Genomic DNA, 70,733 nt, shown 5'->3' with positions numbered 1-70,733 from the left:
CTGGTATGAAAATGTTCTGAAATGTCTTCTGTGTTTAAATCTAAATCAGCGGCTAATACAGCGCAGAGGACCGTGTGTTTTGATTAACCTACATTTAAAAACACAGGACTTCTGAAGGATAATCCAAATACAGATTCTCAATTAAATTTGGTTTAAGCTTCATTTAAACACAATCGGCGGTGTTTGTTGGCACACTGTAGGATTGGGAGTTGATTCCTTTTGAACCTGAGGTAGGTGCTCTAAAACACAAGGTCCTGCATTTCTGCATTCCACACATATTTTCTTACACAACCACTGGAGACAATGACGTTTTTAATTGGAACACCGACATCGGAAGGACGACCCCAATGGAACACTGACATCATCTGGAGGACAGCTGGATGACCCCACAGGAATACAGACATTATCAGGGGGATGACCGGATGGCCCCACTGGAACACTGTCGTTGGGAGGATAGCCAGTTTCCCCACAGGAACACATCATCAGACGGATGGTGGGACGGCCCCACAGGAAAGGAACACAGATGTCGGACCGACAGCCGTACGGTCTCACTGAAACACAGACATCTTCAGTACAACGGCTGGGTGACCCTACAGGAACACCGACGTCGTCGGGAAGACAGTCGCACGGCGCCACGGGTACACCGACGTCGTCGGGAGGACGGCCCCACGGGTACACCGACGGGAGCAGAGGCAGACGGCCCCTCTGCAACAGCAACATCATCGGGAAGGGAGTCGGCCGGTGCCTCTAGAGCACAGATATCATCAGGAATGGAGACGGACTGCCAGTGCAGAGCAGCGAGGACCCATCGTTCCTTGACCACCTTGGAACCAGGAGAAGAAGGTGATGACGCGCGTAGTTTGGAGCCAAGAAAAAGATGTGATGAGGCACTTTGTTCCTCAGCTGCCTCATCACCACCGTTGTGTGACCCAGCTGTTTCCTCTAGAGCTGGCGCTGATAGAGGCACTTTCAGAAGGGCTGCAGCCTCCTCAGAAGCTGGCATGTGACCCCTCCTGCCAGGCTTAGACTGTTGTGTGTCCCTCATCATCTTAGCACCACCTGTGCCAGTGGTGGTGCTTGGTGAGAATGGTGGATGAAGAGGATTGGAGGGCGTTGGCAGCTGGTGTGGCACATAGGACACTGGCGGCTGCCGAGGCACATGGAACGCCGCTGGCTGCCGAGGCATGTGGAATGCTGGTCCAAAACGGAGGTCGGGGAATGGTGGTGTTGCCAGACAGCAGAGGGAGAGTCGACTGAATACCTGTGAGTGTGAAGTGAATGGTTATGATTGGTTCAGAGCATGAAGGTAGGTAGTGTGCATAGGAATGGTCAAGTTTGTGAGCAGAGCGGAAGGCTGAACGGAGCGGATACCAGGAGTCCCAGGAAACGTAATAAAGTCCTTTGGGTCCGGGTAATAAAGGAAGTCCATGGGATCCTCTATGTACGGAGGAAGCCGTTTCTGAAAAGTGATGTGATTCGGCTAAGATCAGGGTAGGCAATAACAAGGTCAGGTTCAGGTTGAATGATCTAGTCTACAGTGCCCAATATCTTGTCCCTTTCCATACAGTCTGAACTGACAGTGAACTCTAGGGACAGCTCTCTGATCAAAAAAGAAATGTCAGCGCTGTTGCAAAGGTCAAATGCGCCTGCATCATCTACAGAGACTAAATCACAATCAGTGTTTGACTTGAAGTTGTCCTCAGAATCCAAACAGTAATAATCAATCTCCGGAAGAGGAGGTGCCTCCGGGCGCCAAATCAAGTCCAGGAGCCAAGCCTTGTTAAACAGGGTGATTCAGTCATACTGGTCAGGGAACCAGGCGAAAACCAGTTTTTGTAATGTCTTTGGACACCACCGCTGTAACATAAGAAAAAAGTGAGGCACTGTGAATACTTCCTGGATGCACTATATATATATATATATATATATATATATATATATATATATATATATATATATATATATATATATATACACACACACACACACACACACACATATATACTTACTCACATACACTCTTATATACAATTTTTGCAGCATAACACTCCGGTGTCACAACATATGCTCCCACTACAAACAAACAGGCTTAATCAACTCTATCCAGAGATAAACTCTTGTAGCATTCTGGTATAGCGGTTTTTACTGTGCAAAATTTTCTGTGGAACATCATGAAGTACAACACAAGTGTGTGAAAATAAAAGAAATAAAACCCACTTACTTCAGAATGACATTAACAAGGCAAGCAGCCTGCTGATTTCTTTTACACCTCCAGCATACAAAGTAAGCTTGCATTCTGAGGAGGCACATCATCATCAAGCATTCTGTCTCCAAACTTTTTCAAGTCCCAGCAGCATCATTTCAGCTGCTAGTTTTGTCCTGCGGTTGCTTGTGGGGCACAGTGAGGTTATCAGTAACAAAGGCAACATGACACTATCCACACCATCTATCAGTAATGCTCACTCGTGCTCCCGAATCCTCTGAAGAAGGTGAGAGCTCCGATATCCTCTCTGAGAAACCAGAGTAAGAGAAGGAAGGCAGAAAAAGTAAACCCGAGGGGGTGGACATAGCTCAAGAACGTTGGTGAAGCTGCAGGGGAGAGAACAAGGAGAAAGTACAGCCAAAAAAAAAAAAAACTCAGTTGTAGATATTAGGTCTTCAAATCAAAGACGGAGCAAAAAGAAGAGAAGATGGTGCAACAGCAGGAATGGGGGAGTTAACAGACAGGAAAAATACAGTGCAGCGTAGCTTCCAGCAGAGAATCTGCTATGTGCCGACATGCACACAAGACAAGAACAATCAAGAACCACAAGAGAATACGAGAGACACAGCAAAGGATATCATTTCTATTTATAAATCTTGAATGGGGCTATGGAAAATATGCAGGGTGAGGAAGAATACAAACAAGAGGGGTGTAAAAGAAAGCAGGTGAAATAAATGGACAAAGCAAATACAAGCTGGGCAAGAGGAGGAAGAATATATTTACTTTGACTGACACTGACAGGAAGGAAAAGCAGAAACAGCACTCCAAGGATTTATAGCTTTAAAATATCATGCGACAATCTACACTGAAGGGCTATGCACAGATCCACATGCACGCACACACATTCACATATAAAATCAGTGTGATGATGTGTGCAGGTTAGATGAGAGATAGGACCGTTTTAAAAATCTGCAGAATTAAACAACACTGCAGTGAATTTTCAAACACATGGTGATTCATAACAGAACAAATTGAAGAAAAAAAAATCAAAACCAGAATCAGATGGGTCAATAAATTACATGTGCTAAAACGTACAATGTCAGAATTGCCTCAGATTCTTGAATAACTTGTCATTTTAACAGCATTTGTTATTTAATTAACCAAAGAGCTGAATGCAGTCATAACATATTGCTGTGTGCAATACTGCCAAACATCTTGTGCAAGTGTCTTTCAGTCATTTTGCATAAACATGTACTCATTTTTGCCATTGTTTTGTTTTTTGTTTTTGTTTTTTCAAAATAATTTCCTTCGGGATTAATAAAATTCTTTCTTATTCTTTTAACTGGACACAACACCAGCTGTGACCTGCTGTCACGCTCCCTGACTGTAAAGTGCATTTGTTCTGCTGCAGCAAGGACTATTTTTGCTTTCTTTGTGCTTAAATAATACATCAGTGTTACCAGTTCTGTTGTTACGCTCCTGTATTCTTGAGCACAAGAGCATCTGCGACTGGAAAGAGTAAAAACACAACATGAATGTAAAGTGTTAGCAGGTACAAGTTTTCAGGTGAAGCCTTCCCCCTAGTGTTGAAGATAAAGATATGCAGCTTCTACAACCACACTGCACCCTGACATCAGAGCTGAAAAATCTAAAAAAAAAAAAAACTTTACAGATGAACATAAATACTGGAGTATCCCGCAGCATGCTGATAGAACATCAGGTACAACATCTGTCTGTGTGTGTGTGATCCAGCACACAGGTGTCTCAGTGGACCCCAGTGGCTGTTGAAGGACAAGAACACGCCCATGCTTCACCTGGCTGCAGTAGACGGTTACTTTAGCGAGGCAGAGATGGATTAATTATCTGCCTGGGTGGTTGCCATCCAGCACTTAGGGGTGGTTCTGTGGTGTGGTGGATGTAACAAAGCACAGCACCAGCATATGCTCCCAGACCTAACCTGAATTTTAAGCCATCCACTTAATGTAACATTAAAAATATATGCAGAACCACTAAAGAATTCATTTTCTGAGAACACATCTTGTGTAAAATGCAAACTTTAATTTCACCGTGTAACATAAAAGAAAATGCACGTCAGAATTGTCCACGTTTATGTATCTGACATTTCTTTCTTGCTGTTGTCATTGGGGGGGTTCTCATTAAAATAATAAAAAATAAACTGATGTTTTCATTCTGTTATCATCTCAGATGAGCACCTTTGTACATCCTTGTACTGCCGTGGTGGCTGACATTGGTATTACAACTTGTTGCTGTGGCATGTTTACCTTTCCTGAAGCTTGCAATGAAAGCTTCAAACACATGCAGGACACATGAAGGTGACGGGACATAAAGTTATTAACTATATCTGAACATTTGTTATTTTGGGAAAACTTGTAGGAATGCATTTTGAGAACCACAGGTTTGACAGCATAATGTGCATGTTATTGCCATTAAAAAAAAAAAAAAAAAAAAAAAAAAAAACTGGTAGAAAATGTTATTAAGTACCAGATTGAACTCATTCTCAGCTCTAGGTGTTTTTCTGTCTACACCGTGGGAGTGAGAGGTTAGAGCGTCCTAATACAGGGCAGATGTGTGTAGATTTTGGGTGTGTCCTGCTCCGAGTGGGAGGGACACTGAAAGCTCCAGGAAAACTGTAGCACCTGTTGGACTGTGATTCAAAGTACACAAAGGTAAGAGACTGCACGACTCCACGTCAGAGAAAAACACACAGAGTAAGTTCTACTTCCTTTGATGTTTTTAGTGGTTTTTATTGCTCATAATAACATTAGAAAGATGGTGGTTTACTGAGAAAACATGGAGTCTGTCCAAAAGCATTTCTATAATGTAACATTTGGGAGAGCTGCTCATTCAATTATTAGACTTTAGTTTTTTAAACAAAATCAATATTTGATGGGGGTTTTTTTCAATTTGCTGGTATGAAAATGTTCTGAAATGTCTTCTGTGTTTAAATCTAAATCAGCGGCTAATACAGCGCAGAGGACCGTGTGTTTTGATTAACCTACATTTAAAAACACAGGACTTCTGAAGGATAATCCAAATACAGATTCTCAATTAAATTTGGTTTAAGCTTCATTTAAACACAATCGGCGGTGTTTGTTGGCACACTGTAGGATTGGGAGTTGATTCCTTTTGAACCTGAGGTAGGTGCTCTAAAACACAAGGTCCTGCATTTCTGCATTCCACACATATTTTCTTACACAACCACTGGAGACAATGACGTTTTTAATTTCCCCTTCTACAGAAAAGAAATGCAACATCAAAAAAGGGAGTCCATTTGACGTGCTGTAATTAAGGTTTGCATAGATCATCAAAAAAATCTGTTTATGAAATGGTCACACCATATAAGACAGACAATGTGACAACATTAGATACCTCTAAACAGGTTCAGCCTGATCAAAATGGAATTGCAGAGAAGTTGTCATTTTTATTATTCAAAAGATGCAGAACAGCATCAACATAATAGCATAATAGAATAGCATCAGCAACAACGTTCTAGTCCCTGAAATTTCAATGTGCAGAGCACCTTATTCACATACTGAAATAACTAAAGAAACATTGCTGAAAAAATACAAGGGATCAAGTATTCTTGATCCCTACAAAGAGCTAATTCAATGGGCAGCACTGAAGCGACTCAATCTGCACCATTCACATGCTCAGGGAATGTCAGCTACAATATTTTGACCATGTGGTGAAATTCTCTAGACACAACTGAGCATGTTGGTGCCTTAGTGTTCTAGGACCCCAGCAACATGGAAAGATCAATAGGACAACCACGTCCTATTGTGTTCCATTGGACCACAACGGCAATAAGTGTATCTGTCACTTTCTTGTGTTGTCCTTGTGAATTTTAATTTACATACAATGTGTCAATGAATTTTACTAAATAAAATCAATCATGTTTCACTTGGCTGGCTACTTTTGGGAGGTGGGGATATACTAGTATTCTGCCTAGGTGGAGACCAACAGGGTCCGTTCCATTGTGTGGTGGATACAGCTATGTGCAGCACCAGTGCATGCTTCTGTACCTAACCTGGACCTGTTCTTGATCCCCACTAAGCTCTAATTTGCTCACCAAACAATATTATCTTTCTTCCAGGAATGACCTCACCAGTGCCCCAGGTCCTCTCTGAGGATCAGTTCCAGTGCTCCATCTGCTTGGAGATTTTCGTGGAACCAGTCTCCACTCCCTGCGGCCACAGCTTCTGCAAGGCCTGCCTTCAGGGCTACTGGAACCACAGCAAGAAGTTCCTCTGCCCCATGTGCAAGAAGAGCTACTCCAAGAAACCAGAGATGAGCGTTAATCGCGTCCTAGCTGAAATCTCCTCGCAATTCCAGGGCATAATGCTCTCTGGGGGAGCTGAAGGAGCATCTCAAGGGTCCACCACAATGGTTCGAAGTAACAGCCTCACAAACTCCCCAGGGCCAGACACCGGGGAGTTTGCCCAGGCTGGGGATGTTCCTTGTGATGCCTGCATTGGGAGGAAATTAAAAGCAATGAAGTCTTGTGTGAACTGTCCTGGGTCTTTCTGCGAGACCCACCTCAGACATCATAAGAAGGTCAGTTTAGGGTTACAGAGATATAGAATTTGTCACTATTCACATGTTGAAGTTTATATTGAAATGTCACTAAAATGACGTAGTTTTCTACTGAATTCCTCATCTTTTGTGAATTTCTGGTAGATGGGTAAGAAATCCAGGTAAGGTATGAAGTCTTTAAGCAAAACTTTGCAGTAACTATTAGATTTTAACACAGAATCAGGCCTCAGAGTTTCTCAACTACAGCCTGCTGGGGAATATCATTTTTACTCAAAGGCAAATTGGGTAGTGAGTGAGTGTTTGAGCGATTTGTTTAATCTAAATTAAAAGCGTTGCACTCCTGGGCTTGCCCTGCCCACATTGTTTATTTCATCTGACAGGTTTGTCTCCCCTTATTCCTTAGGTAAAGTCCCTGACTTCTCATCAACTGATCGAACCCACATTCCACCTGCAGAATAAGATCTGTAAGAAACATGAGCGCCTCCTCGAAGTCTACTGCCGCACTGACCACACATGTGTCTGCAAAGCCTGTGCTGATGCCTCACACAAATCCCACGAAATAGTTTCCATCGATCATGAGTGGAAGAAGAAGGTGGTAAGCATTGTGACACTTTGTTCAGTTTTGAGGTATTGTTTCCTGAATAAATTGCTTAAATCATCAATTGCCTATCAAGTAGTACAGGTGTGTTTACATAGGTTTTTTTTGTCTTGCAGAATATTTTGGGAAAGAGACGGTCAGAGATGAAACACTTGATCAAGGAGAGAAACAAGAAACTGGATGAAATTAAACAATCCATCAAGGTCATTCAGGTATATTGTGCATAATATCCAGCAGAGTTTCAGCTGTTAAATGTTTAATGCTTAAATCACACCGGCATGATTTACGTTGTTTTCAGAACTGCAGCCTGTCAATCCTCCCAGATTCCCCAAAGGAGACTATTTATTTATTTATTGCTTGGAGCTCAGTTTTAAATGAGCTTTGATATGCAAATTAACATTGATGGCCAATCACAAGTTATATTCATGCTAGGGGATGGCACAATACCACTTTTTCATATCAAATACTAGAACCTTCAGTATCTGGTGTTACCAGTCAAATACCTTTTTATCTTAAAACAGCCAATATGTGAATTAATATGTTTGGGCATACTTTGCTAGCCTAATTGTCTTTTTTTTTTAAAGAAGAAGAAAGAAAAGTCACTGAGATTGCATTGTATATCGATATTGAGTGGCAGGACTCAAAACCTTTAGTTTTACTTTAAGTTGAACTCTAATGCAAGCAGTCAAATGGAGCCTGAGGAGCTGGAGCTTTAAAACATTGATCAAAGTACTAAGACAGCCATAACATATTTCTCTGCTTTGTTAGAAAATACTGAAATACATTTGGGCAGGTGTTGTCATTGTGTTCATGGCTGGTGAAGGAGGAGGGCTGAGTATTTTCCTCTTTGCATAAATTGACTCTGATCCAGCTTTGAGGTTGTCCAACCAGTTTGACCAATGTTGACATTTAGCATTTAAGTTTTCCACACCCAGTTTTTTGCACTCCTGCTAAACAGAGACTTGTAAATCAGAGACGATTGTTATCAGCTACTGGGTGAACAGAACTATACGGGAGTTAACAGAACTGTTCGTGTGTGTGTGTGTGTGTGTGTGTGTGTGTGTGTGTTTCCATGGCTCAATTTCAGAAACCACTCAGTGGATTTTCTTTATATTTAACATCATTCTGGTAGTAAACTCTCATCTGTATCTGTCATTTCAAAATTTGGATAGATCCAATTTTATGGATACAAAATTTCAATTTTTATTTTAAGCTCTTTATTTAGTATCTCAGGAACCACTTAATGGATCTCTTTTTTTTTTTTTTATACGTGTCCCAACCATGATGTGCACTATAATGTAATCATTGTAAAAGCTGACATGCTGCACCTTTATAACCACAAATCACTAAATATTTCTCACAGTACATTTTTCATATGGACATTTATTCTTCTCCACAACATTTAGCAGTCCTTACTGCATGTGGCAAATCATTCTAGGCTACAGGTGAAATTTTATTCACCTTACTTAGTTATGCGTTCCATTATGAACGCTACATTTTAATAGCAGTACATACAAAATATTGGAAAAAAAAAAACTTTGAAATGTAAGGGATGTAAAAGTTCATGAAATTAAAACAGTTTTTATGAAATGCTTTTGAAAGTTTGGATGACTGAGTGTGCCATTCTCTGGAGAAAACAATAGTAAGCTCAAGAAAATAAATCCACTTCAAAGAAATGTGTTAATGTACTGTATATTACTTTTTCAAATAATTTGCCAATGAAATAATTCATACAGCGGAATACTGATTTAGTCTCCAGTTATTTTCTTACATGTGGACATTTTAATCTACTTCTGAGTTCAAATTACCAGCCGGGGCATTGAATGCCAGCATGTGTTTCTTGTTTGTGTACTGTATATACATGTGCACACGACCACATACAACGACTGGAGCTGCAGACAGCGACACTGGAGAGTAACATGGAAACCCTTGCAAGTAAAAGTTTGAGCTGGTGGTTTTCTGCATCTTTCCTGGCAGATGACGTAACCAGTTTGTCCGGTTGAACAGGTGACACATACAAACACTTAGCAGGATGACTCAGGAGATGCTGAACAAAACAAAAGATGCAATTGTGATGCATCTCCACTTGAAGCCATCTTGACTGAATATGGTCTTGTGGTGTTTTTTCACAAAGCCCTTTTTCCCCGTGTCACCTCCTTTGTAGACGAGCTCTCAGAAGGAGTTGGAGGACAGCTGGCAGGTGTACGCAGAGCTGCAGCGTCTTTTGGAGCAGAGTCAGGTGGAGCTGGTGGAACTGATCACAACAAAGCAACGGGAGGCTGAACGTCACGCTCAGGAGCAGGCCCGAAGTTTGGAGAACGAGCTGAGCCACCTCAGGAGAAGGAGCAATGAGTTGGACGCCCTCGCAAAGACTAAAGACAAAGTGGTCTTCCTCCAGGTAGTTTAGATTTACAGCATACCTTTTAAAGCATTAAAAAGTGAATCAATTACAACTATGTGAAAAACATGAAACGTCTATTTATATATCACAAATACTGTGTGGAGAATCGAGAAAGTATTCACAGAGCTTCACTTTTTCCACATTTTGTTATGATATAGCCTTATTCCAAAATTGATGAAATTAATTTTTTCCTCGCAATTTCTGGACACAATACCTCATAATGACATTGCGAAAAAGGTTTTGCAGATTTTTGCAAATTTATTAAAAAAAAAAAAAAAAAAATCACATACACAAGTATTAGCAGCCTTTGCCATTAAGCTCAAAATTGATCTCAGGTGCATCCTGTTTCCACTGATCGTCCTTGAGATGTTTCTACAGCTTAAATGGAGTCCAACTGGGGTATATTCAGTTGATTGGACATGATTTGGAAAGAAACACACACCTCTCTACATAGAAGGTCCCACAGTTGACAGTCAGAGCACAAACCAAGCATGAAGTCAAAGGAATTGTCTGTAGACCTCCAAGACAGGACTGTCTCAGAGGCACAAATCTGGGGAAAAGTACAGAAACATTTCTGCTGCTTTGAAGGTCCCAGTGAGCACAGAGGCCTCCATCATCTGTAAACAGAAGAAGTTTGGATCCACCAGGACTCTTCATAGAGCTGGCCGCCCATCTAAATTGAGCAATCAGGAAAGAAGGGCCTTAATCAGGGAGGTGATCAAGACCCTGATGGTCACTCTGTCAGAGCTCCAGCATTCCTAGGTGGAGACAGGAAAACCTTCCAGAAGGACAACCATCTCTGCAGCAATCCATCAATCAGGCTTGTAAGGTAGAGTGGCCAGATGGAAGCCACTCCTTAGTAAAAGGAGTATGGCAGCTCAGCTGGAGTTTGCCAAAAGACACCTGAAGGACTCTCAGACCATGAGAAACAAAATTGTCTGGTCTGCTGAGACAAAGATTGAACTCTTTGGCGTGAACACCAGGCGTCAGGAAAGCAGACAGCATCCCTACAGTGAAGCATGGTGGTGGCAGCATCATGCTGTGAAGATGTTTTTCAGGAACTGGGATTGAGGGAAAGATGAATGCAGCAATGTGCAGAGGCATCCTGGATGAAAACCTGCTCCAGAGCGCTGTTGACCTCAGACTGGGGTGAGGGTTCATCTTTCAGGACACTGACCCTAAGCACACAGCCAAGATATCAAAGGAGGGGCTTCAGGACAACTCTGTGAATGTCCTTGAGTGGCCCAGCCAGAGCCCAGACCTGAATTCGATTGAACATCTCTGGAGAGATCTGAAAATGTCTGTGCACCGACGCTCCACATCCAACCTGATGGAGCTTGAGCAAAGAGGAATGAGGCCAAACTGCCAAAAGATAGGTGCACCAAGCTTGTGGCATCATATTCAAGAAGAATGGAGGCTGTAAATGCTGCCAAAGGTGCATCAACAAAGTACTGAGCAAAGGGTGTGAATCAATCAATCAATCAATTTTTTTATATAGCGCCAAATCACAACAAACAGTTGCCCCAAGGCGCTTTATATTGTAAGGCAAGGCCATACAATAATTATGTAAAACCCCAACGGTCAAAACGACCCCCTGTGAGCAAGCACTTGGCTACAGTGGGAAGGAAAAACTCCCTTTACTCCCTCCCTTTGAATACTTATGTACAAGTGCTTTCTTAGTTTTTCATTAACAGATTTGCCAAAATTAAAAAAAAAAAAAAAAAAAAAAAAAAAAAAAAAAAACTTTTGTCATGTTGTCATTATGGGGTGTTTGTTCTAAGTAGAATTCTGAGGGAAAAATTTCATTTACTCCATTTTAGAATAAGGCTGTAACATAAAATGTGGAAACAGAGAAATACTGTGAATACTTTCCAAATGTGCTGTACCCATTTTTTTCACAAACAACCTAGTGGGGTGTTTTTAAATTGTAAATTTTATGCCATGTGAACTCTCTTTTCCATTTAATAAAGAATTTAACAACTCTGACGCCTCCACCTGAGCCCACAGACTGGTCAGCGGTCAGCATCAACACCGACCTCTTCTTGGGAACCATTCGTTCATCTGTTAACAGTCTCATCGATAACTTCCAGGAGGAGCTCAAGAGACTGTACGGGAAAGGTGAGTGCACGTACGCAGAGTTTAAATCACAGATGAAAACACTATAGTTTTTGTTGAATTCTAGTTTTGTCTGTTTCAGAGTGTGAATAAGCAGATATCGTGACTCGTACTGTATAACCGCACAGTCCACAGTCTCACTTACAGGCAGAACAGAATAACAGAAACACCACACTTTGCTGCAGTCACAGGTTAACGTTGACGCGCATACATTAGGACATAAGTATGAATAAACGTTGGGATATTGTACTATAAAATGACTGTCCACGTCCTATGCTAACAGCAGAGTGTCCACCACAACCACAGTGACTATGTAGGTCCGTAGACTAAGGTCTTAAAATAGAAGAGCGACTCATCCATCCGCACACAGACCCTGACTCACACATATTGCACATACTGGACATGTGGAGGCTAGTGTTAAGATTCCACAGTTCCTCCACTTGAACATGACTGAAATGAGTGACAGAAACACTTCTTGAGAATTTACTCAGGTTTTCTACACAAACACTCCATTTGCTTTGATTTGAAAGACGAATCTCACACTGAGCTGTTTCTCTGCCTCCCCTTTCTCCCTCTCAGAGCTCCGAAAATTGCAGAACTACTCAAGTGAGTACGATGTCATTTTGTCATCTTGCTGATACTTGTTTGAGGTTATCCATTTTGAAGGGCAGTTATCAAACTCTAAAGACAGCCATTTCCAAACTTATGAACACTGGGGCCCACTTTGAAATCCTTTAATCAATTATGACTGACAACAATGTAAAATGAAGTATTTTCATATACGTAATACGTTAAAGTAGGTCAGAAAAATAAAGAACATAATTTCAATCCTAAGCTTTTATTACCTCTGAACCACCAGGGGGGCACAACCCACACTTTAGGAACCAGTGACTGAAGAGATGTTTCCAACCCATGTCTGCTGTTAATCAGTAAATCAAAACACAACATTTGCTAGTAACTGAGTAGGAAAAGTCTTTTTTGAAACAATCTCCATGCTAACAAGCAAAGCTAGCTGGAGTGGATTTGCCGGATGCTAGGCTAGCTTGCTAACTGAGTAAACTACTCACTCATCTTCAACTGCTTACTCCAATTAGGAGGCACGGGTGGTTAAAGCCTATCCCAGCAGTCATAGGGCATGAGAGGTGGGTTACATTCTGGACAGGACACCAGTCTGTCGCAGGGTCACATACAGACAAACAAACACATTCACACCCGCATGCACACCTACAGACAATTCACAGTTTACATTCCACCTAACCTGCATGTCTTTGGATGTGGGAGGAAGCCGGACCACCTGGTGAGAACCCATTCAAACAGGAGGAGAACATGCAAACTCCACATAGAAATAAGGCCACAGGTGGGAATCGAACCCATGACCTTCTTACTGTGAGGCAACAATCCGAATCACTAAGCCACTATGCTGTCCCCAAGTAAACTAAACCTTTTGAAAGAAATCATGTTTGCTACACAGTCAATTTTGCAGTGTTAATTTAACAGTGCAGCATGTGGTCCCATTCAAAACACAGTTAAATCAACTCTATTGTAGTGTTGAATCAAATGTATTAGAATGACAAATCAAGTTTTATCACTACTAATAGACACTATGAGAGAACTCATTTAACACACCTTTGGATGGCACATATGCACTCACTGCAGTGTTAATTTAACACAAAAAAAATACTGTTTACAACTGACAAAAGTATATCTTTCTGCATTTTATATTTCAGTTTGGAAGAACTTCATAATAACAAATTAAGGGACATAGCAAGCTAATATGATAGCCATGATAACTTTGGACACTGCTTACTTTTGTTAACTCCAAGATCAGTAACATCATGATGACAATGAAGTGATTGATGAAATTGATGCTGCCATTAATTCCATTCTGTATAACATGATAACTGTTGCAATATTAAAGTGAGTTGAAGTGATTAAAATGTTTAAAAGTAACAACTCATATCCAACTATGCTCTACCTAGGTGAGGTGTTTATGGACCCTTCCACAGCTCAGAGGCACCTAGTTGTGTCTGAAGATGGACGGCAAGTGAAGTATGAAGAGCGCAAGACCGCCCACTCAGAGGGCCCAAAGCGCTTCAGCCCCGCCCTGTTTGTCCTGGGCCGCGAAGGGATCAGCTCTGGACGGCACTACTGGGAAGTGGATGTAGGACGCAAGACAGCCTGGACACTGGGTGTGGCCCGCTCCTCAGCCCGCCGCAAGGGTGACATCAACCTGAGTCCAGAGGGAGGATACTGGTGCCTGTGGCTGAAGAACGGCGAGGTCAAGGCCCTCGCAGAATCCCGCCTGACTCTGATGTTAACATCACAGCCCACTAAAGTCGGAATCTTTCTAGATTACGAACGAGGTCAAGTTTCTTTCTATGATGTAAAGTCACACATGCATCTTTATACGTTTTCAGATACCTTCAGCGAAAGCCTACACCCGATCTTCAGCCCCTGTCTCACTCACGATGGGAAAAACACATCCCCACTCGTGATCACTCCAATTAAACACACTTGACACTGAAAATAGTCTTAACTGGCAAACTCAGGTTTTATAATGTGCAAATTAAAAATGCCTTCAGTCCCTTAAAATAAAATGGCTAACACAATGAGACATACTTGCATTTAGCCTGAAAAACCTTGGCTCAAATTGTATAAATTCCATTAATTTGCCACTGAACAAACTCATTAACTGGACATCATGTTTGCATCATTTTTGCAAACAGGCATCATATTTGCTCATGCAGAGTTCATGGTTCATGAACTATGATGTATGAAATTGTTTTTGATGCCCAGTCACCAACTGCCTTGATTCAGCTCTCAGGAGAAAAGTAAACTGTGCCCACACCCTAAATAGCTACCTGTCAGAGAAGGTTCTCGGGACTGTCAGGATCATTAAATATATGTCAGCAATGTCATAAAATCTCAGGTTATACAATGTGGCTCCAACAGAATGGAAATTTTTGGAAAGTCAGATTGCTACATTTTGCACACTGTTAATAAAATATGTCGTGTTTTCAGGAGATAATTAAGAGACCTTGTTTGAGTCATAGTGCAACTAAATCAGCCCTCTCAATCTGCCATTTTGAGCCACAATGACACACTTTGTGATTTAGTATTAAATGCAACCTGCATGATACATTTTCTTGAGGCACCTACATGAAATCCTCATAAAAATAAATAAATAATCAATCACCAGACATCACTACAAACCCAGATTTAGGTAAATGACATCGCAATCATCTGTGGCTTTTATGTCTTCTCTTGTTCAAATCTTGCAATCATTTCAATCTGAAAGATGTAATCTGTGTAGAATAATTGTGACCCCATTGTGACCCAACAGTGGGTCACAATGGGGGAGTAGTGACCAATGGTGTCAAGTCAATAATGGAGAAAATTATACTTTGTCTTATTCAAGTGGAAGAAGAAAATGCTGCTCTTTGTACAGCTTTACACTGTGAGATTCATCAGGAAATACTTGTTGCATCACTCATGATTAAATACATTAACTACAACAAACAGAAGGGCTTAAAGCAGGACCAGGTTTGTGAGGTAAATTTAAGCGTTATATGCCAATCTTCTAGATTGACAGGATAGTTTTCTTTGGTTGTACGTTTGTTCGACTTGACTTCCTGAGAAGACAGAATCTGGCCTTGGCTGTCTGATCATTTGACTTTGAGGCGGTTTTTCTTTCAGTGTTTAACATTTTTAGAGAGACTTTACACACTTAACCAATGAAGCGTTTTTAAAACTATACATTTATTTAACCAGGTTAGTCCCATTGAGATCAAGATCCCTTTTACAAGGAAGACCTGGACAATTATAAAGTTTCCAATTCAGCTAACCTGCATGTCCTTGGATGGTTGGAAGGGTTATTGTAATTCTTGTACTAAAAGCAGGACTATGGCATTGTTTCCTTTGGGTTACAACAGTGCACAATATATAAGTGTATTTAAAAACAACCTCTTTTTTATTTGTGTTTTGTTTTGTGTTTTTTACTGAACTTTGATTGGTATGAGGACTTTGTAATTATATTTCTATGAAACACGATTTTACATCACCTTTGTCAGCTTTTACAATAAAGATGGTATAAAAATAAATTGTGAGCATCTTCAATTTCTGGAAGTCAAATTTGTCTTTTTAGCTCAATGTGTTATGTCAATAGTATGAGAACTAGAACGGCAGCACACAGAAAACAATTTACAAGAAAGTGAACAACTTCATGAACTAAAGTGAAGACTGGAGCTAAGGAGAAGGTCTTGGGTAGAGAGATGGAGAAGACACACCTGGGCACAGATGAAATAGCACACGACCTTTAGACAATGAACAGTTCACCGACATGTAGACTTAATCATCTGGTATCCTCTTCATTACAAATAGACTTTAATTTCCAGGGTACATGAACCACTTCACCAGATGCAGATTAAAAGCAAATCCTTCACCATAATGAAGAACACAGTGACTGAAAATTCCTCTTCACTGCAAATGGACTTTAACTCCCAGGGTTAATAAATAAACTAACTTCACCAAATGCAGACTTAATTCTTGTAACACAACTGAAAGTACTTCTAATATCCTCTTCAATGCAGATTAACTTACAATTCAGCTGGAAGGAGACCAAGGTTCAGTTATGGGTAAGGGACATTACCAGATGGGTCAGAATCCAACCATATTTCAGGATATCGAATCAAACAGGCCAGGTGGGATATGTGGAAGCTCGCAGCGCAGGGTGGTTTTCAGGTTGTGACTGGCACAGTTAGTCTGCCCACTAGTCTGGGGATGAAAGACTGAGGGTAGCACCAAGAAATTGACAGAATGCTCCTCACACTTGGGATATAAACTGTGGTCAGTAATCAGACAATACCGGTGGTGACATCATGAAGACTGGATGGTGGCGCTGGGCCTCACCACTGACTCAGTTTCCTACATGAGCGCTGCCACCACACAGGAAGAAAGTAGAACCTTGTCAGCTTAACTGGGAATGTCCTCTGCTGTGTACTTGGAAAGAGAGGGTGTTCTTCGATCTGGGGTGGTACATGATGGTAAAACTGAAATGACCAAACAACAACGCTTCATGGTCCTGTCGAGAATTCAGACTTTTATCAAACTGGCTTAAAGACAGGTTCTTAAGGTCTGTCAACACAAAAAAAGAATAAGAAAAAGAAAGAGCTTTATTAATTCCAAAGGAAATTATTTAAAAAGTATTTGGCCCCCTGAAGCCACTCTGACAGCTAGGGTGAGGCAACAGGAGAAGAAGCGTCTGAGGTGGAATGCTAGGATAACACAGTCCCACTCTGGGATCAGAGGCATCCACCTCCAGCACAAAGTGCTTGGAATGGATCAGGATGAATGCGAAGGTAAATCAATACCAAACTTTGGAGAATGCCTTTTTGGCCTCAGAATCCAAATCCCACAGCTGGTGGTATGGCAATCATGAAGAGTGGCAAGCCCACAATCTCACCAGAACTCCAGTCCGGGTGGGGATAAAGCAGACAGAGATGACCAAGTAAGAGAGCATGGCTGGGAGGTGAGACAACCATCAACTGGATGTGTTCACTATGACTGCCTGACACTAATTACCAGATGTGAACTGCTTGATGGTTGATTTTAGCCATGTGCCTGCCATCCAATGTGGTAGCTTCCAGGGAAGATCTAATTCCAACTTGTGCAACGAGAGCTTCATCAATAAAATGGTTGTCATCCTCAGAATCCACAAATGCACAGAGAGCCAGGGACTGAGTTTGTCAGTCATTAATTTAGCAGAAGAAGTCTGGGTGGGAGGCTGAAGAGTTATAAGTACTGCTCATCAGTACACCCGCTTCTACTGACAAGCTCAGTCTTGCGGTCATGTAGGATGAGAATAAATGCAATGTCCCTCTGTCCAAAATTCAGGCACAGCTGCTTCAGCATGCACCACTCTCACTTGGTAGAGGAATGAAGAGTTTGATCAAACTGCACTGGCTCCTCTTCATGCACATTGAGAGGTGCAAAACTCCTTCAGATGTGACTTCAAAGGCAGGAAGGAAGGCTCACTGTGGGGCTGCTGCAGAAGATACAGGTGAAATATGTTCTGGAGATGGATGCCCAGCTTGTTCTTGTCTGCATTCCCTAAAACATTTATCAATCTGGGTTGCTGTGGTAATAAAATCGTGCCAAGACGAGGACTCGCGACTGTATGCAAATTCATGATTCATGGCCTCACTATGGCTGTAACAAAGTGCTTTGTAATGCATAATCATTCCAAAGTGAATCAGCCACTAGGGTTTGAAATATCTGGCATGCTGCAGGAGCCCTGATGGACAGAAAATTGCAGATTGCCAGCATCTTCCCCCTGGACCAGGTGACTGAACATGTTCATCATTTCTGTGATGAAGTTGGAATATGAAGAGCTGTCATGATCTGCAGTCACACACGTGCTCAATCACGTGTGGTGCAGAAGCGTTCTTGTCCTGGTTTATTTCCCCCAGTGTGGTTAGAGATGTCGGCTTCTTTGGGAGAAAATGTGCTGGGTTCTCTAGTGAGAATCCCATGTGTATTTGTCAGGCACCTGCTCTTCCACATTCACGCGTCACGTCTGTGTTCATAGTTTGTGTCTCATTTATTGTCCTCCGTGCCTTATATTTATTGTTGAATGATTAGTGTATTTCAGTTCTCTCCATGAACAGTTACTTCCTATTCAGAAATGTTGGTCCAGTACGATGGGACACAATAGGTGGTCCACTGCATGCCAATGCACAGCAGTTTTCTGCAGCAGCAATTTGCATTCCTGAAGAGACCAAGGAGTGGGTTGTTGTCCATTTACTACAGCTATTCCTATTTCCATAGTGGCTGAGGTGTGACACTCTTCATCTGCAGATGCCATTCCTGTTACTGCACATGCCAAGCAGCAGGACTCTCCACTTGCAGTTGCCGCACTGGATCCCTGGTGTGGCCTAGCACTGGTGTACACAACCCAATAATTCAGATTCTTCCATCAATGTGGCTGAGGAACAACACACATAACCCAATTCTCCAGTTCCTGCCAAGAGTGTGACCGAGAAGCGGCGCACACAACCCAGTTCTTCAGTTCCATCCAACACTGTGGCCAAGGAGCAGTGATTACAACCCCATTCTTCAGTTCCATCCAACACTGTGGCCAAGGAGCAGTGATTACAACCCAATTCTTCAGTTCCATCCAACACTGTGGCCAAAGAACGGAGCACACAACCGCATTCTTCAGTTCCAGCCAAGAGTGTGACCAAGGAGCAGCGCACACAACCCAATTCTTCAGTTCCTGCTATCAGTGTGACCAACAAACATTACACAACTACATTCTTCAGTTGCTGCCATCAGTGTGGCCGAGGAATGGTGCACATAACCCTAATCTTCAGTTGCTGCCATCAGTGTGGCTGTACCTGGTTCCAAAGCAGAACTGAAGCTCCAAGCTGGAAGTGGACCAGCATCTCTGTGAGTTTCAAGTACTTCTTCCTATTCAGCAGACAACTCCAGAAGCTATGACTCTCCAAAAGCAGTCAAACCATGGTAAATCAAATATCAAACAAATGCAAACAAAACAATGCAAACAAAAAAATGTTTTACAAAATCTTTGTACACACAACAGGAGGCAGTAAAAGTTGATATCAAAACTTATGAAATTAAAACATTTTATGGCCGTATCACAGTAGGTATATGGATGAAAGTCATACCACATAAGAGTATGAACAAGCTGTTACTTTAATGTTGCAAAGGTTATCATATTATGTCCAGTTGGCTAAGTGTCATTTATCCTTTTTTTTTTGAGAAATATAACTTCTAACACTTGCTCAAATGAGAGTTTAACAAACTTTGAATTTACTGCAGTATTTGGAAGACCCACTGTTGTATAACGCGTGGCTTGTTATTTGCACATTGTCTTTGAAAGAGGCTCTGTTGATACTCTCAGAAGTTATTCCTCCTCACAGCAATCTGCCAGGCAAATATAAATGTGTATCTGGGGTCAGTGGTGAGGGAGGGGGGTATATTTTTGGTGTGAGGTGTGTTGAAAGTTGGATGTGGCAGTGGTTACAGCTGATCTCATGTGTCATACAGAAGAGCCTTGAGACAGCTGCTCTCTGGTGAGTGTGCACATATAACCTTTTTCTCTACTTTTAGATTTGCAGAATGTTGTTTGTCCACAACTATATCTTACTGGAGTGTTTTTGGAGTGTTGCGTTGTTTCTTTTAAAGCATTAAAAACTATGACCTGAGCTGAAAAGCTTCTCAGTGCATTAGCCCAAAGTACAGAAAACTATGCTGCTGTCACATTATCAACTAGTTAAGGTAGATTGATTGATCGATTTGTTGGGGGGGGTAAAACAATCATACGAATTCAAAAAAATGTTATAAGTCCTAAGCCGTTACTGTATTGTCTGTGCTGTGCTAATCATCACACATTATTATTTAACATTATACCTGCCAGATGTAAAGTTTAATTAAATTAATACTTCATAGAAAATAAGAGCATCAAGTCCATTTTCAACACAGCAACATTTAAAGCTTGCTGTAAAGCTTGTTGCTGGCAGCCACTGTACAGCTAAGGCAGACTAGTTAGTGAGATAACTTGATTGACACATGTGCAACAACAAGTCCAAGAATTTCAGAGAGACGTATTTGAAGTGTCTTACAACCGTGAATCACTTGTACTGTATAGCTTTATGAAAAGGTTGATACTTCAGCACGTTAGTAACATTGTGTTACATAATCAGGTAAGCTAGTATGCTAGCCACTGTTGATGTCACTCACCTAAAAAAGGGATCAAGATGGCTTGTCGATGGCTGGTTTAATCAAAAACAATTCAAAGTGAACAACTTGCACTACTTGATCTAAAAGAAAAAAAAAAAAAAATAAAAGAAAAAAAATAAAAATTGAAAGTTTTTCCTGCCAAACATTGAGTTTGACTGCAGCTTCAGACTTAAAACCAAGCAAGAAGTTTTGTTTTAGAAGAGGGAAGGACTGGCAGAATGGGTCAGTGGCAAGACCTGTATTTTTGGAAAGATGTTAATCTATTCTGTCATGAATACAGAGGTCTGTCTCTCTCACTCTGCTTGTGTGAAAAGGCAAACTCATACTTACAGCTCCGCAGACGTGCTGCCAGTACAGATACTAATTTAAACCAAAGTGATATATTTAGCTAGATGGTTCGATTGAGGACACAAGTGTTAGCTATTTAAATAAAGCACTGGGAAATTAGAGTTTTTGATCAGGAACACTCCTGTGAGTCCATACTTCAATCACACCCAAATCTCTTAAATCTACACCCGATCTCATAATGTAAATAATGCCTTTTTAGTCCAGATCTAATGAGAGAATTTGAGTTTTGGTTGCTTTTCTTTCCTTCTAACAATACTACAAATGCATAAGATGAGAACATACAATGTTGTGTGCAGTGTTTCTGCAACTTTCTGTCAGGAAATCGGCTATAAGTACTTGGCTATAAGTAAAAGCTGCATCAAAATGCATCAATAATTGTTTTATTATTGAATTGATTTATGAGGCGCCTATTCCACTCCTAGATATTACAACGTATGAAATAATTTGGGAAAATTAGGCTTGTTTTTTTGTTTTTAATAAGAATCACAGATTAGAGCCAACCACTGAAGCCTAGAAATCTGATAACTAACAATCTTCATTTTTATGCTTTGCTTATTAAATATGCATGTAATCCCAATAAAAGCAACACCATCTAACCCAAGCAACCTCAATATCACAGCAGGTTTGATGCCCCATGCAAAGGCTGGTTGATTGTGCCGAAAATGACCCTACCTCTCCGCTGTGCAGGAATGGCCAACACTGGGAACCTTTCTGAAGAGCAGGTACACTGCTCCATCTGTCTTGACGTCTTCAATAACCCGGTGTCCATACCCTGTGGACACAATTTCTGCCAGAGCTGCATACTAGGATACTGGAAAACCAGTCCTTTGTACCAGTGTCCTATATGCAAGAAGTCCTTCTGCAAAAGGCCTGATCTTAGTGTCAATACTGTCCTGAGGGAAATTGCAGAGCAGTTCAAGGAGATCAGGGTGAGAAGTGCAGTAGGGAAGGTGAACAAGGAGGAAGACGGGAAACCTGAAAAGGTGAAAAGGCGGACAATGGACAGAAGAAAGCAGGAGGATGAGGAGAGGCTTCTGGAGAAAGACAAGAAGGAGCAAGTCCTGGAAGAGCTCAAGCAGAAGCAGGAAGAAGAAAGAAGAAAGAAAGCATCAAAGGAAAAACCAAGAGAAATGATGCACAAGGAATTACCTCTGCTGCTTCCTCCAACCACAATACCCCAATCCTCTCCTCCAACATCAGCAATATTTGAGACGTCACCTCAAGCACCACCACGGGGGCCATCACCAGAATCAATGCCCCAAACATCAGCCCCACTCTCAGCACAAATCCCCTTACCTTCTTCCTCATCACTCCCACCCTGCTCCTGGGAGGAGGTCCTCTGTGACGTATGCCTGGGGGAAGGCAGGCCAAAGGCAGTCAAATCCTGCCTCGTGTGTCTTACCTCATACTGCGCGGAGCACCTGAAGTCTCACACCGCCAGGTTCACCAAGCACAAGCTGATGGAGCCCGTTGCTAACATGGAGGACAGGATGTGTCCGAAGCACGAAAGGCTCCTGGAGCTTTTTTGCAAGAAGGATCAGACCTGTGTGTGCGTCCTCTGCACAGAGACAGACCACAGGGCCCATTACACCGTTCCTGTCGAGAGAGAGTGGACAGAAAAAAAGGTGAGAGAATGTTCTTTGAGAACACAAAGCTAAATATTAGTGAGGCTGCATGCAATTTAACAGATTATCAGAGGCATGCCCACCTTTGAAGATGAAATGTTAATAGTAAATACAAATCATATAGCTGATTCAACCAGTACACTATAGAACCGCCTATATGCAGCTAACATAGCTAGCTAGCGTGCACAAACTTGCTAGTTTGGCTTCTTTACAATTAATAAATGAACAACATGAAAGCAAGGTATTTGTCTAGTCCAGGATCGTCTTTCAAAAAGCCATAGGTTATTGCAATCAGACTTTGGAGCAGGATTATTTAAAATTTTATGTGGTAAGCAAAGATCTACGACAGCAACATTCATGATACTGCTGACGTTTGGCAACTTGAACCTCAAATATCACTGTTGGACCACACAAATCAGTTGCAGGGATACAACTGAAAGTTGTTCCAAAATATAAAACTGGATTGATCACACTCTGGGGAAATTAATATGTCACAGCAGCATAATCAAGAAAGATGAGTGTCTGAAGGATAATTTTTCATTACAAAGACAAGATTTCTATAGATATCTCCAATTACGACATTACTATAATCAGAAAATAAAAAACAGAGATGGCAGAGAGGCCAGTAAACACTTTGTCCAATTATTTATTGATGGATACAAATCGAACATTGAGAGATGGATTATCTCCCAACTGTATAAGAGTTTGCAGAATTTAGAAACTTATTCAACAAAATATATACAAGTTAAATGGGAAAGGGAAGGAAACATGACAATAACAGATAAAGAATGGGAAGATATCTGGATATTTCAATGGAAAACTACAAAATCTTATGTATGGAAGGAATTTTGTTGGAAAAATGTAGCCTGATACTTCATCACTCCACTCATGAAGGTGCACCAAAACAGTGGTAACACTCACTGCTGGTGAGGCTGTAGGTGTCAGACTGCAAACCATTATCATGTCTTCTGGGATTGCCAAAAAATACAAAATTATTGGAAAGACATACATAATGCAATACAAGACGTTCTTAATACACAGATATCATTTGACTTCAAAACCATGTACTTAGGATTCATCCCACCAAAACTGATGGCTAAAGATAAGTGTCTGATAGGGGTGTTGCTGGCAGCAGGAAAAAAGCTCTAAAAGATGGATGTTGCTGACTGGACGTACAATTAGTAATTGGATAGATATAACAATGGAAATAGACACTTTGGAAAAGGTTACCTGTTCTTTGAATCTAAAGATGGACATATTTATGCAGCACTGGACAAGATGGGTGCAGTTTATTAGACTTCGAAGACCAGATTTTGTCAAGGTAACGAATTAAGGGAACAGCAACCTCTCATCTCCTACACAGGATTTTTGTTTTTAAGCCTTCAACAGTATTCTCAATGATTAACACAAGTGAATGAAACTAGAATGCTGCAGATACTCTTTAAAAAGTATTTTTATGTGTTCTTGACTGTTGTTTCATAACCCCACTGGATGTAAAAAGTTCACTTGTACATGTTCTGCCCCCCTTTCTGTCTCTCATCCTCTTTTACGGTGTTAAAATAAAAGGAAATGACCAGCCATATGGCCGCTACAAACCTTTGGAACAAGAAATTCCATTGCAACTAAAAGAAACACAGATCTGTATAACATAATAGTTAAAAAGTGTGGTTGTATTTGTATTTGGATGTATTATAAAATGTATTTCCAAATAAAAAGAAAGATGAGTGGAATACAAATAATATAAAGGAGGGAAAAAAGTATTAAAATATGAAAAGCTGTGTCAAGTATATGCACAAAAGGAAAACATTACAACTTAACAGAAAAAACAAGCATGAACCTGTATTAGGAACCATTAACTGCACTGTTCAAAAATATACAGTCATGTTTATAAAGTGGAAATGTGACTCATTGTCCTTGTTTATGAAAAATCGTTGTGTGCAGGCACTGCTGAAGAAGACGGAAATAGACGTCCAGCAGATGATACAGGACAGAGTAAAGAAGGTGGAGGAAATTAAACACTCAGTGGAGCTTAACAAAGTAAGACGGCATTTTAAAGGCACTGAATACATGTCCCAAATCCATAGGCTCCAGCTACCACGTGATCCTTAATTGGAGTAAGCGGGTATACAAAATTGATAAATGGATGTCCCAAATCCAAACACAAATACCCACAACCAACGCATAGAGACAGGTTGACTCTTGGCTTCTGATTTCAGGCTTGTGCGCAGAGGGAGATAGAGGACAGCACACAGGTCTTCTCAGAGCTGGTGCGCTCCATCCAGAGGACCCATGCCAACCTGGTTTTGGCCATAGAGGAGAAGCAAAGGCAGACTGAGAGAAGGGCTGAGGGCCTCATCGCTGAGCTGGAACAGGAAATCGCAGAGCTAAAGAGTCGGAATACAGATCTGGAAAATGTCGCTCATACAGACCACATTCACTTCTTGCAGGTGGGACATGACCGTTTTTAATTCAGTTGAGTATCTTTATGTTTTTGCTTCAAAAAATGGTGTAAAATCTTCATACATCGTGTTAATAATAATTAGCTGCTATTAACCATCTTTAATACCATATTCCCCATAAATCCCAGATAATCGTGACATTAGTGGATTTTTTCCATTAGCTCCCGCTGAAATCACATTGATTTAAAAATTAAATTTTAAGATGACTTTTAATTTTGATCCACATGTAATAGCATCCAGTTCAAAAGTGCTGCTTCAGACACAAAATTTCACTTTTACTTGTTTCTATTTTCTATCAATTGGGCACATTAAAGCTTTATATTATATATATATATATATATATATATATATATATATATATTAAAAGTTAACTACTGGTCTTTTATCTTTCTGTAGAATTTCCCAGCTCTTAACACTCCCCCATCTGTCAAAGACTGGTCTGAGACCAGTGTTCCCACTGAAACGTGTGTTGGCATCATGAGGCGAGCTGTGTCCAAACTGGAGGGAGCCTTAAGTGATATGATTGCAAAACTAGCAGACAGTGGTACGATTTCCATTTATAGTCACACTTTTAAAATTTTGATGAAACTGTCAGCATTTAAGCCTGTAATGCATATACGAGTGGTGTATCTGATGATAATCAACTTTCATTTGTCTTTTTATTTTTACAGAAATCAAAACGATCCAAAATTATGGAGGTAAATTTTGATGCATGCAGGTTCATTTTATTTTGTGCAAACACTTTAAGCCCAGCAGGAATATACATAGCCCAGCACACACATTTCCTGAAGTGCAACATGATAAATTACAAAAACGCAAGGAAATTTCAGGGTGCAATCTGTTATTAAAAATGAGAATTCTACACTCAGCAAAAATATAAACGCAACACTTTTGGTTTTGCTCCCATTTTGTATGAGATGAACTCAAAGATCTAAAACTTTTTCCACATACACAATATCACCATTTCCCTCAAATATTGTTCACAAATCAGTCTAAATCTGTGATAGTGAGCACTTCTCCTTTGCTGAGATAATCCATCCCACCTCACAGGTGTGCCATACCAAGATGCTGATTAGACACCATGATTAGTGCACAGGTGTGCCTTAGACTGCCCACAATAAAAGGCCACTCTGAAAGGTGCAGTTTTGTTTTATTGGGGGGGGATACCAGTCAGTATCTGGTGGGACCACCATTTGCCTCATGCAGTGCAACACATCTCCTTCGCATAGAGTTGATCAGGTTGTCAATTGTGGCCTGTGGAATGTTGGTCCACTCCTCTTCAATGGCTGTGCGAAGTTGCTGGACATTGGCAGGAACTGGTACACGCTGTCCTATACGCCGGACCAGACCATCCCAAACATGCTCAATGGGTGACATGTCCGGTGAGTATGCCGGCCAGGCAAGAACTGGGACTTTCCGCTTCCAAGAATTGTGTACAGATCCTTGCAACATGGGGCCGTGCATTATCCTGCTGCAACATGAGGCGATGTTCTTGGATGTATGGCACAACAATGGGCCTCAGGATCTCGCCACGGTATCTCTGTGCATTCAAAATGCCATCAATAAAATGCACCTGTGTTCTTCGTCCATAACAGACGCCTACCCATACCATAACCCCACCGCCACCATGGGCCACTCGATCCACAACATTGACATCAGAAAACTGCTCACCCACATGACGCCACACACACTGTCTGCCATCTGCCCTGGACAGTGTGAACCGGGATTCATCCGTGAAGAGAACACCTCTCCAATGTGCCAAACGCCAGCGAATGTGAGCATTTGTCCACTCAAGTCAGTTACGACGACGAACTAGAGTCAGGTCGAGACCCCGATGAGGACGAGCATGCAGATGAGCTTCCCTGAGATGGTTTCTGACAGTTTGTGCAGAAATTCTTTGGTTATGCAAACCGATTGTTTCAGCAGCTGTCTGAGTGGCTGGTCTCAGACGATCTTGGAGGTGAACATGCTGGATGTGGAGGTCCTGGGCTGGTGTGGTTACACGTGGTCTGCGGTTGTGAGGCTGGTTGGATCTACTGCCGAATTCTCTGAAACGCCTTTGGAGACGGCTTATGGTAGAGAAATGAACATTCAATACACGAGCAATAGCTCTGGTTGACATTCCTGCTGTCAGCATGCCAATTGCACGCTCCCTCAAATCTTGCGACATCTGTGGCATTGTGCTGTGTGTTAAAACTGCACCTTTCAGAGTGGCCTTTTATTGTGGGCAGTCTAAGGCACATCTGTGCACTAATCATGGTGTCTAATCAGCATCTTGATATGGCACACCTGTGAGGTGGGATGGATTATCTCAGCAAAGGAGAAGTGCTCACTATCACAGATTTAGACTGGTTTGTGAACAATATTTGAGGGAAATGGTGATATTGTGTAAGTGGAAAAGTTTTAGATCTTTGAGTTCATCTCATACAAAATGGGAGCAAAACCAAAAGTGTTGCATTTATATTTTTGTTGAGTGTATTTAAAATCAAGTCCTTCTGGTTGCCAAGTGACAAGATGGATTAATTCTGTCAGTCAGCATTCACATCAAAGTCAACAGATGTCATACGTCACGTCACTTACTGCTCATTTTGTGACATTGCTGGTGGCACCATCTGGTGAATGAAGGAAATTTTTTGGCCTTGACTGAGTCAAGGACAATTGAAGATAATACTGAATAATGGGCAAGTTGTTTTTTTTTGTATGCAATCAGATTGAGAATTAAATTTTTTTTCACTTTTGTTGTAAACCTGTAGTAGGTCCATCTGTCTCAAAATTAGTTTTTTCTAAGATAATCTTTGTTAAATCCGGTCTGTCTGCAGTTGATGTTACTTTGAATCCTGACACAGCCAATCCGTGGCTGCAGCTTTCTCAGGACAGACGCCAGGTGAGACACTTGGGAGCATGGCAAGACCTTCCAGATCATTCTGATCGCTTTGACACAGTGGTCATTGTCCTGGGACGGGAGGGCTTCACTTCAGGAAGACACTACTGGGAGGTTCAAGTGGGTGAAAAAGATGACTGGTACCTCGGTGTGGCCAGGTCTTCAATCAACAGGAAGGGCAGAATCTCTGTAAGCACCACCCAAGGCTACTGGGCTCTGGCCATGAAGAAAGGCCAAGAGTACAGAGTGTCAACTTCACCACCTTTACTGCTGACCCTCAACTCCAAACCCAAACAAGTGGGTGTGTACTTGGACTACGAGGAGGGGCAGGTGTCGTTTTATGATGTAAGAGCTCGGACTCATATTTACACGTTCAAAGATACTTTCGTGGAGAAGATGATGCCCTTTTTCTACCTGTACTGCTGTGACAAAGCCTCCGATACTATTGTGATATGTCCTGTCAAAGAGAAAGGCCTAATCAAGCAAAGTTACTAAGAATATATACACTACTTTCTATTTTATTTGTACAACCCCTGGCAAAAATTATGGAATCACCGGTCTCGGAGGATGTTCATTCAGTTGTTTAATTTTGTAGAAAAAAAGCAGATCACAGACATGACACAAAACTAGTCATTTCAAATGGCAACTTTCTGGCTTTAAGAAACACTATAAGAAATCAAGAAAAAATATTGTGGCAGTCAGTAACGGTTACTTTTTTAGACCAAGTAGAGGGGAAAAAAATATGGAATCACTCAATTCTGAGGAAAAAATTATGGAATCATGAAAAACAAAAGAACGCTCCAACACATCACTAGTATTTTGTTGCACCACCTCTGTCTTTTATAACAGCTTGCAGTCTCTGAGGCATGGACTTAATGAGTGACAAACAGTACTCTTCATCAATCTGTCTCCAACTTTCTCTGATTGATGTTGCCAGATCAGCTTTGCAGGTTGGAGCCTTGTCATGGACCATTTTCTTCAGCTTCCACCAAAGATTTTCAATTGGATTAAGATCCGGACTATTTGCAGGCCATGACATTGACCCTATGTGTCTTTTTGCAAGGAATGTTTTCACAGTTTTTGCTCTATGGCAAGATGCATTATCATCTTGAAAAATGATTTCATCATCCCCAAACATCCTTTCAATTAATGGGATAAGAAAAGTGTCCAAAAATCAACGTACACTTGTGCATTTATTGATGATGTAATGACAGCCATCTCCCCAGTGCCTTTACCTGACATGCAGCCCCATATCATCAATGACTGTGGAAATTTACATGTTCTCTTCAGGCAGTCATCTTTATAAATCTCATTGGAACGGCACCAAACAAAAGTTCCAGCATCATCACCTTGCCCAATGCAGATTCGAATATGACTTTCATCCAGTCATCCACAGTCCACGATTGCTTTTCCTTAGCCCATTGTAACCTTGTTTTTTTCTGTTTAGGTGTTAATGATGGCTTTCGTTTAACTTTTCTGTATGTAAATCCCATTTCCTTTAGGCGGTTTCTTACAATTCGGTCACAGACGTTGACTACAGTTTCCTCCCATTCATTCCTCATTTGTTTTGCTGTGCATTTTCAATTTTTGAGACATATTGCTTTAAGTTTTCTGTCTTGACGCTTTGATGTCTTCCTTGGTCTACCAGTATGTTTGCCTTTAACAACCTTCCCATGTTGTTTGTATTTGGTCCAGAGTTTAGACACAGCTGACTGTGAACAACCAACATCTTTTGCAACATTGCGTGATGATTTACCCTCTTTTAAGAGTTTGATAATGCTCTCCTTTGTTTCAATTGACATCTCTCGTGTTGGAGCCATGATTCATGTCAGTTCACTTGGTGCAGCAGCTCTCCAAGGTGTGATCACTCCTTTTTACGAGCTCTGTCAAAGTAACGGTCCTTTTTATTTTTTTCAAAAACTATATGGATTTGAATCACGTGCGATTACATTAGCCAGCCTTGAACCCTCGTGGATATGCGTAAGTTTTTCCACGCCTGTCGGTTGCGTCATTCGCCTGTGGGCAGGCTTTGAGTGAGGAGTGGTCCAGCCCTCTCGTCTTTTTTTTTCATTGTTCAGGAATGGCTCAGAGACTGGCACTTTGCTTTATGTAAATTTTTTCAGAAACTGTGAGGCACATCGAAGTGGACACCATTCGAGAAATTCAGACGGTTTTCGGTGAAAATTTTAACGGCTGATGAGAGATTATGGAGTGTTACTGTCGCTTTAAGGACTCCCCACGGAGCCGTAGGGCACGCCGCGCTCCGAGCCGCCCTCGCCAGCCTATTTCAAGCTGAAACCTTCCAAATTTAAGCCTTTGTTGACCCAGGACGTCATGAGAGAACAGAGAAGTTTCAGAAGAGCTCGGGATCAGCAGTTTATCCGGACATTCCACTGTTAAAGGAGATTTTGCAATGAAAGACGTGCGGACGGATTCACGCGTCGGCACCCAGCCACTCATGGCGCGGCGCCACAGCAAAACACCTCAGTGTTGATAACCATTCATAACATTCAGGCGGTTTTCGATGGCTTTCAGTCGAGTGAGTATCCGAGAAATTGTTTAACAGCTGGGCATGTTCAAACTTGTCCTCAAACTTGGCTTCCAACGGAGGCGTTTTGCTGTGGCGCCGCACGATGAGCGGCTGGGTGCCGACGCGCGACTCCGTCCGCACGTCTTTCATTACAAAATCTCCTTTAACAGTGGAATGTCCGGATAAACTGCTGATCCCGAGCTCTTCTGAGACTTCTCTGTTCTCTCACGATGTCCTGGGTCAACAGAGGTTTAAATTTGGAAGTTTTCAGCTCGAAACAGGCAGACGACGGCGGCTCGGGGCGCGGCGCACCCTGCGGCTCCGTGGGGAGTCCTTAAAGCGACAGTAACACTCCATAATCTCTCATCAGCCGTTAAAATTTTCACCAAAAACCAGCTGAATTTCTCGAATGGTGTCCACTCGAATGTGCCTCACGGTTTTTGAAAAAATTTTGATCAAGCAAAGCGGCAGTCTCTGAGCCATTCCTGAACAATTAAAAAAAAAGACGAGAGGGGTGGACCAGTGTTCACTCAAAGCCTGCCCACAGGCGAATGATGCAACCGACAGGCATGGAAAAACTCACGCATGCGCACGAGGGTTCAAGGTTGGCTGATGTAATCACACGTGATTCAAATCCATATACTTTTTGGAAAAAATAAAAAGGACCGTTACTTTATTGACAGACCTCGTAGAAATAGACTAATGAGCAGATCTGATTTGATGCAGGTGTTAGTTTTGGGGATGAAAATTTACAGGGTGATTCCATAATTTTTTTCCTCAGAACTGAGTGAGTCCATATTTTTTTTCCCTCTGCTTGGTCTAAAAAAGTAACCGTTACTGACTGCCACAATTTTTTTTCTTGATTTCTTATTAGTGTTTCTTAAAGCCAGAAAGTTGCCATTTGAAATGACTTTAGTTTTGTGTCATGTCTGTGATCTGCTTTTTTTCTACAAAATTAAACAACTGAATGAACATCCTCTGAGGCCGGTGATTCCATAATTTTTGCCAGGGGTTGTACTTATTAAAGTAATCAGAACTTATGTTAAATGTAAATTTTAATCATACATGTCAAGTTTGTGGTTCTACAAAGCTTTAAACAGTTGACAACAACAACAACAAAAAATCTGTCCGATTCTGTTGCATGTTCTTCCACTGTGATCAAGCTGCAGCATCTGTAGGTTTAAAAAGAATAAACATTGACTAAACATTCCAAAATCTCAATGTCTCCAATTCAACTTTAGCTGAAGTTTGGAAAATGCTGAAAGTTTCATTTCAGGCAAAAGACATCATTAAACCACACCCACAGGAAACATCTGACATGTGAAAGCTTTTCAGAACTTCTTTAGTAACTTCGACATGAGACATGATCAGCAGAGAGTTGTCAGTGGGGCCATAATTTCGTAGACTCCTGTATATCAAATACACTGGTTCAGAGTTTCAGGTGAGATGTTCTTTTCATTCTTTATTTTTACATTTGTTCTGGAGCTTTTTCGTTGTTTTTTTTTTTTAACTGTCAGAATGTGATGCAGGATGAAGTTTGCAAGCCGATTGCATGAAGGTGAGTCACAGGGCGGGTGCACATTCAATTCATACAGGGTCCCAAAAAAAAAAAAAAAAAAAAAAAAAGAAATGACTGAACAATAGCCTTAATTTCCTCTTATAATCCTGGCTGACACCAACTGTGTTATTTTCATTTACCGGTAGGTTTGTTTGTTTGTTAGTTTGCCTGTCCACCGTGACAATTCAAAAATCACAAAAGATAAAAGCAGCCTAAACGGTGTACTGAACGGCAATCACTCAGCCACACCAGTGGTCCATCCCCACGAGGGCTGAAAGCAACAATTATTTTCATAGCTGATGAATCATTGTTTTATTAGTAGAGCCTGACCAATATGTTGGTTGGCTGATATCGGCCGATATGAGCCTTTAACGAACATATCAGTATTGGGATTATTTTTAACGATATGAAAACTTTTGATTTACTGACTAAACAATGCAGAAAAAAAAAGCATAATCTGATACGCAGGCTGTTGGTAATGGTACCATTACACAGTTTGTCCAATAGAGGGTGCTCCAATGCCACTGACTACAATGTTGTCAACCATGATTGGACCCCCATCATCGCCTGATAAATTTTTTTTGGTGGGGCTGACACAGCTTAGGGAGTTAAAATAAATAAATAAATAAAAATTACGATATATTACATTTCTGTCTCCATTACTGTGGTGTGAGGAGCTGTGTTGCCAGGTCTGCAGCTTCTTTTTTTTTTCCTTATTTAAACCTGAGTATGTTTTTCCCCTGTTTTTTTTTTTGTTTGTTTGTTTGTTTTGTTTTTTTTGGGAGGGGATCAGGCTTTTGGGCTGGTTTTGAGTGGCTATTTGGCTGGCTGTCCCAAAGTGAATTTGATTACTGTTTGTCCTGAGGATCTTCTGCAGCTTCTTTGTATCTTCATCACTGTGTGTGTGTGTGTGTGTGTGTGTGTGTGTGTGTGTGTGTGTGTGTGTGTGTGTGTGTGTGTGTGTGTGTGTGTGTGTGTGTGTGTGTGTGTGTGTGTTCTTTCACCTTGGAGGTGCTACAGGAGCATGCACAGCCTACATATGACATAAGTCAGGGCTGCCCAAGTTCGGTCCTCGAGCTCTACCTTCCTGACACGCTTAGTTGGCTCCCTGTTCCAACACACCTGAATCCAATAAAAGGCTCAATAACAGGCTCCTGCTAACGAGTCTTTCATTGGATTCAGGTGTGTTGGAGCAGGGAGACAACTAAGAGGTAGAGGAAGGTAGATCTTGAGGACCAAACTTGGGCACCCCTGACATAAGTGATCCTCTGATAGGCTATTAGAAGGGCTACAATATGAACCCTTACCACAAGATGTCATCAGAACCACCAATATGAACAATATTATTTACAGTTTTCCAGAAAGCATATTTTAAATTTTTGTTCAGGGTTTGTTTTCAGATCTTGTCTTCAGCTTCACTGGACTCTACTATTTGAGTCTGTTTTCAAAGCTTGACAAATGTACTGATAATCTGACATAATTAAAAGCAGCTGGACATTTGTCTCTCTCTTCAACAGAGGTCCCATAATGTCATTCAGTTTTCTCTCCTCATTGCCCATGGATCACTTCCAGTGTTCGATCTGTCTTAATGTCTTCACGAACCCAGTCACCACACCCTGCGGACACAACTTCTGCAAGACTTGCATCAGTGAGCACTGGCACAGCAGTGATTTATGTCAGTGCCCAACGTGTCATAAAAGATTCCATGTAAGGCCTGAGATGTCCACAAACACGATCATTGAAGAGATTTCAGTCCACGTGAAGAGGAGAAAACTTGAGTTACCAGAAAGTCCTGAGGCAGAGAGCGGGGTGATGTGCGAGATTTGCACAGGAATCAAGTTCAAGGCTCAGAAGTCCTGTCTGGTGTGTCTGACTTCGTACTGTACAGCCCATCTGGAGCCACACCACAGAGTTCCCTCACTGATGAGGCACACACTGATAGAGCCGGTGGAGAACCTTGAGGAGAGAACATGTAAGAAGCACCAGAGGATTTTGGAGATGTTCTGCAAAGAAGAAAATGTGTGTATCTGCCTGCTGTGCATCGAGATGGATCACAAAAACCATGACATAGTGCCCATCAAAGAAGAAGGAAATGAACAGAAGGTGAAGCTGTTTATTGTGTTAAATGCTAAAACAGATAATGTAATGGAAACAATAGATTAGCTCCCATTTTAAAAGCTTTGAATTCCTTATTTTAGAAAAACATTCAGTCCAAAAATGAAGAAATCCAAATGTTGGTTGAGCAGAAAAAAGAAAAGATAAATGACTTGATGCGTGTCTCAGAAGAGCGCAGCGTGAGTATTTCTTTCACATTTTTGTCTGTGTACTCTAAATGACTATTTTAATTGAATCTCTGCTGATGGCTTTATTCATCATTAAAGGACAAAGCAAAGAAGGAGATCGATTTGTGCAATAATCTGTTTACAAAGCTGATGAGTCATGTTGAGGAGACACAAGCCAAACTGAAATCGTACATCGAAGAGAAGATCCGAAAATCACAAGCCAAAGATGAAGCAATGATTCAAGAGCTAAAAGAGGAAATCACACAGCTGGAGAGAAAACAATCCCAGCTGGAAGAACTTGCACAAAGTGAAGACCACCTTCACATTCTGCAGGTCAGATTGCACTTCCATGAGCCACCAGTACACATCCAGGAAATGAAGCAATAGACTGTATGATGTGTTTGTTATTAAACTGGACTGGAGATGTGGGCAAAACACACTTGTATTGTTTGTATGGTTGTCTCGTGAATACAAAGACATAGAAAAAGAAAAACCCGAATTACCAGCAGATCACAGGCCAGGTTTACGATACTCCCACTCCAGTCTAGGTTTTCCATCCGCATGGTTTTGACCTCTTTCAATATGGGAGGTCGTCTGCTCCCCTCTCAGCTCATTGACTCAGGCAGCCCACACCGCAGGAAGGATCCCTGCTCCAGTCACATTTTAGCCATGAAATACGAGGTCTGTTAGAAAAGTATCGGACCTTTTTATTTTTTTCAAAAACCTGATGGATTTGAATCACGTGTGCTTGCATGAGTCAACCTTGAACCTTCGTGTGCATGCACGCTGAAATGACCAGATTATTTCAGCGTGTTGATGGCCGACCGGAGCACAGCGCGCTCTCCACCATTGTGTGGACGTCTTTAAACCGGTTGTACCGCTCCTTAATCTGTGTGATGCCCATAGGATCATCACCGAAAGCCGTCTGAATAATCCGAATGGTTTCCACCTGGCTGTCGCCCAGTTTCTGGCAAAATTTGATGCAGTCGCGCTGCTCCAGTCGTTGCGTCTTTTTCCTTGGAATGAAAAGACGCCGAGAGACTACACCCATCCTCACACAAAGGCTGCTTACAAGCAAATGACGCAATCTACAGGCGTGAAAAAAATTCACACATGCGCACAAAGGTTCAAGGTTGGCTCATGCAAGCACACGTGATTCAAATCCATCAGGTTTTTGAAAAAAATAAAAAGGTCCGATACTTTTACTATACCCCGTATAGTGAGTTATTGGCACTTGCTGTAATGTGCAGATTTCTAGAGACTTATCAAGGAAGGCAAAAATAAACTCTTGAGTATGACATGCCAGTTGAACAGCAGTGATCCAGGACACATGAATTTGTGTCAACACCCAGCCAGTATCTGACATGACAGAGCGAACCTTTGAGAGAGCAGCTGCTCTCACTGTGGACACCAATCACAGTAGTTATTCCTGCCACATAATCAGGTCCATAAATATTTGGAAAGCCACCATGTTTTGCAATTTTGCTTCTGTACACCACTACAATGAAGATTAAAAACTAAACAATCAAGATGTGCTTGAGGTGTAGATTTTTAGCTTTAATTCAAGGGGTTTAACAAAAATATATGACATAAGTAATTGAACAAACAACAACAAACTAAACAAGTCTAAATATGAGGATTAAACTTTCACTTTTACTTAGGCAACCCCAGGGATGAATAAACTGAGTCAGTCTTTGACTTTCTTTACATCAATCATTCACAAATACTGAGTAGGGTACTGTGTGGTCAACCTGTCTGGAGGAGACAGTACTTATAAACTGTATGACAAGAAGTAGACTAGTGAGGGACGTCACAAGACCGACTACTCTGAAAATGATACGTTTCTGTGGCTGTGAATGGAGAGTGTGCGGATTCACGATGGAGTAGAACGGAGACGGCTTTAAAGATCAAATGAACTTGTGTTTGTGAATTGTCTCAGTCACTGCAGGCACTGTGCAACCATTCAGATATGAAGGACTGGTCTCAGGTCAGAATTTACTCTGACATATGTGTACAGACAGTGAGGACAGCCATGTCGCACCTTGTGGGCACTTTCCAAAGTGAACTGAAAAGTCTTACAAAGACAGGTAGGACTATTGAAACTGCTCCTGTTTTCAATGTTCATTGAGTTCCCAAATAATTATGTTGCTGTACTTACAGAACTGACCAGAATGAGAGAATTTAAAGGTGAGTTTAAACAAAAATTACTTTGTTGCTGTAGATGTCATTTTTATTCAAGATGAAATCTTATTTTGTTTTTCAGAGTTGGTCACATTTGATCCAAACACTGCTGGGCCCTTACTTTGTGTGTATGATAGTGGACAACGCATCAAACACATCAAAACTGCAAGATCTCCCACTGACAACCAAGAAAGATTTGACCGTCCCATGGTGTTAGGAACAAAGGGCTTCAACTCCGGCCGCCATTACTGGGAAGCACAAGTGGGAGTGAGATGTGACTGGGATGTGGGCGTTGCAGTGGAATCAGTGGACAGAAAGGACACAACAACTGTAAATGAAGAAAATGGCTTCTTTGCTATTGGAAAGAGAGGATCAAAATATGAAGTTCACTGCAAACTGTACAAACAGCTTTATCTGAATCTCAGGCCAAGAAATATCGGCATTTATGTTGATTATGAAAAAGGGCGAGTTTCGTTCTATGATGTGGATAACAAGATACACATTTACTCTTTCGTGGGATTACATCTTACAGAGAAACTGTTCCCCTATTTTTATTTGTACAGCTGGGCAAAGAAATCTGAGCCTCTAGCTATTGAATTGATGTTATAAAAAAATAATCATAATAATGGCACAGTCTTCATGAATGATACAATCAAAGTGTGAGTTGAGGCCGAGAAGCTCATGAGTTAGCGCCAAGTCTGTAATGTGATTCAAATTTTTTTTCCCTGTGCCTTTAATAAGTAACAGTGGCACAGTATCAAAATCATAATAAAACACTGGAAATAATTAGAGACAGAGCATCAAAATTTGCAGAAATGACATCTTAAATTGATCCAGTATCTGTATCCTGATCACAAATCAATATTCACAGAAAGTGGATAAAAACATTAAGAATCCTACTAAGAGACAAACAAGGTAGTAAAATAGAGACCACCCACTCCCCAACCCACCCCCCCAAAAAGGAAAAAGAAATCATACAGTTTCATTACAAAAATTGTTCAGTTACCCACAAGCATGAGGTAATACTTGGGAAATCGGGGACTAACAAAAACAAGTTGTTCCCCCCAGAAGAATGTCAGAGGTTGCAGGTGGACACTTGGTGAAGGTGGGACAGATTAAAAGTTAAACAGCAGCAGTAAACAGAGATGTTTGCAGTAAGCCATTATACCATAACGAAGCTAGTACAGGCAGAGCACAACATCTGCAAAATGTTTTGTATGTTACCACGATATCTTGAAGATTTCTAAATATGCTTCTTCTGTTCCATCATCTCTTTCAGCAAAATATCTGTCCGCTTGTTCACAACTGCTCTGAGGAGTGCAGAATTATCAATTACTATGACTATCATTGTTATTTTAACATGCATGCAGTTTATTTCTGGCAAATTTTGAAATGAGATGTAAAATAGTGAATGACAAAATATCACCATTTTAAGGTTAGAGTTGGTTATTTTCCCAATGGGAAAACAAAGTTGGGCGAAGGTAATAAATAAATAACCTCTTGGGTAGTCGGATTTAAAGGATTAAACAGCAGGAAAAGTTTAACATTAAAGACCCAAACAGAAATTTGTAGTTCTGCATGGTATCCTTTTGTACTTTGCACATTCTTAAAATAATTTTTTTTTTTTTTTTTTTTTAAAAGTTCATGGAGTAGATGTCTTTAATGTTATCACAACATCATGATACTCATTTTAAAATGTGACCCAATTTGACACATGCACCACAATACAAGTACCACAACACACAATATATTGTTATACCCAGTTTTTGATACTCGTATAAGAGAATGCATAAAGATGCCTCTAACATGTTAAATTAATGTAAATCATTACTCATAATGTACAAGGTGCATGTTGTCATGAAGTGACCATTTCGCAACTTCATTATCCTTTTAAGACAATTTCAATGTATTTGTTTTTGTTATCAAATAAAGTCTGGATATGGTATTTTAAAAAGAAAAAGTTTATATATGACTGATTGTTGGTTTACACTGCCTCTTGTAGCTTAAACTGAATGATCACAAATGTGTTATCTATACGGGTTGATAAGCGTGCAGGAAGTAAAACAGTTCAGGAGCACCTCCCCTTCCCCCCCCTGTAGTGACAGTGTAGGTGTGTCTGTACCTGCTTACAAGAAATCACCTGATAACAGTGTAGCACCAGCGTCAGAGCCCGAGGAGAGATAACAAAGGTAAGTGTGCCGTATGCCACATTCAAATTTTTAAATAATTAAATATTAGTAAATTGTACAAACGGCTGTCACAACTGGTGTGTAAACATTTAACTAGATGTGTATTTCAGCTAGTCCTAAGCCTTTCCTGCAGTTGGTTGTCCTATTAATTCCAGTGCTAACAAAGAAAATATTGGAATAGTCCAATTCAGAAATGAGTCGACAACGTAGAATTTTATCAGTATGAGGGGTATAACAGACTAATGACACAAATATCTGTACAGACGCATTATTAATATGTAGGATTACGGAAACCTCTGATTAATCTGGTGCTACTACACTGAAATTAATTAAAACTCTACAACAAACTATAAACTTATCTTCAAGATTACAGACAAATACCTAGTTTGATTACAACTGTAATGTTAAGAAATTACATTCTAAATTTTTATTTACAAACAAGGTATGTGTTATAAAAATATGAACTGAGGAAGAATATGTATTAAGGAGCATTATGACAACGGGTGTCACGTACTGTGCCAAGAGACAGTATGTGTGAAGCTACATAAAAATATGCTCATTTAAAGTTTCAAACTGATCAAATTGGGTATTGGCCTCTACTGGTGGTTGGCTCTCACTGCGGTATTGTATCACTTCCTGTTCCGGAGCACAGCGGTGTTTTGCTGTATCTGTTAGCTGTTTAATCTGCGCAGTTAGATTGATCTAGATAACAGTGTAATCTTCACGTGCCTTAACTAAAGCACTCCCTCTGCTGAATCACCTCTAAATTATTTTCACATTATTCACTTTGTGTGTTTTTAGGAATCCGCTACCTTAGCGCAGCTACTAGCTCTTAGCCGGTTTAGCATGACAGCTTCTCCCATCTCTCCCGCACTTTTCTGCTCTGGGTGTGAAATGTTTAGTTATTCCTCAGCCTCCTTTAGCAGTAATGGTACTAGTGTAGCTTATTCGTAGCTTTGGAGGCCAGGCTGGGCGAATTGGAGACTCGGCTCCGCACCTTGGAAAATCTTACAGCTAGCCAGGCCCCTGTAGTCGGTGCGGACCAAGGTAGCTTAGCCGCCGTTAGCTGCCCACCAGCAGATCCCGAGCAGCCAGGAAAGCAGGCCGGCTGGGTGACTGTGAGGAGGAAGCGTAGTCCTAAACACAAGCCCCCTGTACACCACCAACCCGTTCACATTTCTAACCATTTTTCCCCCACTCGGCGACACACCCCCCAAGGAACAAACTCTGGTTATTGGTGACTCGGTTTTGAGAAATGTGAAGTTAGCGACACCAGCAACCATAGTCAATTGTCTTCCGGGGGCAAGAGCAGGCGACATTGAAGGAAATTTGAAACTGCTGGCTAAGGCTAAGCGTAAATTTGGTAAGATTGTAATTCACGTCGGCAGTAATGACCCCCGGTTACGCCAATCGGAGGTCACTAAAATTAATATTGAATCGGTGTGTAACTTTGCAAAAACAATGTCGGACTCTGTAGTTTTCTCTGGGCCCCTCCCCAATCGGACCGGGAGTGACATGTTTAGCTGCATGTTCTCCTTGAATTGCTGGCTGTCTGAGTGGTGTCCAAAAAATGAGGTGGGCTTCATAGATAATTGGCAAAGCTTCGGGGGAAAACCTGGTCTGATTAGGAGAGACGGCATCCATCCAACTTTGGATGGAGCAGCTCTCATTTCTAGAAATCTGGCCAATTTTATTAAACCCTCCAAGCCATGACTATCCAGGGTTGGGACAAGGAAGCAGAGTTGTAGTCTTACACACCTCTCTGCAGCTTCTCTCCCACTGCCATCCCCCCAATACCCCATCCCCGTAGAGACGGTGCCTGCTCCCAGACCACCAACAACCAGTAAAAATCTATTTAAGCATAAAAATTCAAAAAGAGAAAATAATATAGCACCTTCAACTGCACCACAGACTAAAACAGTTAAATGTGGTTTATTAAACATTAGGTCTCTCTCTTCTAAGTCCCTGTTAGTAAATTATATAATAATTGATCAACATATTGATTTATTCTGCCTTACAGAAACCTGGTTACAGCAGGATGAATATGTTAGTTTAAATGAGTCAACACCCCCGAGTCACACTAACTGTCAGAATGCTCGTAGCACGGGCCGAGGGGGAGGATTAGCAGCAATCTTCCACTCCACCTTATTAATTAATCAAAAACCCAGACAGAGCTTTAATTCATTTGAAAGCTTGATTCTTAGTCTTGTCCATCCAAATTGGAAGTCCCAAAAAACAGTTTTATTTGTTGTTATCTATCGTCCACCTGGTGGTTACTGTGAGTTTCTCTGTGAATTTTCAGACCTTTTGTCTGACTTAGTGCTTAGCTCAGATAAGATAAATATAGTGGGCGATTTTAACATCCACACAGATGCTGAGAATGACAGCCTCAGCACTGCATTTAATCTATTACTAGACTCAATTGGCTTTGCTCAAAATGTAAATGAGTCCACCCACCACTTTAATCATAGTTTAGATCTTGTTTTGACTTATGGTATGGAAATGAAAGACTTAACAGTATTCCCTGAAAGCCCCCTTCTGTCGGATCATTTCTTAATAACATTTACATTTACTTTAATGGACTACCCAGCAGTGGGGAATAAGTTTCATTACAGTAGAAGTCTTTCGGAAAGCGCTGTAACTAAATTTAAGGATATGATTCCTTCTTATGTTCTCCAATGCCATATACCAACACAGTGCAGAGTAGCTACCTAAACTCTGTGAGTGAGATAGATTAATCAATCAATCAATTTTATTTATATAGCGCCAAACCCTGAACCATCCCTTAGTTATGCTGCTATAGACTTAGACTGCTGGGGGGTTCCCATGATGTACTGAGTGTTTCTTTCTCTTTTTGCTCTGTATGCACCACTCTGCTTTTAATCATTAGTGATTGATCTCGGCTCTCTTCCACAGCATGTATTTTTCCTGGTTCTCTCCCTCAGCCCCAACCAGTCCCAGCAGAAGACTGCCCCTCCCTGAGCCTGGTTCTGCTGGAGGTTTCTTCCTGTTAAAAGGGAGTTTTTCCTTCCCACTGTCGCCAAGTGCTTGCTCACAGGGGGTCATTTTGACCGTTGGGGTTTTTCTGTAATTACTGTATGGCTTTTGCCTTGCAATATAAAGCGCCTTGGGGCAACTGTAGTTGTGATTTGGCGCTATATAAATAAAACTGATTTGATTTGATCACCAGCACAATGACGGAGCCAATTTTAATGTTACTGTCATAAAAATAAAATCATTGATTCATCCACGGTCTGTGGCCTTTCCCAATGTTCTACGTGTTCAATGCACAACAAACAAGCTGACATGAAGGTCAGCAGCAGTGCTCTACGTATCCTAAATATCATAACCCTCAGCCTACTCCCTTCCCCTAACCTCAACCGAGCAACATTTAAGAGCCCACCACTATGTCTGCTTGGTTGGATGCACGTCCAAAGAATGTCGTATTGCAAAGAGATGATGTCTAAAAATCTGTTACTGTGTTTATTATATTGTGCAATAATTTTTGTAATCCATTTGATCAAAATTTTGGTTTCAAGGAGTTGAGCCTGTGCTAATACAGTTTTGTTCCTCTCCAGATATGCATCAAGTGATGGATTAGATCCTGACTGTGAAATCTAAACCTACATCAGACTCCAGATAGTTCGCATCTGTGTGCACACGCAAGGGTTGTCTTTAAGGTTTGACCTCATGTCAGAGCTTGCTGATGAGTGCTGCATCTGTCTGGAAGAGTTCAGCAGCCCCGTGACCCTCCCGTGTGCACACTGCTTCTGTCTAAGCTGTATTGGAGAGTACTGGAGTCTCCATGGAGTCTGTCAGTGTCCCCTCTGCAAAGCCATCTTCCCCACCAGACCACAGCTCAAAACATACCAAATGCCAGATCACGGTGCCACGGCTGAAGAATCAAATGTTACTTTAAGAGCTGGAGAGGTTCCCTGTGATGTCTGCCCAACAAAGCATCCAGCGATCAAGTCCTGTCTAGTGTGCTTGGCTTCATACTGTGACCTTCATCTGGAGCCCCACTACAAGGATGCAGCTCTCTGGCGCCATCATCTGATCAGTGTGGTGAAGAACCTGGAGGACTCTGTTTGCCGTCTGCATGGGAAGCAGTTAGACCGGTTCTGCAGAAGTGATCAAACATGCATCTGTGGCTTATGTGCCTACACAGACCACAGAGGCCATCATATTATTACCACTGCAAAGGAAGCAGCAAAAAAGAAGGTGAAGTCTAAGAATAAAACTAATTAATGCACAGACTAAAAAGTGGAGATTACCACATACCAATTTCCGACCACACTTTAGTCTGTGCAACTTAATTTCCTCTGCCAAGAAGTTTGTAGTTCATAAGCATGTGACCAAAATCATTTTGACAAAACCCTGACCTGTTGCTTTCTCACATTACTGCATCGCTCGCATAACATTGTTCCACAGGTTCTACTAAAACGGAGAAGGTTAAAGCTTCATCAGGTGATCCAGGAGGCACAAGCTAGCGTTGAGGAGATAAATCTTTCCACAGACATCATGAGAGAAAATCAGAAGGAGGCCTGGACACGATGTAAAGAGCTCAAGGAGATGGAGGAGGAAATCTCTCAGTTACAAAGCACAAACTCTGAGCTGGATGAGCTCTTGCATATCGAAGATGACCTTCAATTCCTACAGATGTGCTGCAAAAGTGCCACAATGAAGAATAAATTAAAACTTAAAAGGCTGATAACTTTAAATGTCAAACTGATAACTTAAAGAGAACTAACTAAAAATGTGGAAATACAACAAGGCTTTTATATGTTTTACAATGCATTTAATTTCTTCATGTAAGAAAGTATTTCCATTTTTTTCCAATTCATTTATTTTGGCACTTTAAGTATCACAACTGTAATTAAGGAAAAAGAATGAATACCTTTGGTTGTTTTTGTTTATCAGCAGTGTCTGTATGCCAGTCTGATTTAGTAACTGGGTGTTGATCACAACAATACTGGAGAAACAAGTTCTTTTCTTGCAAGATTTTACTTGCTTTGAATGCTTGAACCCATTCATGGTTGGGCGTGTACTGTAACTACCTTTTTCCCCTCAACAAATATATGCAATTAACATATTCATTACAAAAGGTGCAGTACTGCATTAAACCAGCAGGAAAAATAATAAAGCTTCTAATAATTAATGATAAAATCTGCTAGGCATTAAAGATAAACAATGTGAATCTAATATGATTAGCGTTTACATTTGTAGTTTTTCAAGAATATTTGAACTGTGCATTATTTATCGATGACATATTATCTTGTTTAACGTCTGTGAAATATGCATTGGGTTGTAAATCTACTAACAAATCAGGTGTTCATTAATAACAGTCTCCTACTTTCCACTATATATATATATATATATATATATATACACATATATATATATACACATATATATATATACACATATATATATATACACATATATATATATACACATATATACACATATATATACACACATATATACACACATATATATACACACATATATATATATATATATATATATATATATATATATATACATACACACACACACACACACACACACACACACACACATATACGAGGTCTGTGAGAAAAGTAACAGACCTTTTTATTTTTTCCAAAAACTATATGGATTTGATTCATATGTTTTTACGTCAGCCAAGCTTGAACCTTCGTGCGCATGCATGAGTTTTTCCACGCCTGTCGGTTGCGTCATTCGCCTGTGGGCAGGCTTTGAGTGAGCAGTGGTCCACCCCTCTCATCGTTGTTTCATTGCGAGGAAATGGCAGAATGATTTCGGCTTTTTTTTCCCATCAGAATTTTTTCAGAAACTGTTAGAGACAGGCAGCTGGAATCCATTCGAAAAATTTATCTGGCTTTCGGTGAAAATTTTACGGGCTTCACAGAGAATAAAGAGTGTTACTACAGCTTTAAGGACGGCCCACCATGGCGCACGGCGCGCCGCGCTCCGAACCGCCATCGAGAGGCAGAAACCACCACATCATTTCTAAACGGATGGCTGTGTGGAGCCGGGACCGTCGTGTGCAATTTCTCTGGTTATCACAAGAGCTGGTCATCAGCCATTTTCCGGCAGATTTCGCAGAGGCTTCGCACATCACGACCGATTCGCTGATGAAGCGAGACAAAGGAACACCTCCATTTCGGAGTGCCAGAGGACAAGTTGGGACATGCCTATCTCGGCTTTCAGTGCTTACCAGTCGAGTGAGTATAAGAGAAATTGTGCTGGACATGTCCCAACTCGTCCTCTGGCACTCAGAAATGGAGGTGTTCCTTTGTCTCGCTCCATCAGCGAATCGGTCGTGACGCGCGAAGCCTCCGCGCGGCTTTCCATGACAAAATCTCTTGTTAAAAGTGAAATCTGCCGGAAAATGGCTGATGACCAGCTCTTGTGATAACCAAAGAAATTGCACACGACGGTCCCGGCTCCACAGAGCCATCCGTTTAGAAATGATGTGGTGGTTTCTGCCTCTCGATGGCGGCTCGGAGCGCGGCGTGCCGTGCGCCATTGTGGGCCGTCCTTAAGAAGAAGAAGAAGAGGATCATATTTTACGTGGGTAGCCAACAAAAGCACGAAGCGTGTTTCCAGAAGGGCCCACGGCACGTGTCTCTCACTCCTCCCCAGCACTGTTGTTAAGAGTGCCAGTTGGGAGCATGGCTGCAACCGGGAATCAAACCCAGATCGCTGGCGTCCCAGTCCAACGTGCAAACCATTACGCCACCATCTCCCTTAAAGCTGTAGTAACACTCCTTTTCTCTGTGAAGCCCGTAAAATTTTCACCGAAAGCCAGATAAATTTTTCGAATGGTTTCCAGCTGCCTGTCTCTAACAGTTTCTGAAAAAATTCTGATGGAAAAAAAGCCAAAATCATTCAGCCATTTCCTCGCAATGAAACAACGACGAGAGGGGTGGAGCAGTGCTCACTCAAAGCCTGCCCACAGGTGAATGACGCAACCGTTTAGGTTCTTGCTATCATACACACAATATTATTATTATCAGTATTATTACTTCTATTTTGTCATTTGATTATTAAATGGACCACAATAGAAATAAGTGTTTTCAGTTTCTTGTGTCATCCACATATTTTTAACATATTTACAATTATATTATGTACTTACATTGAACCTACTAAATAAAATCTTGCATGCACACACTCACACTTTAATATAAAGATATTTACCACCCCTGCTGGATTGCCGTGAAAGTCCAGAATGCAATTATCAATGCCCATTGTGAAGTGTTATTGGCTAATATCTGTAGGTTTTCCAAAAAATATTAGTCCTATTAACATTCCGTTTTGGTGGCATTCATCCTTGACCCAAAATACATAACCATACCAAATGGCAAATGTCAGCTCTCCCCAGTTTGTCCATGATCGAAGTTATAGGCACGCATGCACGCACAGCTTTTTGTCTTTTCTGTATTCTGGCACAAGCAGGTGCTTCTATTTTTACACACACAAATGGAGATGGCGATGGAAGTTATCAAACACAGTACACTTCTCACTCATGGTAACGTCAATACTACACTTAACTAAACTGACTAAACCAACTGAGCTACAAAAACACAATAAATCAATAACACTAACAACAATATTAAACTAACATGAACCACAATAACATTTAAAACCCCAAACTCCCATGCTGCATTGCAGCACAATGTCCACTGTTCACTGTTGTTAGCTAATATCGCTAATTTCTTCAAAGATATTAATCCTATCAACGTTCCGTTTTCGCAACATTTATCCTTGACCCAAAATACATCAATCAATCAATTTTTTTATATAGCGCCAAATCACAACAAACAGTTGCCCCAAGGCGCTTTATATTGTAAGGCAAGGCCATACAATAATAAGCATACAAACATATTATGCTTATTATGCTTATGCATATAAACATAAGCATAACAAACAGCTAAATGTCAGCTCTCTCCAGTTTGTCCATGATCAAAGCCATACAGACACACACACAGAGGCCACAGTAAGATGGATTAACTCTGATTCCCAGAAAAGTGAGTCAGCAGGTTCATCATGTGCTCTGTGTCAACTTGTTCAAAATCAACACACCCTGACATTGATAAACAAATTATTTTTTGTTTGCACAATCATGCCTGTTTGAGTAGCAGAAAACACAAGACAGGGCTGTTTCGCAGAACTGAAACTTAACAGAAGGAGGAAGGATGTGCGCACGTATACACACACACACACACACACACACACACACACACACACACACTGGATGAACAGGAAGAAATAGAAAGAGGAGACTGGATGTACAGGGAGCATCTCAACAACTGACAGGTAAAAACTACATGTTCTGGAGATTATGATCATATTTCATTTTAAACTACTATATAAATGGAGTGATACGAGAACAGCTATGATTTTAACAACTGTAAATCTAGAAGAATTTGTAATTCTGTTGGAGTCCCAGCTAAATTATCCAGTGGGTGTGTCACCTTTAATGCCTGCCACGTATGACATCATCATGGTCTGGTGAGAAACGTGTCCCATAATGCCATGTGAAAAAAATTTGCTTGTTAAAACTGGAAAAGTGTTGAGTGGATTGTAACAATAACGTGAGTTCTCAGTTCAGTTTGACACGCAACACTAAGAACATAATTCTATACACATCTGCAGTATCTGAACAAAAGCTATAATCATGAGATCCTTTCTTATACATCTTGAGGTTAAAAAAATGTGTAAAATCTGCTTTTGTAAACTGGTGGTGTGACTTTGAATTTTTTGTAATCGAAAAAAGTGGTGATTGTATGTGCTTGCCATTTTGGTTGCTTGCTGTGGTACAAGATGCCTTAATTAAAAGAAAAAAACATTTCATGTAGATTTCAATTTAGGAAGACGGATTAGTTTTGGCAGACAGGATGGGTAATGCCCATAATATTGAGCCCAGTCTGATCTGTTGGTTTGTTGATTTCTTGACAAATGTTGCCCAGCAGAAATTACGTCTAGTAGAGAAATTCCAGCATATTTTACTCCTTCAACGCCCGCCCTCATACGAGACAGCAGTGCCCAATTAATTTTGGAATAAGGCTGTAACATACAAAAAGTAAAACGCTGTAACTACTTTCCGGATGCACTGTATCTGACATTCTTGTGTCTTCCACCGGATCGTCTCAGGGGTGTATCCTTTCAACTCTTTTGTCCGTTTTGTACAAATGTGTCGGAGCCAGCATGAGAGGCATCATGTCATTAAACCTGCTACCGACAGTGATAATCTCACTGCTGAAGTACGATAACAAGGACCATGATTCTGGAGTGTCTGATTAGACTGGTGTCAATCAATCATTCTTTTTGGATATTTATGTGTCCCAAACAAAGGAAATGGTCACTGATTTTAGGAAGAATCAATCGCCCAGTTCCCTGGTGGTGTTCGGTGATCAAGATGTAGCAGGGGTACAGCAATATAAATAATTTGGCACCCTCATTGATAAGCTCACTTTTGAAGCCCAGATGGATGGTGTCCTTAAGATAGCCCATCAGTGAATGTACTTCTTGCATACACTTCAAAGTTTTACAGTTGACAGTGTTTTTATGATGTTCTATTGAATCAGTTCTGTCCTTCTCCTTTGTGCTCTGGTTGGGTCTCCTGACCCTAAACAAGCTGCAGAGTATTATTAAAGAATACAGCATAATCGTGGGCATACCCTTGAGTGACCTGACATGGTTATGTGATGTCAGGTCTTTGAAGATGGGTAGGACGATTTTGGTAGATTCAAAGCATGCACTGTTCAGAGAGTTTCCCGTGCTATGTGTTACAATGTGTTATGGTGTAGTTGTTATTATCTACTAACAAGGGTGGTTCCTGTTCTTAAACACCTGTTTGCAGTTCTAATAAAACTGACACTGTGGTGATGTATTTTTGCAGAAATGGCCTCTTCTCCAACACCATCCTCCCCGCACTGCTCAGTGGAGAAATATGTAACATGTTCCATCTGCATGGATCAATTTCAAGATCCTGTCACCACACCTTGTGGCCACACCTTCTGCAAAACATGCATGAATTTCAACTTTGACTATAATGACAGGATGTGCCCACTGTGCAAACAGCTTCTGGCCAAAACCCCCAACGTGAACATCGTCTTGAGGGACATTGTCAACGAGTTGAAAAAGACCCTGGGCAAAGATGATAACCCGTGCAGTGGGGCACCAGGCGAAGTATCATGTGACACGTGCACCACTAAACCAAAGCTGAAGGCTGAGAAGTCTTGTCGTGTGTCTTGCTTCATACTGTTCGATCCACCTGAATAATCATTCGATGATAAAAAGGTTGAAAGGCCACAAGTTAGTGGAACCAGTGGAGAATTTGGATGACAGGGCTTGTCTGACTCATGGACGCCCACTAGAGCTATACAGCAGGAAGCAGCAGAGATGCATTTGTGTGTGCTGTATGGACGAATGCCAGAAGGAAGTGGTCTCTGCTGAACAGGAACGGGACAAGAAGATGGTAAAGACCCTGTATTTACTGATTCAAAACTTGAGAGATGCTTCAAAAGGCATTCAGGAACTGATGCAGTTATATTACAATTAATAATAATAAGAATTTATTAATTTATATAGCGCCAAATCACGAGTAATCACCTCAAGGCGCTTCACAAGCATTTAAAATCAGAATAAAATAAGATTAAAATACAATAAAAAAATTTAACCATAAAAAAATTAAGTAAAATAAATAAAACGTATAAAAAAAAAAGACACACAATAAAATACTAATGATAAAACAGGGAGAAGAGATGTGTCTTCAACCTGGCTTTAAAAGTCTCCACAGAGTCCGACTGTCGTATTTGTGCAGATCATTCCACAGAGCTGGAGCGCGGTGATAAAAAGCTCTGTAACCCGCTGACCTTTTCTTCACCCTCAGGACACACAATAGTCCTGCACCCTGTGAACGCAGAGCCCTTGCCGGCACACAGGACTCAACCAGGCCGGCCAGATAGGGGGGCGCCAGTCCGTGAACAATTTTATAGGCCAATAGTAATACCTTAAAATCCGATCTCAAGGAGACCGGAAGCCAGTGAAGGGATTCCAGAACCGGCGTAATATGATCAACCTTCTGCTTCGCGTCAGAGGTCTGGCAGCAGCATTTTGAACCAGCTGAAGACCCCTGATGCTGGACTGTGGTAAACCAGAAAACAAAGCATTACAATAGTCCAATCTAGAAGAGACAAATGCTTGAATCAGAGTCTCAGCATCAGCCATAGACAGGATGGGATGAATCTTTGCTATATTTCTTAAATGAAAGAAAGCAGTCCTCACAATGTCCCTAATGTGGAGGTCAAAGGACAATGTAGGATCAAAAATTACCCCAAGGTTCCTCACTTTGTCAGTATGATGTATAACACATGAACCTAGGCTAAGCGCCAGCTGATGAAATTGATGCCGATGTCTTGCTGGACCAAGAACCATCATTTCAGTCTTATCAGAGTTCAAAAGTAGAAAGTTGCTAGACATCCAATTTCTCACTGCTGCAAGACAGTCCTGTAAAGATTTTATGTGGACAGAATTTCCAGCAGCTATCGGCATATACAACTGAGTATCATCAGCAAAGCAATGAAAAGCAACCCCAAAATGCCGCTAAATGTTCCCAAGGGGTGCCATATACAGGAAAAAAAGCAGGGGACCCAGAACAGATCCCTGCAGAACCCCGAACTTCATACCTTAAAGTCAGAGGTAGTGTTGTTGCACAAAACGCAGTGAGAACGACCAGACAAATAAGACAGCAGCCACGCAAGAGCAGTTCCAGTAATCCCAAAACAGTTTTCTAGTCTATCAAGTAGAATATGATGATCAACTGTGTCAAACGCAGCACTGAGATCCAACAACACCAGTACTGTAGTAGTATCCGAGTCCATTGCTCGCAGAAGATCATTAACTACTTTAATAAGTGCTGTTTCTGTGGAGTGATGTCGTCTAAAAGCAGACTGCAGTGACTCAAAAAGGTCACTCTCAGTAAGATAGTCCACCAGCTGCTGTGAAACCACCTTTTCCAGAATTTTAGAGCAGAATGATAGATTTGATATCGGCCTATAATTTTTCAATACACCAGGATCAAGATTAGATTTCTTGAGTAGTGGTTTAACCACGGCAGATTTAAAACAATTTGGAACAGATCTAGAGTTTAAAGAAAGGTTAACAATTTCCAGCACAGTCGGCCCAAGAATGGGCCAAAGATCTTTAAACAATTTTGTTGGTATAGGATCAAATAAACAGGTTGTGCTTCTAGTAGACATTACGAGTTTCGTCAGCACACCTTGTGAGATACTGTTAAATTCCGTGAATCTAGGTAGCACCTCAGTAGTAGTCCCCAGCTCAGTAGCTGGATACGACTGGATCAATGTATGCTGTGATGTGCTCAACCTAATATCTTCTATTTTCTTTTCGAAATAGTCCAGAAAGTCCTGTGCTGAAAAAGGAGAATGGCCAACAGGTGGCTGTCCATGAATAAGAAATGCCACTGTATCAAACAAAAACTGAGTTATGCTTGTTTTTGTTTATCCATTCAGAATAATAGGCCTGCTTCGTAGCCAATAAAGCATGCTTATAATCTAAAACAGCTTCACGCCACGCAAGGTGGAACACCTCTAGTTTGGAACTACGCCATTTCTGTTCCAACCCTCTAGCCTTCTGCCTAAGGTCACGCAAATAACTGTTAAACCAAGGTGTCTGTGCCTTGGGAAGGCATGGCCTTAATAGAGGAGGTGCAATCTTATCAAGTGTGGTTTTTAACACTACATTTAGGCTATTCAGGCTATCCGCAAGACTGTCTACTGACTGAAAATTTATCAAGCTTGAAGTTAAGATTTCTGGTAGTTATTGAGAAGGAACCATAAACAATGAACCATATAGACTGCAAGATGATTAATGGAACAGGAAAAAAGAGAAATATGCTGCCCAGTAATCCATTGATTATGTCCTACTCATTTTTAAAATGGAAAATCCTGCAATTGTTATTCCAGGTTGTGGACGTAGAATAGCTTTTGTTATTTCTGCTGGACCCAAAAAGTACCCATTTGTGCCTAAAAGGAGATATGAGAGCATTTTTTTATTTGCCAGCAGTCCAAAGTAAGGAGTTCTCTTTTCATTTGTTACAGTTCGTAGGCATTGTCTGAGTTCTGTTCTTGTTGCGATTGGGGTTTGTTCTATTGACCTTCACAAAAGTTTTAGAAATATTTCTGCCAACATAGAAAACCTACTTCCATTATACCAAATAGCACCAAGACAACCATGTATATCTTCAGAGTGTCCTAAGGGAGTCTACTGTAACAAAGGATCACTACTGGATGTCTTAATTCATTCCTGTTATTTTCCAAAGTATTACAAGTCATGCAGTACCTGTGCATCCCTATAGCAAACCCCAAGGGACTCTGCACAGACAGAGATAAAGTCAGTAGGGGGTAAAAGTGTACATACACCTTCTGACAAAGTCACGAACAGGCACTGCTTAATTTTAGAGTACTGCATGCCAAAACTGTTGAGGACTACCGCATTAAACCAGAAATACATGACCAAGCAAATATACTGAAGTGAGATGTTAAAAATTTTACTTAACTACATTTCCACCTATGACAGGCTAAGATAGAAGAAACAACAATCAAGCTAGATGAGAAGATCAAGGAAAGAAAATCTAAAGTGGATGAGATTACCACATGTCTCAACAACTGCATGGTAAGGTGTACATTTTAATTAAATTTTTACAATACACAAAAAGTTAAACACATTATGGCAGTTTTTCCATTTCATTTTTAGAAACAGCTGGACAATGAGTGGTGGGAGATTGATGGTGTGTTCACAGCTGTGATTAATGTTGTAGAGGAAGCTCAGAGGAGAGCTCTTCAGCCACTGATAGACAGAAGGACATTCATAAAGAAAGAGGCAAAAGAACTCATAGACGAAATGCAAGCAGAGATCAGCAAACTAGAAGAGGCCATCTCTGAGCTAGACCAGATATCTGCGCTCGAGGACCATGTCCTTTTTCTGCAGGTAAGAGAAGCCTTCAAGCTTTTTGTGAATGGACCAGCTTTTTTCCCCCCCAAGAGGTTTCACAGATGAAGCAACCGACCAAGTCCTATCGATCCTGAGATTGGCTATTGTTAGACTGCTGGTTGACCTTCACTTTTGCTCTCTTCACTCCAAAGCGTTACCCATCACTTCAAGATCTGGATGATGTTAAAGACTGGACAAAGGTAGAACTTGACACATCACTGTGTTTTGGCACAATGCGAAAAACCACAACAGCAATGATGAAACAAATTCAACAGGAACTGGAGAAGCTGACCTCAACTGGTAAGAATTAAAATATGAAGCTAAATACAGGAGATGAAAATGCTCACAAAAGCTAACCTGTTATTTCTTCACTCCATAGAACTTAAAAGAGTTCCAAAATTTGCAGGTATGTGTAACATGATTACTACTTACACATATCCTTCTGATTACCTCATAAAGCATGCATTTTTATTTAGACTTCAAACATGCTCTGATGTCACCTCATGGTCAACAGTGGACGTGAAGTTGGATCCAAACACTGCTCACCGACGCCTCATTGTTTCTGATGACGGGAAAGAAGTGAGAGATGGAGGTGAGGTCCAAGACGTACCTGAGGCTCCTGAAAGATTTGACCTCTTTGGCAGTGTGCTAGGTCTGAACAGTTTGACCTCTGGGAAGTCTTACTGGGAGGTGGAGGTCAGCAACAAAACCGGATGGGATTTGGGTGTGGCAAGAGGCAATGCTAGCCGCAAGGGGAAAATATCACTTAACCCAGAAAATGGTTACTGGGTTACTGTACATTATGAAGATGAAGAGTATGCTGCCTTGACAGCTCCACCTGTGCGTCTTTCACTTAGCAATCAACCTCAGAAGGTGGGGGTGTTTGTGGACTATGAGGAGGGTCTCGTGACCTTCTATGATGCCACAGCCAAGTCCCACATTTACTCATTTACAGAGTTGGCAGTGAAAGATGAATTATTCCCATATTTCAGCCCACATCTTCAAGAAAATGAGAAAAATTCTGCTCCCCTGATAATCTGCACAGTTAACCCACAAATGTTAGTTTGTGACAATTGTGATGAAAGCTGAAAATGTTTCTTCTGTACATAGTTGTTTCTTTTACAGTGTGCTGGCCTCAAACAACTAGTCAAACTCCTCCTACCCACATCCTTCAAATCCTCCACACCTTCTGTAATGCACAACAGCTACTGTAGTGACAGCGTTGAGTGACACCACAGAGTCATAAGAAACTGCAATGCATAGAATCCAAAATTTGTACTTGGGTTGGAACATTTAATGGAAATCATTGGTTCACTAGTCCACCACTAATGGTACCTGCCTCACTAAAGACAAATATGTTCTACTGTACACAGGCCCTGAGGCCCACTGGTGCTTGTATTTATTCATGGGCACTGGAGAGTGAAGCAGATGGGAGTCTACAACTCCCCCTGGATTGGACTTGAACCACAATTTAAAGTTTCCAGTATTAAAGCTCCAAGTTCACTTAATTTACAAAGTCACACAACTACCAATGGCATTAATGCAGGTAATTGTGGAAGCAGTTTGTGGTACAACTAGACATCATAGAAGTTATTTATTCAAAGCCCTTAACTGACGAGCAGGTAGCTCAGTAGGATAGAAATTAGACTCCCCACATGTAGTCCTGGATTTGAATCTCACACTACTTGTCCGTGGCCTTGGACAACAATTTATTTGCATTTCTCATCCCATCCAGCTGTGAATGAGTATGAGCCGATCTGGAAGAACTGCATAACTTCACACTCTGGAACCCAGGGATAAGCACCGGGACTAGTGAGCCTCCGGACCAGGATTACTTTTTCAATCTTAAGTACTTTATGTATGTCATGGGTGCCCCCTTTGTTTCTGGAGCTGTGTAGGACTAGCCTGGCATTGTCAGAGTAATTCTCAAACTCTGCAACACAAATATATTTTTAAAGTGAATGGGTCTAGTTTACTAGGCTAGTGTAGGAAGAGAATACACTGGAAACTGAAAATCCTTTGTTCTCTGATAAAGAAACTGAAACTAAATTGGAGAATTTTCATTCTTGAAAATAAGTAACCACTGTTCAAGTGAGAGGGTACTGTACACCAACTGCAGTGGAAATCTACAGAATAAATCCTATCTATGAAACAAAAACATCAAAACCATAAAAATAAATACTGAAACAGATATCAGACAGGTTATAGTGTGAATGGTTTGGCATTAAATTGAAGGAAAATTCTGAAAAAGTAGTGGTCAATTAAATGCACTATACGTAAGCCTGACATCTGCCATTAACCACCGTATCTAGTACTCAGTACGTAACCTTTTTACCTCCACCAACAAAGTTGGACGGAGGTTATGTTTTGTGTGAACAGCCTGTAACCCACAATTTTTCATATATCGTTATGAAATCCTGATAGGCAAGAACTGATTCATTTTTCAAGGTCATAGGTCCAAGGTCAATGTCAGGAAAAATCCCTATCCTTTAACATTGAATGAATTTTCAAAAATTCATAACTATCAAAAATAACTGAATTTCTTTCATATTTTAGAGCTTTATGTAGGATGGTATCCTTAATCCACTGACAAAGTTTGATCCGGATCTGATCCGGATTACAGACTTTGTGGCCATTTAAATTTAATATTAAAAAAACAAAAAATTGTCCCAGTTAACTACACCAACTGCATTTCATTCTGCCTGTAAGGGTCGAGTGACAATAAAAGTGAGTCTGAGTCTGATATTGAAACCCCATTTAATGTATATTTATGTATATTATATCTTAATCAAACATGCCTCAATCATTCTCATATTTGAAAGTGAAGTGCAGACTGGCACTCACTATGACCTGACAAAGTTTGATCCGGTGTCGGCAACCAAATGGTCCTCTCTAGAAATTGGTCTGTCCTGTCTTCACTACGCATGCATCTCAGACTCTACACCCAAAGCGATCAAAGGGACTAATGTGATTATTCACCATCAGATGACAAAGGAAATCCTTTTAAATCATTCTAAAGTCAGTTTTAAGCAGAAACGAGGCTGTTTTGCTACTGACGCTCCGAAATGACGAAGGCGGAGCAGCAGCACATCAGGCGCAGACGTGCTGCTGTGGCGCTCTGATCGCTCCCCCATCTTTTATGATGAAATAATGCTGAATTTATATGGAAATGATTGTTGTACAAAAGCTTCAGATATCAGTCACTGAGATAGATGATGGCTGGAGTGCAGTTTTAAGCAGAAACGAGGTGGTAACCGATGAATCGCTGCTGATGCTCCAGAATGACGGTCGGCGACACCAGATCTGATCCGAATCAAACTTTTTGTCTGTCTTCCAGTTATCAGTCGGAAACCAAGTGACAAAAGCAATGACAAATTGTGCATAGCAGAGATAAGCAATGTTCTTTGAAAACTAATTCAGAAACCGAAAAAGTTGAGGAAAAAAAAAAAAAAAAAACCTGACATGACAAAATATACCAATTCAAGTGCATGAACTAAATACATACTCCTGACATTTGATCACATAATTTAGCTTATGAAAAGCCACTTCTAACAGGACTTTGACCTTGAAAAATTTTTTCCGAGGTAATTTGTACAATTGGAAACTAGTTTTGGTGGAGGTGTGCGCTCTACGAGCACTGTGCTCTAGTTCCAAATGCACTGCGGAACTGCTGAGGTACTTTGCAAAGCTCAGTTTCAAATTTTCAAGGAAAGACTGTTTCTACCTTGCTCAGAGTTTGTTCTGCACTCTCCTGTGATGGTTTGTTTCAATTATCTGATGTTACTTGTTTTTTGTTTTATTTTATGGATGTGCATTTACTTTTTTATGAGTTCAGATGTCATTTTTGTTGATGATCCTACTTTGATCATTATTAAACTATTCAAATTAAACTGTCTGGGTGTCATAAATCATGGTTCACTTTCCCACCACACTTAAAAGTGTAAGACTGTCTAAGCCCATCAACTCATAACAAGAACATGATTATTTTAGGATTAAGACATTTTGTGAAATGAGGCTCGGAACACCTTGGAATTTCATAATGTTGTCATGTTGCTTACCAACGATGACGACAACAACAATGCCACTCAAAAACTAAACTGAATGCTAACGTCTGCTAAATGTCTTTGAAATCACTTCAGAGGTATTATTAGGTTCTAAAACCAGAGTTTTCAGTTTTGGAAGTGTTTATTTCCCACTCATTTTTACATAATTTATGACATATATTTACACACAAAACTGAGTTTGCAGCTAACAACCAGACTGTGCCATCACGGTGCAGGTCTACTCTGACTGGCTGTCACCCCCGCCACTCAAAAAATTAAACTGAACGCTAACATCTGCTGTCTTTTAAAATCACTACAGAGGTATTATTATGTTCTCAAAACAGCGTTTTCAGTTTTAGAAGTGTTTATTTCCTGCCAGGTTTACATAATATATGAAAAAGGTGTTATTTGTAGCCAAAAAAAATGAAGCAAAGTTAGCACCTAGTGATAGCAGGAAGCGACTTCATCACATTCGTGCGCTAAGGTCCGTGAGAACATGCCATAAAATTAGGTACAGAATGCGACATTTTAACATCATAAAATACCTCTTAAAATAGCTCAAGGTTAGCCATCTTCGAACATGCCCAAGGTCTGTGTCCCAAGAATGTTCCCTGTGAATTTGAAGACTGTGACAATAATAGAACTGGATTTACACTGTACACAGACAGACAAACAGATGGACAGACGCCAGGTCGTCGCAATACCCAATGGCCATATGTTGCAAAAATCATGTTTTTGTAGTTACTTTCACAATCATAATCATTTCACTACTGTTGAAGAGGAAGATGAAGAGGAAGGAAGCTAATGCAGTGAGACAAATGCAGTGAACAGGACCTGACAAGATAATGAACCTAACCACAGTGATCAAAATAAAATTCCAAAACCAAAGATGAACAAAACCCAAGTCCTAATAAATTAGAAATATAATAAAGAAAACCCAACATGAAGGAACAACGAATTAAACCATGAAACAAATGTAAGAACTGAAAAGAGCTAAACAAGAAAATAAAGGCTAAGACTAAACCAGAATGGAACTCATGTGTGGCAAAAGTAAAATAAACAGGTAATTCAATATATGATAAAAGTAAAACAAGGGACCAAACTATGACATAAACTCGGCACGGGGCAGAGCATGACACCACATTGTGCAGTATAAGATTCAGGCCAGATGAGAGGTTTTTATTTGACACATAGAAGTTTGAAAAGTGAGTAAGTTTACATTTTTAAAACGGCATATATGGAAAAATGTAATACACAGAGTTCATATTTCAGTTCCAGACTTTGCAGATTTAGAGTTTATATGGTTTATATTATCCATAGAAAAAATACAGGGTTAGGGAAATCCCAAGTTTATTTTTATTTTATTTTATTTTCAAATGTTATTTTACATTCCAAACAAAAGTTAAAAGCAAATACTGAATATAAGCTCATGGGACAATGAAATAGTCAGGAAACAAGCACAATCAGAGATTTATGATGTCCGCCAATCCGGATCACCTCCAAAATTTAGTGGAGTCTTCCATGCCCTATTATCTATCTGTGGTGCAAATTTGGTGAGAATCCATGAAGTAGTTTTGAAGTAATCCTTCAAAGCCTATATAAAGGGAAATCTTGATCCAGATCACCTCCAAAATTTAACGGAGTCTTCCATGGTATAATATGTATCTCTGTTGAAAATTTCATCAAAATCCGTGTTGTAGTTTTGACGTAATCCTGCTAACAGGCAGGCAGACAAACAAATACCCATGATTTTATTACATCCCTGGGAGACGTAATTAAAGCTGTCATGCTACACCGACTGAGTAGTCACTGTGCCTTTTCATTTCCAGTATGCTGTGATATACAGAGGGGGGGTTCAATGTCAAAATGTATGACATGAAGAAAAAAAAAATGTAGGCTAGATTACAAATATTTATGTCAAAAGATGTTGGTACAAACAAGTCAAAATAAATACATCAAATGAATTAAAGGTTTCACCTGAATTTTAAAGTGACATGTTTTTTTTCCAAGTATCTTAACTGTGAATTTTGTACTATACATGGAACACAATTTTATGGAAACTGAGAGCAGCCATGAGTCAAAATACTTTCATCACACGCACAACTTGTTCACACAGCTCCATTGTTTTCCCAAGTTCATGCAATAAATTGAGATCAGATGAGCACAACACTTCTGTTTCTCACATAGTGTTGTAATTTTCTTGTGATGCCAGGAAAACAGAACTTATGCATTTTCATAACTGATTTGTAGTTAAAGGAAAAGGCCACAGTGTGTGAGCTGAAACAAAACTGAAAGTGAGTGTTGAGACAGAGCCTCTCGGCAAACCAAGGAGGACAGGAAATGAAAACATCATCACACAAACAGAAGCATCGACTTCCAGAGTCCAGGTAGGCTGTGGAACATTTTATCTAAATGGGATTTTATTGCAACTCACTATCTCCATTAATCGGTACAATAAATGCAAAGATACGGGACTGAACTAAGAAATTACAGTTTGAAATTATTCATGAAAGAATGAAATTTAAACCTTCTCTGAAATAATTTTTAGTAATATTTTGTACTCCATGTTATTATACACTTTGTTTAAAACTGCTATTAAATACATTTGTTTCTGGAGTGTGCTACTGAAAATGTAAAAATTAAAGCCTCCTATAATGCCGGTTATTATGTTTTTAGTTTTAAATACTTTTATTAGATTTGCTTTATATGTGATAAGTATTTATGATCATTTTCTAAATCCAAAATCAATCTGATATTTTATTTGTTTCGTATCATGCCACTCCGATCTTTGATCAAAAGAAAACAATTTGTGTGTGTGCTTTCAGAAGAAATTAGCTTGTCTGCACGAACAAATATTTACAGATAGCCATCTGTACAGAGTCCTGGTCAGTTCCTCAAATAATGAATAACTGACATTTTACTTCTGGACTTTAAATTCCACTATACGAAAAAGCGTTTTCATTCTGGTGCCATTTTCACACTGTACCGCTAGAGGGAGATGATCACCATTTTATTTCAATTTTGTACAAACTAGTATAAACACTGCTCTGTGCAATTTGTACACCATGGTGCCAAATGCAGGTCAAAGGTTATGTTTATTCAAAGAAAAGCTTAAGCTGAAAAGTTCAACTTTTCCTCTGGGACTCTGAAAATTACAGCAATTTATTCAAAATAAAAATATGTTTAGGCAAAGTCAGTCATTTTAAAGATAGCTTTGCTTCAATTCTAAAATTATTTTAAATTAAAAGTATTTTTGGATTTCAAGTGGTTCTTTTCCTTCCTTTTTTTAAAAGTATTATGTTTTGTTATTATAAGTGCAGGTGTACATTCATTATGATGTGAAGGGAGTGCTTTAACAATAAAAGTACATGTTCACAGAAAAGATTTGTTTTAAGTGAGCCATGATTTACTAAGCCCAAGTTGGGGAAAACGATATAAACTCAGATCAATTCTGTTAAAGGCTTTTGACACAAATATTCTCTGTAAAATTAAAAAAGCAAAGAAAATCAACATGTTCACATTTGTATACAAACCAAAGAGTATTTTACTGACTCGTAAGGAAAACACAAACTTCCCAGGGTCACAAAGCTTTTCTCCATCAAGTCCCATTTTGAAAACAGATGCTTCACAAACACACAAATTAAGCTTTTACAAAATAATCTACAGAATAAGTATATTCCATATGAATTTTGAATGTAAATGAACTGTATTTCTGCAGCACTTTTTCCATCCAAAGCAGACATTCAAAACACATGCCTCATATACGAGGTCTGTTAGAAAAGTATCGGACCTTTTTATTTTTTTCAAAAAGTATATGGATTTGAATCACGTGCGATAACATCAGACAAGCTTGAACCCTCGTGGGCATGCAAGAGTTTTTTCACGCCTGTCGGTTACGTCATTTGCCTGTGGGCTGGCTTTGAGTGAGGAGTGGTCCACCCCTCCCATCGGAATCTCTTTGTCTGAGAACTTCCTGAGAGACTGACGCTTTGCTTGATCAAACTTTTTTCAAAACTGTGAGGCACATCGAAGTGGACACCATTCGAGAAATTCAGCTGGTTTTCTGTGAAAATTTTAACGGCTAATGAGAGATTATGGACTGTTGCTGTCGCTTTAAGGACTGCCCACGGAGCGGGACGTCGCGACGCGCCCTGAGCCGCCGCTGTCTGTCTGTTTCAAGCTGAAAGCTTCCAAATTTAAGCCTCTGTTGACCCAGGACATCGTGACAGAACAGAGAACTTTCAGAAGAGGTCGGGATCAGCAGTTTATCCGGACATTCCACTGTTAAAGGAGATTTTGTAATGAAAGAAAGTGCGGACGGGTCCGCACGTCTTTCATTAATAAATTTGGAAGCTTTCAGCTTGAAACAGACAGACAGCGGCGGCTCAGGGCGCGTCGCGACGTCCCGCTCCATGGGCAGTCCTTAAAGCGACAGCAACAGTCCATAATCTCTCATCAGCCATTAAAATTTTCACAGAAAACCAGCTGAATTTCTCGAATGGTGTCCACTTCGATGTGCCTCAGTTTTTGAAAAAATTTTGATCAAGAGCGCCAGTCTCTCAGGAAGTTGTCAGACAAAGAGATTCCGACGGGAGGGGTAGACCACTCCTCACTCAAAGCCAGCCCACAGGCGAATGACGTAACCGACAGGCGTGAAAAAACTCACGCATGCGCACGAGGGTTCAAGGTTGTCAGATGTAATCGCACGTGATTCAAATCCATATAGTTTTGGAAAAAAAATAAAAAGGTACATTAGTTTTATCACAGACCTCGTATTCTCTCTCTCTCACACACACACACACACACACACACACACACACACACAATCTGTAGCACTATAATTTAACGCATCAAATCCTTTTTAATTTAAACAAACTTTGTCTTGTACAGATATGAGCCTCCAGGTTTGCCACTGCGGCTGGTCCAAAAGGACCACTTACCACGGCCTGAGGACCCACCAGGGGAAAATGGGATGCACATCCAAAGGAATAAGGATTCCTGAGAGTCAACAGTTAACTTTTGACAATTACCTTCCTAAAAATTCATACATCCCAGTCACATTGTGGCCAGATGTGTATAACTCTATCAACGCTGGTGAGTGGTGCATAATGTGTGTGATCTTGCTTTGTATTCACAGTAGTGGTTTAACGATAGCTAGCCATGATGCAACACTATCATTGGTAATAAACATGAAAGTTGACCAAAGGGGAAAACGGTCACAGAGCTGTTAGAGATGAGATCAAAATGTCGTTTAAGTGTGGTCTTATAACTCTCACGCTTCACTGAAAGCTTCCTCTTCCGGTTACTCCCGTTAGGTGTAGCAGCAGCAACTCATCATCATCCTGACATCTATTGGTCAAAGAATTTGTAGCATAATACCACAACAAAATTTTTCTTTTGCCTTCAGCAAATAATGTCATACTTATTATTACAACTCCAGATCAACTAGCACTTGCAGTTTTAAATTAACTCCTGTAGCTTTTTCTTCATCTAGCAGACTATTTTATTGCACGCATTTACTAAATACCATTTGTGCATGCTTAATTAAACTTTACATTCTACATATTTTTGTTATCTAAACAACACCTCTGTTTGACCTCTGACCTCTTTATTTATTTTTAGCCACTGTATCGAATTTGGTAGAGATTCATATAAATTCACTGGTATTGACTAAATTTCTGTTATCATGGCAACCCGACTCATACAGAACACTCAAGTTCCCAGTGTCAGCAAACATTTTCTCTAAGGGCCCAGTCACACGGCGTTAGCTGAACGAAGGAAAAAAGTCACAAAGCCACAAACCCTCAAGAAAAAGTGGACAAATGAGCCAGCACTTCTCCCATCACCGAAAAGCCTGCGAGTGCAGAGCGCGTTAAAGACCGAAACGAAACCAAAACTAACAAAAGAAAAACGAAGCGAACGGCAAACTTGACGCTGTGATCATTTCTGCAGCGAGTCTGTGGTCGCCACAGCCTCCTGCGTTGTCCTGACAACAGGTTTGTCTTCACTACAACATGTGTGCACATACGCACGTTGCAGCCAGAGATGGCTGCAACATGCGTAAATAGTTAAAGTAGTTGATTAAACATTCTTGCCGCTATTGTTTCTGTATGAAAATGTTGCTTTTCATCCCACACATGGACGAGTCTCGTTCAGCTTGTCAGATCTTTAGTTATTGGTCCGTTCAGATATCGTCAATGTTCGTGCAAGATGGTTGACCTGGGAGATTAGAGGAAGTTTGGACGACAATCAGACAGAACGCTGACGGTACAGGAACTATGCAAACGATGAGGAACCGTCAAGACAGAAAGCAAAATACGGACGAATTGAGGTTGTCGTCAGGAATCGTTCACATTTTTCAACAGTTTGAAAATTCTGACAAAGCGCCAGCTACAGGAACGAAGATGGACGACAGTTAAACGATGTCCCAGAAAGTCAAGGCAAGTCCAGATTTCTTGTTTCGTTTTGGCTTCAGTGTCCTTTGTTAGTGCCTTCATCAAATCCCATCTGAAATCAGAAGACTCAGAAATCATCTTTTAATAATAATAACTAAAAATCTAAGGAACAATTATATGTTGAATCAGAAATGGCCCGCTTTTTCCATCCAATGCAAACACTCAAACCATTATAATGATATCTCACCTTCTTTGTTTTAAATATAGATATGAGCCTCCAGGTTTGCCACTGTGGCTGGTCCAAGTTGACTACTTACCATGGCCTGAGGACCCACCAAGGGATAATGGGATGCACACCCAAAGGAATAAGAATTCCTGGAAGTCAACAGTTGCCGGATGTGTATAACTCTACCAAAGCTTGTGAGTGATGCATAATGGGTGTGTGAGTGCAATTTTGCTTTGTATTGACAGTAGGCCTATTGCTGTAACGGACCATAGTTGATCTCTACAGATAGTCTGAATTGTGAGTTTTGTAACCCCTTTCACCCCTAATTTATTTTCACAGAGTACACTGACCTATCAGTCCTACTAGTTTTTGTGAAATTACAAACCAAGTTTTCAAAAAAGTTCAAGACATTATATCACACATTCAAAAGAATATTAAACTACAGATAGCCATCTGTCTAGTATCTGGTCAGTTCATCAAACCAATGATCCAGCCCACATTTTACTTCTGGATTTTTTTTTTATTTTTTTTTTTCACTACATGAAAGCATTTTGTTTTTGTCACTTAAAGATTTGGGGCATTTTATTAAATATTCTAATCATGCAAAATTATTTAGCTTGTATTTGTTTTCAAAGGTATTCTGATTTAAGAACTTTGATCATTTTGACCAGCAACCTATCACTCTTAACATTTATCTCATGATATGTAGTTGCCAGCCAGTTACCAATTTTGCATGTTGATGCATGTTTGCAACTATGACTGGTTATCTACCTGTTTGATCTCTATCTAACTGACGACAGTGCATGAAGATTATTAAACCATATACTTTTTAATTTCATAAAAACAGGAATCAATGGTGAAAAATATCCTTCCATCCTCTTTCTGAACAGCATCTGAAACACCACAGCACTCCTTCCAAGCATCCATCAACTCGGACAAAGTTCGCAGGACACTTGATTTCTCAGCTGGTGGGCAGCACAAGCAGATTTGTGATTTTTCTGAGCATCCTGCTGCAGGGCCCAAAGTGTCCTCTTATGAGCTACTTCTTACTAACACACAGTTACTTGATTGCTCCTCAATTTTCCAGAAGGTATAAAATCTTAATATTTTCCACCATGTTTCTGGAACGTGCACCATGTTGAAACAGTAGCTAATTATACCAAATTTTATTTACACCAACATGACAAATTATGAAGCACATTAAGTGGGTCTTAAGTGTTTTCAGTAGTTTTCATCTTTCAGGTGGAGCAAACAGACTGGCAACTTCCAACAATCATGCCTCAGACAACAGCACCAACCTATCAGAAACCTGAGGATGATCAAGAATTAATAAAAGGTAACAAATAGCAAGTCTGTGTACACCAAACACTATATCACTCCATTTCTTTGCACATAAAATTAAAAACTTTCATAATTAATTTCTTTATCTATATTCAAGATACAACGAGGCAAAATGAGAGCCGACTTACAGCAGAGAATTCAAACAAGGGAAGAAAAGGTGGCTGAACTTCGATCAAATGTGAAAGCCTACAAGGTGAACTTTGATCCTGTCAGAGTGGTGTGCCAAATAAATGTACAAAACGCATAACAGAGCTACAATGCAACACAATTATATATTATTATGCTGTTGATGTGGAACACAACATTTTTGCTTAAGCACAGTCTCTCAAAATCAGAGCAGGATTGGGACCGCATGTTGATGCCACATAACCATATCCATTAACACAATGGAACTGACCTGGGTCCTGTTTGGCAACCCAAATAAGACATCTATCTGTTTCAGCCAGGTTTAGGTGGGCATCCCTTTGGCCTTTCCAGTTGTTGGGTTCCTCACCACTGAAGCACCTGTGCAATGGATACTCAGGGAAACATGCCACATGGCCAAAATGCTGTAGCCAACACTCCCTCAATATAATTACTACACCTTAGATAAACCTCTCCAAATAACTGCTCATTTGACACAAAGTCATTTCAACCATACCCAAAGATTCTCCAATTAGACCTTGGGGGCAAGACATCTTACCTTAGGTCACTGCTTATATTCTAAGCAGAAATGTGTGTGTATATATATACATATAAAATAGAGAGAGAGAGAAAGTGCATGCATCAGGACCTTGATGATGAAATTACACTCAACAAAAATATAAACGCAACACTTTTGGTTTTGCTCCCAATTTGTATGAGATGAACTCAAAGATCTAAAACTTTTTCCACATACACAATATCACTATTTCCCTCAAATATTGTTCACAAACCAGGCTAAATCTGTGATAGTGAGCACTTCTCCTTTGCTGAGATAATCCATCCCACCTCACAGGTGTGCCATACCAAGATGCTGATTAGTGCACATTTGTGCCTTAGACTGCCCACAATAAACAGCCACTCTGAAAGGTGCAGTTTTATCACACAGCACAATGCCACAGATGTCGCAAGATTTGAGGGAGCGTGCAATTGGCATGCTGACAGCAGGAATGTCAACCAGAGCTCTTGCTCATGTATTGAATGTTCATTTCTCTACCATAAGCCATCTCCAAAGGCATTTCAGAGAATTTGGCAGTACATCCAACCAGCCTCACAACCGCAGACCACGTGTAACCACACCAGCCCAGGACCTCCACATCCAGCATGTTCACCTCCAAGATTGTCTGAGACCAGCCACTCGGACAGCTGCTGAAACAATCGGTTTGCATAACCAAAGAATTTCTGCACAAACTGTCAGAAACCGTCTCAGGGAAGCTCATCTGCATGCTCGTCGTCCTCATCGGGGTCTCGACCTGACTCCAGTTCGTCGTCGCAACTTCGCACAGCCATTGAAGAGGAGTGGACCAACATTCCACAGGCCACAATTGACAACCTGATCAACTCTATGCGAAGGAGATGTGTTGCACTGCATGAGGCAAATGGTGGTCACACCAGATACTGACTGGTATCCCCGCCCCAATAAAACAAAACTGCACCTTTCAGAGTGGCCTTTTATTGTGGACAGTCTAAGGCACACCTGTGCACTGATCATGGTGTCTAATCAGCATCTTGATATGGCACACCTGTGAGGTGGGATGGGTTATCTCAGCAAAGGAGAAGTGCTCACTATCACAGATTTAGACTGGTTTGTGAACAATATTTGAGGGAAATGGTGATATTGTGTATGTGGAAAAAGTTTTAGATCTTTGAATTCATCTCATACAAAATGGGAGCAAAACCAAAAGTGTTACGTTTATATTTTTGTTGAGTATAGGTCTTTCTTGATGATTACCAACTTCATAGGCCATGCTCTCAAAGACAAGAATTTAACTTCCAAAATGAGTAAATCTTGAGCAAGTTAAAAACATTCATACAAATGGATATGGTGCTGATGGATGAGTCTAGGAAGTGATAGAAACCTGGATCTTTAGACTTGATCCAGGACAGCCACAAACCCAAACACTTGGACAGGTCACGCCAATTTTCAAGTGCTGCCATCGGCGCATCATTCATTCAGCAGAGATCACTGTATCGTCAAAGTCAATCTCCTCTCCAACAAAGGTGGACTCCACAACCCTGCCCAACACCCAGGCCATGCAAGAAATCAACAGAGTAGGAACCACAATTCACATTAGAAAAAAAGCTTTATTAAAAAAAATATATATATATACTGTTTGGGGAACATGAACGCAAGTCTAAAAATCTGAAAGTGTGAGTCATTTGTTGATAGGATTTGGATTCTTACAAATTCTCTGTTCACTATTTGTAGGCTACTCTGGACCAAGAGTGGCTGGAGATCAACAGTATATTCTCAGACGTGATTAATGTTGTTCAGGATGCTCGGCAGAAAGCCCTACAACCACTGGAGGAAAGGTTAGTCCTGTGCACCCAATGGTGAAGACCACTGAATCTTTAACTGTTTGAATTTATTTTCCCTCTCCTGTACAACAGCTACAGGACCTGCCCCTAAGTTTTCTATGCACAGCTGGACAAAAAAATGTCTGTAACTGCATAACTAAAGCTAACTCTCTAATGTCATTATTGTTAGGAGATGGACAGCAATGAAAGAGGCAAAAGATGTGATCCAGAAAATTCTGAAAGAAACTGACAAATTCAAAAAAAGCATCATTCAGTTGGACGGAAATGGAAATTTGGAGGTAAGCCCACAGGCTACAACTGCTGAAATGACAGAAAAGTCTAAACCTTTGACTTAAAGGTTAAAGACCACAAAGGCTATCATTTCACTTTATCTCTCCCCTTTCAGTTCATTCACTGTAACTCCCCAGGAAGATGTTTATATTGCCAAAATACTATTTCAAGATTTAGGTAATGATTTAAGGCAAGTTTCAAATTCAAAGACCAATTTTTAAAAAACTGCAATCATAAGAAAGCATTCAACATACACAACAAATGCCAAGGAAGAAAACAAACTACTATAGCTAACTAATTCAAAATACAACAAAGTATGATTAGCACTCCTACTTTCCTAGTAATTAGGAATGAGTGATACAGACTTCAAATTATCTCACAATATTTAATATCAATCAATCAATCAATCAATCAACATTTATTTATAAAGCGCTTTACAGCACCAACTGGTGTCCAAAGTGCTTAACATTAAAAAACAAATTTACAAAAATAAAACACATATAAAATAAAATTTTAAAACAACACATTAAAAAAAAAAGAACATAAAAATAACAGAACATGTCACCTCCCCACTAAGTGTTAAAAGCCAGTTTAAATAAATAAGTCTAACTTAGATTTAAAAAGTGCTAGGTCAGGAATAGTACGTAACTCAAGAGGTAGCTCATTCCACAGTCTGGGGCCAGCTACCGTGAAAGCATGATTACTGTTTCTTTTTATACTATATTTGAACAGGGTCATTTGAGGTCAGGCTAGTCTGACTGTTAAAAATCAAATGAAGGACTTTGTATCTTTGAATGTTTGCTAAAAAGGTCTGTTTACAATTCCTTACTTTCAAACTCTGAATTATTCAGTAGTTAAGAGTTAAGATTTTTTAAGACTCAGGCAGATTACTAATAGAGGATGATATATGACCCTCTCAGATTTCCATGAAACTTTTTTTTTCTTGGTGGAAAGTCTAGATAGAAAAATCCTAAAATTCTAAGTCCCTAAACAAAATTTTTGTTTGTTTTTTGTTTTTCTAGGACTTCTAGAAGGGTCAATTTCTTGAGGTCCAAAATTGAATTTCTTGAAAAAAAATTTGGTTTTGAAGTTGAAATATTTCAATGCACCAATGACTGCTCATCTTCATTTTCATTGCTGTCAATCTGTAATGGAAGGAGCTCTGGAAAATTGCTAAATTCTCGCGAGCAATCAAGGGGCCACCTATAAGGGGTGCTGCAAAACACTACTTTTTGCTGTAGTGACACTTATTTTTTAAGCATTTCTGGACTGCACTCTTAACATACCAAGCTAGCTTATGCATGATATGAATCCATGAAGCAAGCCCAATACTATGCCACTTGAAATTAATGTGGGATAAAATACAGCTGGTGCTCAAGTTGATCAAAACATCAAATTCTGTGTTTTTGGGGGTCACATATTTCGTATGTCTACAAACTGTCATATAAAGATTATAGTGGGGTTCACAAAAAGAAAGGAAAAAAAGAAGTTAAAGCTGAGTTAAGTTATTAAAGAGTTGATACAGGCTGAACCCCACTATAATCTTTATGATTCTTTGAAAAACAGCCTCTTAACAATAGTTGATTAATTTATCAATAATGAATACAATTGTTTATTGCATACATTGTATACACACAGACTAGTGTAGGAAGTGAACTGATGCATTCAACATATGAAGTCTTATTTCTCATTACACAATACCTTTATTTTAACTGCAGTGGACGTAAAGCTGGACCCATCCACCGCTCACCCATGCCCTTCTCTTTCTCCTGATGGTAAGAAAGTGAGTGATAAAGGAATGAACCAGGAGGTACCTGATGCTCCTGGGAGGTTTAATCTGTTTGGCAGCATTGTGGCTCAAAACAGTTTGGCTTCTGCAAAGTCCTACTGGGAGGTGGATGTCAGCAACAAGACCGGCTGGGATCTGGGTGTGGCAAGAGGCAATGCCAACCGCAGAGGGAATCTGACACTGAACCCCGAAAATGGTTACTGGGTAACTGTGCATTACAATGACAAAGAATATGCCGCCCTCACAACGCCACCTGTACATCTTTCACTGAAAGGCAAGCCTCAGAAGGTGGGAGTGTTTGTGGATTACGAAAAAGGACTTGTGTCCTACGACATAAATGCAAAATCACACATCTACTCATTTACAAAGTGTGTGTTCAACAATGAGCTCTTTCCCTATTACAGCCCACATCTTAAAAACAATGGGAAAAATGCCCAGCCATTGATCATATTATGAAATATCATTCATGACTTTCAAGAAAGGTGTGTGTGTTCTTTCTGTCAGTTTACAAAACTTTATATCTATAAAATCATAACTGATCAACTCCACTAAAAAGGTTACAGGTGTTTTTTTAACCTTCCTTTTCTGTTTTTGTTAATAGGCTAGCTGAAAATATTATGATTTTTTTTTATGAAGATGGATGTTGTAAGACAAAATCAAACTTTGATGATAAGGTTTTTTGTTTTTGTTTTTAACTTTCTTGCAAAATCTTTGTGCTCTCACATGATTCTTGCCAGAAAAAGGTTTAGTCAAATGGAACATGAGCACTGGCCATGGCTTGCAAAATACACACTTCCCAAGGGTCTTTCATCATGAGAAACAAACAATTCACGTACTTAACTTGTATAATACAGAATATTACAAACTGGAAACATCTGGTGTTCTTGAAGTAACTTTCACAATACAACACATTTTGCATATAAAGACAACATAATTTTTTTACATTAAGTTATTATTACTGTATTTAGGAAATAATATAATTAATGTTTAGTTAAATTACGTTAAGTTATGGAGAAGGGGTGGGCTTTATAAGTTTATTACTTTCAGCGCACTACTTTTTCGACATGTGAAGATAATTCTGCAATGTGCTGGTACCTGCTTCACTGTGTTTTATTGTTTTCTTTTTCTTTACATGTTCGAAATAAAGATTTCATTCATTCTTTTTTTTTTTGTATAAATGTCTATCCTTGTATGATTAATTTCCATGCTCTTCCCCCTCTCTGTACTTATGCCTTGGCCTTGAAGGGTTAAAGCACTGGCTTTGGGGTTTGGGCTTTGACCGCAAGGGTTTGATCTTTATATACTAAGTTAATAACCTTTAACATTTCAATCATCAACAATAAACAGAGTGATTTCACAGATGATGTGCTATGGGCTTTTTGTTATATGAATGAAGGTAATCAGAAATACTGAAACTGTAAATATTTGAAAACAAAAATATGAAGACCATGATTGTACTGT

General features: G+C 40.3%; 7 protein-coding genes across 10 annotated transcripts; all 7 read left to right on the top strand.

Moving 5' to 3' along the window:
- Positions 1 to 4,714: 4,714 nt before the first annotated feature.
- On the top strand, positions 4,715 to 15,967 carry LOC117505159 (zinc-binding protein A33-like). The gene is made up of 8 exons (XM_034164713.1): positions 4,715 to 4,932; positions 6,318 to 6,778; positions 7,161 to 7,352; positions 7,472 to 7,567; positions 9,520 to 9,753; positions 11,727 to 11,874; positions 12,451 to 12,477; positions 13,851 to 15,967. Exons 2-8 carry the CDS (start codon positions 6,320 to 6,322, stop codon positions 14,387 to 14,389), a joined length of 1,695 nt encoding a protein of 564 aa, XP_034020604.1. The 5' UTR covers positions 4,715 to 4,932; positions 6,318 to 6,319; the 3' UTR covers positions 14,390 to 15,967.
- Positions 15,968 to 19,901: 3,934 nt separating this feature from the next.
- On the top strand, positions 19,902 to 28,466 carry si:dkey-46i9.6 (E3 ubiquitin-protein ligase TRIM39). 3 transcript variants are annotated; one of them, XM_034164890.1, is made up of 7 exons: positions 19,902 to 19,964; positions 21,599 to 22,604; positions 24,546 to 24,641; positions 24,821 to 25,051; positions 25,460 to 25,607; positions 25,735 to 25,761; positions 27,883 to 28,466. In XM_034164890.1, exons 2-7 carry the CDS (start codon positions 21,642 to 21,644, stop codon positions 28,437 to 28,439), a joined length of 2,022 nt encoding a protein of 673 aa, XP_034020781.1. In that variant the 5' UTR covers positions 19,902 to 19,964; positions 21,599 to 21,641; the 3' UTR covers positions 28,440 to 28,466. The 3 variants fall into 3 exon arrangements, with proteins under 3 accessions (XP_034020781.1, XP_034020783.1, XP_034020782.1); XM_034164892.1 differs by having other exon boundaries at positions 19,915 to 19,964; positions 21,667 to 22,604; XM_034164891.1 differs by having other exon boundaries at positions 19,931 to 19,964; positions 21,602 to 22,604.
- A 5,082-nt stretch (positions 28,467 to 33,548) lies between these two features.
- LOC117505447 (E3 ubiquitin-protein ligase TRIM41-like) lies at positions 33,549 to 37,104 on the top strand. Its single transcript, XM_034165090.1, has 6 exons — positions 33,549 to 34,135; positions 34,231 to 34,326; positions 34,414 to 34,647; positions 36,254 to 36,401; positions 36,475 to 36,501; positions 36,578 to 37,104. Exons 1-6 carry the CDS (start codon positions 33,560 to 33,562, stop codon positions 37,102 to 37,104), a joined length of 1,608 nt encoding a protein of 535 aa, XP_034020981.1. The 5' UTR covers positions 33,549 to 33,559.
- A 1,517-nt stretch (positions 37,105 to 38,621) lies between these two features.
- Positions 38,622 to 44,046, top strand: LOC117505226 (E3 ubiquitin-protein ligase TRIM47-like). The gene is made up of 3 exons (XM_034164817.1): positions 38,622 to 38,684; positions 42,263 to 42,905; positions 43,116 to 44,046. Exons 2-3 carry the CDS (start codon positions 42,375 to 42,377, stop codon positions 43,422 to 43,424), a joined length of 840 nt encoding a protein of 279 aa, XP_034020708.1. The 5' UTR covers positions 38,622 to 38,684; positions 42,263 to 42,374; the 3' UTR covers positions 43,425 to 44,046.
- Positions 44,047 to 48,596: 4,550 nt separating this feature from the next.
- Positions 48,597 to 54,039, top strand: LOC117505446 (E3 ubiquitin-protein ligase TRIM21-like). The gene is given in 7 exon segments (XM_034165089.1): positions 48,597 to 48,937; positions 48,939 to 49,173; positions 52,296 to 52,391; positions 52,473 to 52,706; positions 52,862 to 53,009; positions 53,089 to 53,115; positions 53,224 to 54,039. Coding segments are annotated over 7 exon segments (1,656 nt in total). The 3' UTR covers positions 53,799 to 54,039.
- Positions 54,040 to 61,633: 7,594 nt separating this feature from the next.
- LOC117505227 lies at positions 61,634 to 69,234 on the top strand. 2 transcript variants are annotated; one of them, XR_004559051.1, is made up of 8 exons: positions 61,634 to 61,846; positions 63,415 to 63,567; positions 64,264 to 64,463; positions 64,616 to 64,709; positions 64,812 to 64,907; positions 67,104 to 67,207; positions 67,383 to 67,491; positions 69,202 to 69,234. XR_004559051.1 is itself a non-coding variant. In XM_034164818.1 (6 exons), the coding sequence occupies exons 1-5, from the start codon at positions 61,645 to 61,647 to the stop codon at positions 64,877 to 64,879; spliced, it is 717 nt and encodes a 238-aa protein (XP_034020709.1). In that variant the 5' UTR covers positions 61,634 to 61,644; the 3' UTR covers positions 64,880 to 64,907; positions 67,104 to 67,498. The 2 variants fall into 2 exon arrangements, 1 of the variants encoding a protein (XP_034020709.1); XM_034164818.1 differs by lacking the exon at positions 69,202 to 69,234 and having other exon boundaries at positions 67,104 to 67,498.
- On the top strand, positions 68,968 to 69,926 carry LOC117505228 (E3 ubiquitin-protein ligase TRIM39-like). The gene has a single exon (XM_034164820.1). The coding sequence runs from the start codon at positions 69,156 to 69,158 to the stop codon at positions 69,726 to 69,728; it is 573 nt and encodes a 190-aa protein (XP_034020711.1). The 5' UTR covers positions 68,968 to 69,155; the 3' UTR covers positions 69,729 to 69,926.
- Positions 69,927 to 70,733: the final 807 nt, after the last annotated feature.

This window comes from Thalassophryne amazonica, chromosome 23 (genome assembly GCF_902500255.1).
Source record: "Thalassophryne amazonica chromosome 23, fThaAma1.1, whole genome shotgun sequence".
NCBI classification, from domain to species: domain Eukaryota; kingdom Metazoa; phylum Chordata; class Actinopteri; order Batrachoidiformes; family Batrachoididae; genus Thalassophryne; species Thalassophryne amazonica.
This window is presented reverse-complemented; position numbering and strand designations above follow the sequence as displayed.

Excerpts from the sequence above, each read along its gene's own strand:
- LOC117505159 (XM_034164713.1), top strand. The coding sequence starts at position 6,320 with ATGACCTCACCAGTGCCCCAGGTCCTCTCTGAGGATCAGTTCCAGTGC. Across the intron at positions 7,568-9,519 it reads AATCCATCAAGGTCATTCAG|ACGAGCTCTCAGAAGGAGTT; the intron begins GTATATTGTGCA and ends CCTCCTTTGTAG. Across the intron at positions 12,478-13,850 it reads AAAATTGCAGAACTACTCAA|GTGAGGTGTTTATGGACCCT; the intron begins GTGAGTACGATG and ends TGCTCTACCTAG.
- si:dkey-46i9.6 (XM_034164890.1), top strand. The coding sequence starts at position 21,642 with ATGACCCTACCTCTCCGCTGTGCAGGAATGGCCAACACTGGGAACCTT. Across the intron at positions 25,052-25,459 it reads ACCACATTCACTTCTTGCAG|AATTTCCCAGCTCTTAACAC; the intron begins GTGGGACATGAC and ends ATCTTTCTGTAG. Across the intron at positions 25,608-25,734 it reads TGCAAAACTAGCAGACAGTG|AAATCAAAACGATCCAAAAT; the intron begins GTACGATTTCCA and ends TTATTTTTACAG.
- LOC117505447 (XM_034165090.1), top strand. The coding sequence starts at position 33,560 with ATGTCATTCAGTTTTCTCTCCTCATTGCCCATGGATCACTTCCAGTGT. Across the intron at positions 36,402-36,474 it reads GAAAAGTCTTACAAAGACAG|AACTGACCAGAATGAGAGAA; the intron begins GTAGGACTATTG and ends CTGTACTTACAG. Across the intron at positions 36,502-36,577 it reads CAGAATGAGAGAATTTAAAG|AGTTGGTCACATTTGATCCA; the intron begins GTGAGTTTAAAC and ends TTTGTTTTTCAG.
- LOC117505226 (XM_034164817.1), top strand. The coding sequence starts at position 42,375 with ATGTCAGAGCTTGCTGATGAGTGCTGCATCTGTCTGGAAGAGTTCAGC. Across the intron at positions 42,906-43,115 it reads AGGAAGCAGCAAAAAAGAAG|GTTCTACTAAAACGGAGAAG; the intron begins GTGAAGTCTAAG and ends ATTGTTCCACAG.
- LOC117505227 (XM_034164818.1), top strand. The coding sequence starts at position 61,645 with ATGAGCCTCCAGGTTTGCCACTGCGGCTGGTCCAAAAGGACCACTTAC. Across the intron at positions 61,847-63,414 it reads GTATAACTCTATCAACGCTG|ATATGAGCCTCCAGGTTTGC; the intron begins GTGAGTGGTGCA and ends TTTTAAATATAG. Across the intron at positions 64,710-64,811 it reads TGATCAAGAATTAATAAAAG|ATACAACGAGGCAAAATGAG; the intron begins GTAACAAATAGC and ends TCTATATTCAAG.
- LOC117505228 (XM_034164820.1), top strand. The coding sequence starts at position 69,156 with ATGAAGTCTTATTTCTCATTACACAATACCTTTATTTTAACTGCAGTG.